A 72089-nucleotide genomic window follows, 5' to 3' on the forward strand; every position below is an offset into this window, starting at 1 on the left:
AGCTTCCTCCCCACTCGGGCACAGAGAATGGTAGATGCCTGTTGAAAGGATTTATCTGAGCTCTCCATCCCTGTCAAAGACTGACATGTCCTTCTATGAACTCTATCCTTTCCCTTTAATAGAAAATATTATTGGGCTTGTTTCGTTTTCTCTCTGCTGCTAAGCTGTACTTTCCAAAGAGGCAGATGTTCTATCCACCCTATTTATTTTTGTCTCCCTAGAAACTAATGCCTTGCATACCTCATAGCAAGTATTCAATGAGCATTTCTGAAATGTGTGAATATTAATACCTCTAACTTGTGGCACGTCAGCAGGCAACAAAGCAAAGCCGAAAGGAGAAGTTCTACTCCTCTTCTGTGTGGCCCCACAATCTTGGCTTATTCGGTGTTGGTTGGGGAGAGGAGTGGTAGAATTTCTAGGGCTGCCATATGTCTCCATGTTCAGATTCAGCCACAGAAATGAGAAGACCAGTGAATGTGAATAGAGATAGGATGAGACCGTAAATCATTCACTCAAGCAGCTGACTGGGCCTTGAGGTTTTCAAAACTCACGGTGCTCGCGCGCCCTCTTTTTTTCCCCCAACACCTTTTATATCCCATCACCCTATCTGGTAGGTTTTTAGTATTGGTTTAAGCCTAACTTATTCTTTAGATTTCTTTTGATTTTTAAGATTTTTTTGATGTGGGCCATTTTCAAAGTCTTTATTGAATTTGTTACGATATTGCTTCTGTTTTATGTTTTGGTTTTTCGGCCCCGAGGCATGGGGTATCTTAGCTCCCTGCCGAGGTATCAAACCCACACCCCCTGCATTGAAAGGCTACGTCTTAACCTCTTTTGAGGCTCTTCCTGTTCCAAACAGACACACACGCACACACGCATTCTTTCTCTCTTTCTTAAACTCTCTGCTCTATCCCAGCTGACTCACATACAGGGCCTTCTATCATTGCATTCCTGTAATAATTTCCCTATTATGTGATCAGTGAAAGCAACATGTTATTTAACCCATTGGGAGAAGTCCCTACTCACTTTTCTATGAACTACAGTTATGAAGCAACTCAACAGTTAATTATTTGCTGGATTAATTAATGGTTGAAAGGCTTACTATATAGATGACTGGAAAAATGGGTGGGTGGGTAGATGGATGGATGGATGGATGGTGAATTGGAGCAGTAACTGCTTTTTTACTTTATCTTGTCAACTTGGGTGATTCTTAATACTCCAATAATAGATTAGGTAGATGAGAGTAAAAACTCTGCAGGAAGGCATCAATAGCAAAATAATAAGCAAAATAAAATACTCTTACAGTAAGCAGTCTGGTGCACAGTCTTAAACATTTATATTATACAACAGTATATCAAGTTACTTAAGATATTGCCCTATTTTGTGGAGATTTTTGTTAGGGTTGGAGTAGAGGTAGCACAATTTTTTTAAATGAGCCCCCCCCCCAAAAAAAAAAACGAAAGAAAAATCAGTGATTTTAATGTATTGTTTTGATTATGGTTTTCTTTAAAACTTCTAACTATACAGTTTAGTTATTGTGTGCATAAATTACATCTGTGTACTTGATGAATTAGTGGATTCATAAGGAGGTGTCCTGTGCCACTTATAGTGGAAACTGTGTTTAATTATTTAAAAATTTTGTATAGCACCAGAATTTAGTATTACTCCCCATAGACACACATTGATTTAAGCAGAAATGGAATGATTGCTCTGATGTCTACTCAGAGGGTTCTCAGGACTACCGCAACACAGTAAATGAAGCTGAATTTCAAGTGGGCAGCATTGTTCCACTGTAATATTGCATAACTGAAATGTGGAGCCACAAGGGGTGTGACACAACTGAAACTATATTTGGTACATTTAAGATCAGAAATGATGACTTCTTTTTAGAAGAGCAAACAGAAGATCAAGCAGCGAAGTTTCAGTTGAGTCATCTCACTTGTGACACTTCTTTTAAATGCAATCTGTTTAACTCCAAGTATTTCCATCTTTAGAAAACATGGGCCTCTTTTCTAGGGCACTTCTCTTATCCATTTGTAGGCAGCTTGCTGAAGAGCTTCCAAAGAGAAAAATCCCATCTCATGCAAAGTAATATACTTTGACTTACTTTTATGGAGAGTATCGTCTCTGATGAAAGATGACTGTTACCTTTTCTCTGTTGATTATTACCTCCTGCTCTCAGGGAATGGCTTCCTGCAAGTTCAGATGCAGCTCTGCATTCACAGTCCACAGAGCAAAGATGTCTGAGCATTTTCCCTGTGTTCCCTGTAATAAGACTAGTTATTTTCCAGGCTTTGGGTAGCTGTTGGGAGATATTTCTCCACAGGCCTCTCACATTTCTGCCTATCTTGTAAGCAGAAGCACTGACTATTTTTGCAAGCAGCCTTGGAAAATAGTGTGTCTCTCTCCAGAGCAAAGGATAGGCATGTTTACTGCCCATTATAAAGATTCAGGTTCCCTAAGCTCAGGCTTTCTCACTTGTGACACAAACCATTGAGTATGCAGGTGTCACCCAGCTCTCTGCACCTGTGGGAGGGGGTACTCAAGGGTCCTGATACTTTGCCTACTGCTTTTACTATGAGTAATAACATCTTTTGTTTCAGATTCAGGAGTCTTGTGTCTTCTGTCATCTATGGGATTATAGTAGGCCAACTTGTTAACTTCAAAATAGGATAACATCTCATATCCTTCCAGTAAGTGAAAATAGTGAGGTAAGAAATATTATTTTAAGCATTGTGATATAGAATTAATTAATTAAACCTTTGGTATTAACAAATACTTGTAATATATTAAATAACATTTTACTGATGGCTGAGTTGTATGGTAAGTTTAGAATAGTACTAGGAAGAAATGCTTCATTATGACATAGTATGTGCATTTATTCAGTGTTACAGCAAGGGTAAAATTAAATTTGCATAATGTATAGCATAGCTCTTCACAACCAGTACGTTGCATGTTTTGTTGAAAAGTTGCTACTTTTCTAAGTTTAACATTTTAATCATGAAAGAAAAGTAACCTTAAGTTAAAAGAGTTATACGGTTAAAAATTTTCAGGGACTTCCTAAAAGTTCCCCAATTATCTTCTTATATTTCATATCCCCAAGAAATTGTATTTTTCCCAAGGCATGTTTCTAAAATACACTTGCTTAATAAAACTCGCTAAGTTTGTTCACATTCAAAAATGGTTATATTTAAAAATCTGTATAGTTTAATTACTGCTAAATATTATTTTAAATTCATGGGACATTATAGTTGTTTGTGTATAAGTTCAGTAGCATTCTCAAAATATTTAAGAAGCCTAATTTAAACAACAGTTTTAAATAACTCAAATATAGTTTCATAATATGTGCATTTCATAAAACAAGAATTTTCATTAAGCACTTTACTTGGATTTAAATACCTTTTTATTTCATATTGTAGGTTTAATAAAAGTAATTCAGCATAATAATTTTATTATACTTATGATTCTGAATTACTTGAAAATGCAAATTCAGGGAGATATAACAGTATTCTTTTTCATTATGCACATTTAGATTTTTTAATAGTGTCTGATAATTATGTTAGTAGTGATAGATATGTTTGACATTAGTGAGTTATGTATATTTTATAGTGTTTTCAACACCCTGTCTTTCATAGATTAAATTGGGTGGTTTATTAGGGGCTGGCAACTTCTATCATGCAGAAATGAAAGCTTACTCTCAAGAATCTTGCTTTATTGTGCACCGTGCTTTCTTCTCTCTTAATTCCTCTTTGGTTCTTGTTTCTTCCCTACTTCTATTTCCATATTTACCTTCCTTCCTTCTTTTTTTTTTTTTTTTTTTAACACACTTAGAGGGTTTGTCCATGTGTGCCACAGACAGGGATTGGTGGGGGGAGGGGGAAGGGAGACTCCAGAGTGTTTCCCCTCTCTGTCTTGGGTGGTGTCTTCATCAGGGACTGCGTCTTTTCCATGCCTCCAAACATGGCCTTCCTTCTGTGGTTCCAACTTCTACCAGTCAACCCTCACATGGTGTTCTGACCCCAATAGACACTTCAGACTCCTGAGATCTGTTAACACCCCCTCCTCTTGTGTGCCTCTAGCCCTAAGACAATAGCACTTCTAGTTGATGTTAATCTCTGTGTTTCATCACCATCCTTTGCTTAGCTTTTCAGCTCAGGCATCACTTTGATAACTAGTTCTGTGTATTAGATTTCCTCTTTTCAACCTACCCAGAATTGTTTCTGTTTTCCCTACTAGACCCTGACAATTCTCTTGAAGGGATAAAATATCTTTATTGCTCTTTCCTAGTCAGAGTTTCTTCCTTTCCTTTCATTCCTTCCTTCTTGGTTCTTCTCTCTTCTCTTTTAGCTTTGACCCTTCAACTGGCATTGACATTTTTGCATGTAGAACAGACTATGATTACAACTACTCAATATAACAATATGAAAAACAATGCCAACTGAATTTCTTATTAAACATCTTATGTATCACATTATAAAATGAGTAAGTAAAATAAAGTCTTTAAAAAATAGTTTATCAAAACTGTCACTGTGTGTGTGTGTGTGTGTGTGTGTTGTGTACATGTACGTGATTAAGAGAGATGAGAGAACAGGGCACTGAAGCCCCAGTCCAGTCCCTGCTGTGCATCTTGCTTTAGAGCTTTGGGCTAATCAACTCTTTTTGCCTCTGCTACCTCATTTCTATGATGAGCAAATTACCCAAATCTTGGAAGAAAGGCAAGGGAAGACTGCAAGGTTTTTCTCAGTATCACACTAGAGCTTGTGCAACAGGTTCATTCAAGGATTATTTTATTTTCTAGGGCAGGGTTTGGCAAATTATAGCCCACAGGTGAGATCCAGACCAAGGCCTGTTTGTTCAGCCCTTGAGCTAATATGGATTTTACATTTTTAAAAAGTAAAAAAAGGAAACCAATATGTGACAGAGATTTTATATGGCACAAAAATACTAAAATATTTACTATCAGGCACTTTAAAGAAAACTTTTGCCAACCCCTGCTCTGGGGGAATGAACCACTGTTTGATTGACTACCTACTGTTGATCAGGATTTAGATTCAGTGAAGGTAGATGATTGATAAATTGACAACGAATTTTGTCCTTTGGGGAAGCAATGGATTTGTGTCTGGAAGAAAAGAATATGGCTGTAGTACTCTCTAGGACATTAATTAGTTTCATATATAACTTTGTAATTATATTTTAGCATCTTCAGTTGATTGTGAGTAGTTCAGGCTGTCTCATTCTCTTTTGAAACATCTTTACTATCCTGCTGGTTCCCTTATTAAAAAGTACAATGATTTTGTCAATATGTGTTTATTTTATATTTGCATTTGAATGGTATTTTAAACTCTTAGAAATTTATGCTTTGACAATAAACGGGCCACCTCCGTCTTTCCTATTTCGCTCAGTTCTTTCAGGATTTTAATAAAACATGATGTCGGATAACTAGATGCGGGTTTTCGCCATCTTAAAAGTCAGTCTAGATATTCTCTTAACAAACTCCAATCAAAGGCTTCTCTGAGTTTTTCCACTTTCTCTATGTTTTTAACATACTGTCTGATGTCTGCAATATTGAATCTTTTGTTGCTAAAGCTCATCTCCTCATACCAAAAGAGCTGTATGTTTATCAAGAGACAGATTTTTTTCCCTTTTTTCTTTGTTTTAATTATTATTGTTAATGCATTATTTGATTAAATAATACACAAACAAATAAAATCAGGGCAGGAATAGAGAGTTGATTCAATGAAGACCCCATTGAATGCTCTGAAAACAACAAAGATGAATTGCTAAGTAGGTGCCGTGCAGTTAAGTCTGGGTGAAGCAGTAGCCAAAGGTTGGCATGCTTGGCTATGACCAGCTCTCTGCTTGGAAGTGCCCGGTTTTGAAAACACCTGTGCTGCTTGTCAAGCCCCCTCTGTTAAATGTGGACATCTTTATGCTTTACGGCTCAGAATGACTAGAAAGCTTATTACCTTTTGCGTGATGGTAATAACAGGGTAGTTACATCTTCTTCTTAGGTGGGGCTGGGGCTAATGGGAGTTAATTTGGGTTAAAAGCCGGTCACAAGGAGACTCCTCTCTCTTAACCCAGAGCCCACAGATCCAGGGTCACCTGAGAGGCATTAGGAGGGCACCACAGGAAAGCTGGTGTGCCTGTTGCTCTAAATAGCTGAACTTGTCCTTTCCCAAGGTCAGAAAATGTAGGGAATTACTGTCAATAGTCTGTGTGATGACCCCACAACTAGACTGGGCTCCCGTGCTTGGAAAATAAAAAGATGGAAGAATTTCTGCGCTCAGACTATTTCTTTTAGTTCTCATTCACTTTAAAGAAACTAGAACTGTAATTTGTAGAATTTTTACGGCGGGTATAAAGTCAAAAGACAAAGGTGACAAAGCTGAAATCGAAATCATAGAGTCATACTCAGAGAAAAAATATTTTAGGTAATACTTACTTTTTTACTTATGTATTTATTTTTATGATTCCCCACTTTGTTCCTGATCTTGTTGAACAAGATGACTTGCAGACAAATAAGGAGCTTAAAGAGCATAAGGATATTTGAGCAGGTATTCTGATGATCTCTGAGATTTAAAAAAATCTGAATTTATGAAAGTTGCATAGCTTCTGCCTTCATGGGAAATTTTGGATTACTATCAACTCTCATGGAACATTGAACAAGATATTTGTTGTTACACAACAAACCTAAAACCGTCACAGTCCTCTCCAGGTGTCAGAGCCTTGCACCCACCAAAGCTGGATTATTAATGGATTTTTTAATATGAATATGGATATTAATTCTAATACATGATTCATACCCTAATAAAGGTACAGAATAGGTTCAGCTGGTGAGTCTTGATTCAGGTTAGAGGGATAAAGAGTGGTGTCAGTGGTCAAAAAAGGTATCTTGGAAAGGAAGTCAAAAGACCAGAGGAGTTTAACCAACTTGTTCAGGGGGTGATATTTCTGGCAGAAGGAGCAACGGATATAAATATTTGAGCATGGTGTGGCCAATTGTAATATTTTAGTATTATTGGAATGTAGCATGGTGTAGAGATGAGGGGTAGACAGTAGATGAGAAGTGAGGCTCAAAAAGCAAGCAGAGAGGCTGAGTCAAGATGGCGTACTAGGAGGATGCGGAATTCACATCTCCTCACAACTAGGGCACCTACCAGTCACTGGTGGGGGACCATGGACACCTAAGGGGACGGGAGGAACCCCCAGCGACCGGGTAGGACGTGGGACATGGGGGGAGTGAAGGGGGAGGAGAAGTGGAGGTGGGATGTGACTGGCGCCCCTGAGTGGCGGCTGGGGGAGGGGAAGGGATCCCATACCCAAAGGGGGAAATTGAGGAACCACTGGGAGGACAGAGGATCAAAAGGGAGCGTGGCCAGGTTTCCCCTGCCCACTTGGGCCCCCAGGGACCTGTTGAGATCCCAGGCCTGATCCTCTGCCCACTGATGCCCCCGCCAGCCGCGCGGGTACTGAGGGAGTGGGAGGGAGTGAAGGGGGAGCAAAAGTAAAGACCTGATCTCCAGGACCGGCACTCCTGTGGGGTGGCTGGGGGAGGGGAGGAGTCCCTACACTCAGAGAGACCCACCCACGGTTAGGGGTCCAGCAGGGATGGGGGAGACAGTGGGGGAGGGGTGCAAAGGAACAGAAGGGATGGGACCAGTGCTTTCCCTGTCCACTTGGGCACTGGGAGGCCTGTTGAGCTCCTGGGCCTAATCCTCTGCCCTCAGAGCCTCCCTCCTGCTGCGAAGAGCCCAAGCCCCGCCCCTACACCCCCACCACGGCCCCACCTCTCCACTCGGAGACCCCCTCTGAGACCCCCCTCCACCCCCACTGGGCCTAAACTCCACCCACACACCCTCACTCAGGGCCCTACCTCCAAACTCGGGTACTCCACACTCCAGAGGCCCTCCTTTCCACATGCTGCCTCTCCCCTTCAGTGCAGGTCCTAAGCAGAGGCCCTGCCCCACACTTGAACGTCGCTCCCCTGACCCGCCTAGGTCCTGCCCCACCCTAAACCCTGCCCCTGCCTAAGTTCCACCCCCCTGCCTAAACTCTACCTCCATAGCCAAGACTTTTTTTTTTTCTTTGCTTTTTTCCTCTTAGACTGGGGTTCTTTTTTACCTTGTTGATTCATTGTAGTCGATTCTTTTCTAATTTTATTTTATTCTTTATACATTGTTATTGTTCTCTCCTTTTGGCTTGTTCCCCCCCACCCTTTTTTTTTTTCTTTTTTCTGTTCTGGTTTTATTTCACCTTGTTGTAGTTGTTTCAATTATAGTTTTATTTTTCCTAATATATTTTTTTTATCTCTCTAATTTTATTTTGTTTTTTATTCTTTGATATTGTACTGCTCCTTTTTTTCTTTCTTTCTCCCTTTTTTTGTTTTAACTGCGCCATGAAGCTTGCAGGATCTTGGTTCCCACGCTGGAGGCTGGGCTCAAGCTCCTGTGGTGGGAGCTCCGGGTCCAAACTGCTGGACTAACAGAGAACCTCAGATCCCAGGGAATATCAATCAGAGGGAGGCCTCCCGGAGGTCCTCATCTCAGCACCAAGACCCAGCTCTGTCCAACTGCCTGCAAAGTCCAGTGCTGGACGTCTCAAGCCAAACAACCAGTAAGACAGGAATAGAGCACCACCCAACCAAAAAAAAAAAAGGAAATGACAAAAAAGTATGTTACAGATGAAGGAGCAAGGTAAAACCCTACAAGACCAAATAAATGAAGAAGAAAGAGGCAACCTATGTGAAAAAGAATTAGAGTAATGATAGTAAAGATGATCCCAAATCTCAAAAACAGGATGGAGAAAATACAAGAAACATTTAACAAAGATCTAGAAGAACTAAAGAGCAAACAAACAGTGATGACCAACATAATTACTGAAATAAAAAGTACTCTAGAAGGAATCAATAACAGAATAAGAGAGGCAGAAGAACGGATAAGTGAGCTGGAAGATAAAATGGTGAAAATAACTGCCAGGGAGCAGAATAAAGAAAAAAGAATGAAAAGAATTGAAGACAATCTCAGAGACCTCTGGGACAGCATTAAACGCACCAATGTTCGAATTATAGGGGTCCCAGAAGAAGAAGAGAAAAAGAAAGGGTCTGAGGAAATATATGAAGGGATTATAGTGGAAAACTTCCCTAACATGGGAAAGGAAATAGCCACCCAAGTCCAGGAAGCACAGAGAGTACCACATAGGATAAACCCAAAGAGAAACACACCAAGACACATATTAATCAAATTATCAAAAATTAAAAACAAAGAAAATAATATAAAAAGCAGCAAGGGAAAAGCAACAAATAACATACAAGAGAACCCCCATAAGTTTAACAGCTGATTTTTCAGCAGAAACTCTGCAAGCCAGAAGGGAGTGGCAGGACATATGTAAAGTGATGAAAGGGAAGAACCTACAACCAAGATTACTCTACCCAGCAAGGATCTCATTCAGATTCGATGCAGAAATTAAAACCTTTACAGATAAGCAAAAGTTAAGAGAATTCAGCACCACCAAACCAGCTTTACAAAAAATACTAAAGAACTTCTCTAAGTGGGAAACACAAGAGAAGGAAAAGACCTACAAAACCAAACCCAAAACAATTAAGAAAATGGTCATAGGAACATACATATCGATAATTACCTTAAATGTAAACAGATTAAATGCTCCAATAAAAACACATAGACTGGCTGAATGGATACAAAAACAAGACCTGTATATATGCTGTCTACAAGAGACCCATTTCAGACCTAGGGACACATACAGACTGTAAGTGAAGGGATGGAAAAAGATATTCCACGCAAAAGGAAATCAAAAGAAAGCTGGAGTAGCAATTCTCATATCAGACAAAATAGACTTTAAAGACTATTACAAGAGACAAAAAAAGGACATTACATAATGATCAAGAGATCAATCCAGGAAGAAGATATAACAATTATAAATATTTATGCACCCAACATAGGAGCACCTCAATACATGAGGCAAATGCTAACAGCCATAAAAGGGGAATTCAACAGTAACGCAATTATAGTAGAGGACTTTAACACCCCACTTTCACCAATGGACAGACCATTCAAAATGAAAATAAATAAGGAAACACAAGCTGTAAATGACACATTAAAAAAGATGGACTTAATTGATATTTATAGGACACTCCATCCAAAAACAACAGAATACACTTTCTTCTCAAGTGCTCATGGAACATTCTGCAGGCTAGATCATATCTTGGGTCACGAATCAAGCTTTGGTAAATTTAAAAAAATTTAAATCATATCAGGTATCTTTTCCGACCACAACACTATGAGACTAGATATCAATTACAGGAAAAAAACTGTAAAAAATACAGACACGTGGAGACTAAACAGTATGCTACTGAATAACCAAGAGATCACTGAAGAAATCAAGGAGGAAATAAAAAAAATACCTGGAAATAAATGACAATGAAAACATGATGACCCAAAACCCATGGGATGCAACAAAACCAGTTCTAAGAGGGAGGTTTATAGCAATACAATCCTAACTCAAGAAACAAGAAAAATCTGAAATAAACAACCTAACCTTACACCTAAAGCAATTAGAGAAAGAAGAAGAAAAAAAACCCAATGTTAGGAGAAGGAAAGAAATCATGAAGATCAGATCAGAAATAAATGAAAAAGAAATGAAGGAAACAATAGCAAAGATCAATAAAACTGAAAGCTGGTTCTTTGAGAAGATAAACAAAATTGATAAACTATTAGCCAGACTCATCAAGAAAAAAAGGGAGAAGACTCAAACCAACAGAATTAGAAATAAAAAAGGAGAAGTAACTACTGACACTGCAGAAATAGAAAGGATCATGAGAGATTACTACAAGCAACTCTATGCCAATAAAATGGACAACCTGGAAGAAATGGACAAATTCTTAGAAAAGCACAACCTTCCAAAACTGAACCAGGAAGAAATAGAAAATATAAGCGGACCAGTAACAAGCACTGAAATTGAAACTGTGATTTAAAATTTTCCAACAAACAAAAGCCCAGGACCAGAGGGCTTCACAGGCGAATTATATCAAACATTTAGAGAAGAGGTAACACCTATACTTCTCAAACTCTTCCAAAATGTAGCAGAGGGAGGAACACTCCCAAGTTCATTCTGTGAGGCCACCATCACCCTGATACCAAACCAGACAAAGATGTCACAAAGAAAGAAAAAACTACAGGCCAATATCACTGATGAACGTAGATGCAAAATTCCTTAACAAAATACTAGCAAACAGAATGCAATAGCACATTAAAAGGATCATACAACATGATCAAGTGGGGTTTGTCCCAGTAATGCAAGGATTCTTCAATATATGCAAATCAATCAATGTGATATACCATATTAACAAATTGAAGGAGAAAAACCATATGATCATCTCAGTAGATGCAGAAAAAGCTTTGGACAAAATTCAACACCCATTTATGATAAAATCTCTCCAGAAAGTAGGCACAGAGGGAACCTACCTCAACATAATAAAGCCCATATGTGACAAACCACAGCCAACATCGTTCTCAGTGGTGAAAAACTGAAACCATTTCCTCTAAGATCAGGAACAAGACAAGGTTGTCCACTCTCACCACTATTATTCAACATAGTTTTGGAAGTTTTAGCCACAGCAATCAGAGAAGAAAAAGAAATAAAAGGAATCCAAATCAGAAAAGAAGAAGTAAAACTGTCACTGTTTACAGATGACATGATACTATACATAGAGGATCCTAAAGATGCTACTAGAAAGCTACTAGAGCTAATCAATGAATCTGGTAAAGTAGCAGGATACAAAATTAATGCACAGAAATCTCTTGCATTCCCATACGCTAATGATGAAAAATCTGAAAGAGAAATTAAGGAAACACTCCCATTTACCATTGCAACAAAAAGAATAAAATACCTAGGAGTAAAACCTATGTAAGGAGACAAAAAGGCCTGTATGCAGAAAACTATAAGACACTGATGAAAGAAATTAAAGATGATACAAACAGATGGTGGGATATACTCTGTTCTTGGATTGGAAGAATCAACATTGTGAAAATGACTATACTATCTGAAGCAATCTACAGATTCAGTGCAATCCCTATCGAACTACCAGTAGCATTTTTCACAGAACTAGAACAAAAAATGGCACAATTTGTATGGAAACACAAAAGACCCAAAACACAATAGCCAAAACAATCTTGAGAAAGAAAAGTGGAGCTGGAGGAATCAGGCTCCCGGACATCACATGATACTACAACGCTACACTAATCAAGACAGTATGGTAATGGCACAAAAACAGAAATATAGATCAATGGAACAGGATAGAAAGCCCAGAGATAAACCCACACACATATGGTCACCTTATCTTTGATATAGGAGGCAAGAGTATACAATGGAGAAAAGACAACCTCTTCAATAAGTGGTGCTGGGAAAATTGGACAGCTACATGTAAGAGAATGAAATTAGAACACTTCCAAACACCATACACAAAAATAAACTCAAAATGGATTAAAGATCTAAATGTAAGGCCAGACACTATAAAACTCTTAGAGGAAAACATAGGCAGAACACTCTATGACATAAATCATAGCAAGATCCTTTTTGACCCACCTCCTAGAGAAATGGAAATAAAAACAAAACCAAACAAATGGGACCTAATGAAATGTAAAAGCTTTTGCACAGCAAAGGAAAACATAAAAAAGACAAAAAGACAACCCTCAGAATGGGAGAAAATGTTTCCCAATGAAGCAACTGACAAAGAATTAATCTCCAAAATATACAAGCAGTTCATGCAGCTCAGTATCAAAAAAAACAAACAACCCAATCCAGAACTGGGCAGAAGACCTAAACAGACATTTCTCCAAGGAAGACATACAGATTGCCATCAAACACATGAAAAGATGCTCAACATCACTAATCATTAGAGGAATGCAAATCAAAACTACAATGAGGTATCACCTTGCACAGGTCAGAAGGGCTATCATCAAAAAATCTACAAACTATAAATGCTGGAGAGGGTGTGGAGAAAAGGGAACCCTCTTGCACTCTTGATGAGAATGTAAATTGATACAGCTGCTATGGAGAACAGTATGGAGGTTCCTTAAAAAACTAAAACTAGAACTACCATACGACCCAGCAATCCCACTACTGAACATATATCCTGAGAAAACCATAATTCAAAAAGAGACATGTACCAAAATGTTCACTGCAGCACTATTTACAATAGCCAGGGCATGGAAGCAACCTAAGTGTCCATCAACAGATGAATGGATAAAGAAGATGTGGCACATATATACAATGGAATATTACTCAGCCATAAAAAGAAACGAAATTGAATTATTTGTAGTGAGGTGGATGGACCTAGAGTCTGTCATACAGAGTGAAGTAAGTCAGAAAGATAAAAAAAAATACTGTATGCTAACACATACATAGGGAGTCTAAAAAAAAAAAAGGGTTCTGAAGAACCTAGGGGCAGGACAGGAATAAAGACGCAGACGTAGAGAATGGACTTGAGGACACGGGAAGGGGGAAGAGTAACCTGGGATGATGTGAGTGAGTGGCATTGACATATATACACTACCAAATGTAAAATAGATAGCTAGTGGGAAGCAGCTGCATGGCACAGGGAGATCAGCTTTGTGCTTTGTGACCACCTAGAGGGGTGGGATAGGGAGGGTGGGAGGGAGACGCAAGAGGGAGGGGATACGGGGATATACGTATGCATATAGCTGATTCACTTTGTTACACAGCAGAAACTAAGACAACACTGTAAAGCAATTATACTCCAATAAAGATGAAAAAAAAAAAGAAAGCAGGAACTATGTTATGAAGGAATTTATATGCCAGAGTAAGAAGCTTGGAAATTGTGCATAATGAGTGTCCATTAACGGTTTAAGCAAGAGGGTGTCTTGTTAGGATTTTTAATTCAGAAAGCTTTCTGGCAGAATACAAAAGTGAGTCACAGTGAGGTAAGACTGGCAAAGTGGGTGCCAGTTAGGTGGCTGTTGGAAAGGCAGAAAAAATGATGGGACCCTGATTTATAGCAGTGACAGTGGTGATCGAAATAAATTGTATCAGTAGAACTTACCGATTAATTAGATCTGAGATCAAAGGAGAACTGTTAAAATGACTCCTTGCCTTTAGACTCAGGTATCTCAATGATGGGTGACCAGTAACGGAAGGAATACTAGAGGATGCGAAGGTCTTATTGCCTGGAGATAAAGTTGCCACATCATTTTCAATGATGAGATGTTTGCATAACAGCCCGGTGGGGCTGTGCGTCCGGATTAGACAAACTTGGGCCACTCCACTGGCATGACTCTGGGAGGGACCCTCACAACGGGTTCACAAGGTCATGTGCTCTTGTAAAATTTGCAGCAATAAAAGGTATTTTAACCACAGTTGCCTAAGACTGCTGCCCCTTTTACTCTGACTTCCCTCCACTACACTTTCCGTCTTGACAGTGGCTGGGTGAGTTTGGGGATCTGCCTGAAAGGCAATGATGATACACTAGTTTGGGTTCAGAATAAAGTGTTTGGGAGGTTCACAATCCTGGTGCTAGCCATCCTGGTTCAGGAAAGGCTTTCAGGCACACGTGTACAGTCCTCTGTGCCAACTCACCTGACGTTACAACGTGCAGGGGCAGGGCCAAGTGTCCCGGGTTGCCTGGTGTAGAAACGTGGGTCACGGAGGAGGAATAAAGTCTGAATGTATGGGACCACGAGTTGTTCTGTGGAAAACTCTTAGAATCATCCAGATGTGAAAAACTTTGAGTGAAAGATGTGGCTTTTACTAATGCTTGATCAAAATAGAAGTTCTTTTCTTTTATGAATATATTTGATACTGAAACACATAATTATAAATGCAAAATAATTTAATTTTGAAGGGAATTTAAGAAATGAACTTTATCTGAATTCCTCCATTTATGGGACACAAACCTATAAGAGGATTACACACAGCACGTTCATCTGGGTGAGAGGTCTTATGTTTTTTTTTGCATTCCAAATATCAGTAATAAGAAACAGCAGCTGACTAACCACACCGGATGAAAGAGTGATTTATCTGTCTAGTCTCTCTATCATATTACCAAACAATTAATGAAAATGGAGTAAAATATAGAGTTGTGTCAGACAGTTAATGAAAATGTGTTACTTTTTTGGTTTCTATGGTACTGTGGTATTTGTCAGCCTTTTAAAAATTATGTGTTTTTTTTTGTTGTTGTTGTTGTTCTAAGTATGTATTCACTTCTTAAACTAATTTTGTATTCAGAACTCTGTGTTCCGTTTCTTAAAGAGGACCCTCCATACGGTATAAGCTTTGGACCTCACAGGATCTGAATTGCTCAGGAGTCAGAATATTCGTAGTGATGGAGACTGGGGCTGTGGATGCTCTCAGGAGAGTGTCCTGGGACTGGGAAGGAGAACGAGAATGGAAAGCTGAATTTGGGAAACTAAGGAGAAGGCAGAGAAAGAGGAGCCTGTGAAGCAGATGGAACAGGAGCAGCTAGGAAACAAGGGCACTAGTGGGAAACGGTGTCACAGAGATCCCGTGAGTCGAGTATTCAGAAGGAAGTAGTTAACAGTGTGCAGTTCCACAGAACGGCCATCATGAGAGGGCTGGGAATTGGTCACCAGATTTAATCTCAAACAGCCATGACATTTCAGGGAAAAGTGAGCGCCAGTGACGGAAGCCCCTCTTGTACTAAGTTAAATAGCGAATTGGAGAGGAGCAAGTGAAGGCCACGTGCAGACCACACATTTCCATGATGCTTGGAGGTGAAGAGTATAAACTATGGTAGAAGTAGAGCAGGGACGAAGAATAAGATACGGCTGTTTCATTCGAAGTGGAAGACCTGAGCGTTTGTAACTGCTGGTGGAAGCTGAAAGAGGAGAAGCGTGCACTTCTTTTACATCCTTCAAAACCACGGGACACAGGCAGCCCTACAACTTCACTTGCTGAATGGAATTCCTTTAACATTAAACCTAAGTCATCCTCCTTCAGTCATTCTGCTTTTCTACAAGATATTTCTGTTAGTTGTAGCATGATTCCTCTATTCTTCCAAGGCCCAAATCTTGAAATCCACCTTCGTTACGTTTGTTTCGTCAACCGCAGGTGATCTTCGCTGTTTCTCTCCCAGCCGGCTCTCTTCAGTGCGCCTGCGCCGTGGTTTTCGGCGAGGTCCCTGCCCTCCTCTCTGGTAGGTGGGCCCTGCGTTTTCACACATTGGTCCACAACTTTTCTTTTCCAAGTCTCAGCTGACCGCGTTTTAACTCGTCCGTGTCTTTATATTTATATATTTTGTATACCGTGATAGTAATTATCAACACGTACTCTGCCTGTACATTATCCTGCAGTTAACATTTATACCATAGTTCTTTTAATTGTATATTATGTTGCACAAAGCAAAAACTTACTTTTCTCTGTGAAAATGCTTTAAGCTATGAGCTGCTGTCCAAATTCTACTGTCTTTCAGTTTATGGTACACTTTTTGAAGACTTTAAAAAACCTTTTGTGTTTTCCACACTGCTTACCTCAGAATTGTTAATTCAATGGGAAATTCTTAAAACTCAACTGATCAGACAGTAGTAATTAAACACATAAATAGACTGTTATGGTCTTTCAATACTGACTGAAGAAATGTTCTTTTATGTTTCAGGGCTAATAATTGCATTTTAATTTTAATTACAGAATGAGAAAATAAATGTGTTTTGCTTATATTTAGCCTCTTTTTTCAAAGTTATTGATTTAGAAAATAGGTCTTCTAATTTGATTAATACTTGCTTGCATTTTTTTCTGAGGCTTTACTCCTATTTGAAATGGAGGTATTATGAAACAGTTTATATGAACTTAAAAATGACCAGTTGAAATAAGTAATTAATGCTTTCAAAAGATAAAAACAGAGTACCTTAAGAGGATCTATGTATATGTTAGTATATTCATGTAACTTCAGATTTCTCAATGAAGTTCTAAATTTACTTCAAGCCATTATGTAATGCTACTTTTCACTCTTCATTGGTTTCTACCACTTAATATAAAAACTACATTTGGGAAAATGGCCTTTATCTGGCTTAAAACACAGTGAGGGCTCATTGTTTGAAGTTTCCAATCAATCTTTAATCTTTTAGTGTTGGGGCTTGTTTACTCATTTTAAAAGACTGCTTCTAGCAAAAAAAAGAAAATCCTATAAAGGAATCTATAGAGTTGTTCTACAATAAACACGCTTTAAAAGCAAATTTTTAGTAGCTCAATCATAAATTCAACATTTAAATCTCCCTCAAAGTGCTCTCGGTTTTTAATAATGGATTTTGGTATGATCCCATAAAAGATTCATGTTCAGACCTTTAACAAATACTGCTTTGAATAATTAATTTCAAAATATATTTCTTCTAATACATAATAGGAATTTCCTCTGTCTTTTCTGTTTATAAGAAGTAAGGAAAACCAGTCTTATGATTTTGATTCATGATTATGTCTTTGTGGTAAACATGACATATTTGGAGAGAAGAACAAAAACAATAATTCAAAGGCATTATTCACAAAAATATTTACTTTTTAAAGACCTAAAACTGAAACTTTTAAAGTAAGATATTTTAATTAAAATATATGAAACAAATACAAGAATGTTTAATATACCTACATTATGAAAATTTTAATTTTTTCTTATTAGTTTTTAAAAAGAACCAGATATTTATTATATTTTATATCTAAGCCATCATCATTCACAAAATTAATTTACAACTTATTTTCCCCAATGCACATAATGAATAAAAGTATCAGAATAAGGAAACCACACCATATTTTAAAAAAAATTAACCACTTCAAAATTCTTATTTGTAAAAATATAAGTCGATGAAATGATGTTTTATGTGAGATATCCAGGAATAGTTAAACAATCATCACCCCAGGAAAAAATGTGAATTTAACAAGACAGATTTCTGTTTTTCAGAAATATTCATTGCTGACTTTAATCTGGATACAACACAAGGCATAAATATTCAATGGCTAAACAATAACCCAGTTAAACTTCATTGGGTTTTTTTTTTCCTCTAGTAGGCATCCAATCCAATTTTTGTATCTTAAATGAAATGAGAAAAAAATGATGTGGTTTCTTAAAGAAATTAGGTCATTTAAAAAATGTTATTTTCCCACCTTCTGTTTGTTATACTTGGAAACACACTAATATCTATTCAATTATGATTATAATTAATTTTGCATATATATTTTACATTCAAATGCATACTATAAATAGTAATTGTAATAAAACATATTAAGTTCCTCTGAAATGGCATAGCTAAAGTAAATAGTTTTCCTGTAATATTCATTTCCCATGCTCTCCCATTAAAATGCAGTGGCAAATCTGACAAAACAATAAGGGAAACACAGGGCAAGTGACTCTTTATTCATATAATAATTGACTACTGCTGTGACAACATCCCACCTTTTTCACATAGTTGTGAAGAGTTCACTTTAAATTAATTGGCATCACCATGAAATAAATTACAAGACTGTGTAGTTGGGAAGCAAATCAGGCCCACATTAGATATAATTGGGTGAAACTGATATAGGGATTTTGTGGGTGAAGGTTAGAAATGGAATTTTTGCACCGGAAATAAATGTATGAGACCAAATTGTTTTTGTTTTTAAAGATCATTTTCTTTTTTTTTTTTAAATGGATCTCTTTAGTTATCTAACAATGATCGTATTGATTACTTAACTTAGGACATGGCTTGTAGGATTTGGAAGATTAGCTGATCAGCTTCCATTTAAATGAAAGGAAGATCCATTTAATCTAAACTTCAAGTCCTGGATAATGGATTTGACCTTTTCTTGAAATATTGGAAAATAAATCCAGACTATTCTTCAAAGTTATGGGCCAGAATGCTACTATTTGTTTAAAAGCCAAGATGATACTAAGCTTATTAGAAAGGATATTAGAAAGGAAACAGAAAAACACTTTTTTTTTTTGCTTTTGTTATATCAGCATGTACTCTCATCAGGAAAATTATGGATACACATAGTTACTACATCACACAAAATTAGAAAACTCTAGAAAAAAGTAAAACAAGGCGAATAGAATGAATTCTATATAAACACAGACTAAAAAAAAGTTTGGGAAAATAAAGTTTGACACTAGCTCATGTTTGTAATGCCCTAAAGGTTTTAGATTTTTATAATATAGTATTAGTAAAAAAAAAAAATCTGTTGATTATATTTTGAGGCTGAAATATATCCTTCCTATGCAAGGTATTTGCATAAACTTATAGGAATCAGTACTCGTTACTGATGAATTTTCACTATTTGATATTTAAATAAATTCAAAAGGATTTTAGATAAATTCATGGATTGTAGCTCCACATTGGATTGTTAAAGAAGCTAAAATTCTTTTTGGAATATGTATATCATTTGATTTCTTTAGGTCTCATCTAATGGAGGGCAAACATAAATTGCTTTAAAATATATTTTGTAGGAATATTCTGTTTCTGTCAGGAAATAGAAAACACTGTGCTTGGGAGAACTCTTCTTATAATTTGAAGATCATTATCTATGTCACTATCTTGTAATTTTATTACTGCTTACTGCTTAGCTTAGTTTTTAATATAAGTACTTCATTTCTTAAAACCGATGTAAATATTTTTAGAAAATGGCATTACACCATTAATGAATATTTAAGTATGTTACCAGGAGTGTTAATGTTGTTATTCATTTTTTTTTGCCAGTTAATCTTTTATTTAAAAATCCCATCCATAAAATCACTCATCAGTGATAACTGATGAATAAAGTAACATATGGAGTGAAAGAGACATACAGAGACAACATATGAAAGATATACATCTGATGTTTTACCAAAATTCCTCACTACCAAGTGTTCAAAAACCTGAAATTGATTTTATTCCCAAAACTTGCAATTGTTTTCTTTTCTGTTCTATTAAGTCAGAACATCTGTAATTATAGCCTGGGATGGGGAATGAGTTCAGGAGGTGAGAAGGAAGGATTGCAGGTGAGGGTCTCTGGTTGGGATCTCTTAGAGGTCATTCAACATGCAATTTTTTAACAGATCATTTTGACACCCACTGTATTTTTACCCACTGCCAATCATCTGCTTCTAGGTGGTGAAAGTTTGATTTGTGACTGACTGTGCATTCTTAGAGAAAACCTGAGAGGCAGTCTCTGAACAGGAAGTCTTGCTGTATGACAACAAGAAGGAATTTGCAAACTGATGGTAAAAGGTCAATTTGCATATTCAATGAAAGGAACAGTGCGGTGTTTGAGGATGAGTAGGATAGTAGATTCTCAGGCCGCGGCAGTTCTAATGGGGAGGAGATTCCTCTGCTGCTGTGAGAACAAGGTGCTGGCTGTGGCCCCGTGGGAAAAGCACTGTTCCTACCAGCTCTGGCTCTTATCAGCACGTGCCCTTAAGAAATAACCGAGATCTCGGGGTTTTACATCTAAAAGGAGGGGATGTGATTTTAATTTCTAAGGTCCCTTCTGTCTTTTAAAGTTTTTTTTTCATCTCTAGGAATAATTTTTTAAATTTCCTATTTAAGTAGAGATTAAATTAAGGTTGGAACCTTCAAAAGAAATGTTGAAAAGGGTATATATAGCTTTTTAACGTTAAGTTCGCCTTAAGGGGGACTGAATATTCACAATCAGTGTGCATAATGTCTTCCTTTAAAGAATTTGCAAATGTCCAGGGAATGTTCCGTTTGCATGATGTGTTTAAATGTTTATTTTTCAAGACAAAGGGGAGACAAAATTTTGTCTATCAAATGGTTTGTAGAAACATAAAATAAATCCTGCTATTTTTCCTGCATTTTCTAATGTTCAAATAATCTGCAAAATACAGATATCAACAAAGTTAAATAAGTCTGTGAAAATAAAATGGAAACATGGAAGATCTGTTGAATCTTTATAGCTTTTCATATGAACGTGAAATTATTCGTAATTATCATGGGACATTTACATGTAGAAAGAGGACAATTTTAGGAACATCTCAAAATAACTGCATTTAAAAAAATCTCTGAGTTTTATAAACAAGTTCCAGTGCTGAAGGAGTGAATAGATACTTAACTCCACAGTTATTTGAGTAGATAATATTGCAGTAATTTTTTATTTTATGGGATAGTCACTGCTGTGCAGTTCATCAAATAAGGACTTAACCATGTTCCTTATTCCTCCTTGTTCCTTTATATTTGTATTGATCTAAGAAAACCAATCCTCCCAACCCTCAAGGTCCTTTTCATACATGCCTATGTGTGTCATTGAATTAAACCAAGTGATTTATTTTGACAGTTTGATCAATGGCATATATATATATATATATGCCATTTTTCTTTTTCATTAATCTGAGGGCTATACCAGTTTAGATAACCACCACATTATCAGATCCTGGTTGAAAAGAAATCGTTGATACACTAAATGAAGGGTTATGTTTTGGTTTAGAATTTCTCTTTTTACAGAAGTGAGGTTTTGACTAATGCAAATGGTATTTAAAATCATCTATATGATATTAAACAGTCTCCCATGCAGCAACATGAAGATATATAGTTTCTTGAATTTATAATGTCATAAGAATATCCACTTATGGTTTGAGTGTATTATATGTCTATAAACTTCCTTTGTACTCTCCCAGTAGGAGATTTTTAAGTACCTGATAAAATAAACACATTCTAAACAAATGACTTAAACATTCAGGCTTCAGATATAAAATATTATTTTTCTATTGGAGTAAAACATGAATTCTAAACCCTAGAAAAACTTACATTGTGTTTGTATATTTAAAACATTCTAGCCTTGAAGTATAGTGATTGAGTTGATCTATCCTATCACTTGTTTTCCCCCTAATTATAATCTGATGGTTAGTTTGTCATTTACCTTCTTTACAAGAAGGGGAGCCATTTTTTATGATTTCCAACCTGTTTGCTATTTACCAGTTTCTTATAAATCTCTGACTTTAGAAATCGAGGAAAAGAATCCTTGGTCATCAGACTGTAGATCACCTGCTGAGCCTCATCAAAACATTTGAGAGTTGTTTCTGCAATATTCTTTGAGATGAGGTCCCTGGTACTGAAGTCAATGTTAATCTGTGGAAACAAATTTCATTGCGTTAGTTTAATCAAAGAACGTGTGGTTTAAACAGATGGTAGATACACATATGATTTGAATTTTTTTTCTAAACACAAAGTTAATCTGATCTAATCTAATCTAATCTAAACAACAGAGAGGTCACATATTCATTTTCTGGAATGCAGAACACATGTTCAGTTTAATTACATTTCCTAGGTTGAAAGTGTTGGCATTGACAGAGAAGAGGTCAAGCCTTATTTTGAGATTACAAAAAACGGCAAAGTGAAAGGCAAACAAGAAATTTTATGATTTTAGATTTCTTTTCCCTCCCATCCTTGATTTCTTTCTAATACTTTGATCTTAATATGTAAAATGTACTTTTCATAGGCAGAGCAATAATTAGAATTTACTAGGTTGGTTTTCACCAATCCATTCCCATTCTCCATACCTCCCCGTGTTGTTTCCCATAATGCTGCTTTTCATCCTAATTTGTATTTCTTTTTGTTTGCCAAAATGGACCAAATAACACCCCCTTTCACAGACCACCATGCCTCCCATGGAATATACATATATACGTGTGTGTGTGTGTATATATATTCTTGTCCCTTGAGCACTACCACATGTAACTATTCTTAGCAAGGTGTAATAGAGATCTATTATATTGAACACACCATTCACCTGCAAATCTGTAAAATGCCCCAAACCTTGTGGAGATACTTGTCCAATTCTACCCATATTCCAGGATATATTTTGAGAAGCAGAAAATTTCACATCCAAGTTGTTTTACTTAAACTGAAAATATTCATGAAGCGTGAAAGAGATTTGAATCTTAAAATTCAAAGCTCACCAAAGGCAGGTGCTATATCTGTCTTACTTATCATTTTATTTCTTGGCACTTAGCCAATTATCTGCCACATACTAGTCAGTAAATATTTGTTGAATAGAATTATAATGTCTCTTGGTAAAATGTGGGAGACTATAAAAATGCCAGAATTTGGGGGTCTGGTAAAAGACTATAAATAACAATTTATGTTTATTGAATTGAAGTTAAAAGATAGGCAGGTAGACCTTCAATCAAATCTCTCCTCTGCTACTTACTTGCTATTCATATGAGTAAAGCAAGTTCTATAGTTTCCTTCAATTTTTGATTTCTATGGTATAAGAGAGGATAATAATAACATCTGTCTTAGAGTGTTTTAAGGACTAAATGAGATAAGTAATATCAAACTATTTCAGTATTATTATTGTAGGAAAAGAACAAAAGAAAAAAACTTTATTTTGAAAAGAATCATCAAAAGCCACTGTTTGCTCACTGATATTTTCTTTCTTTAGCGATTTCAGCTACTCAGGGATCCAGATTACATCTGCTTTGTATTTCTTTGATCATCCTTTCAGGTCCTCCATCAAAGTTCCAGATGAAATGCTGCAACTTCCTCGAAGGAATCAATTTCTGCTTCTTCATACAGGAAGATGGTGTGGCGTACTGGTAAGATTTTAGAATAGTTTTCCAATCTGTGCTCTAACACTTATGATGTTGCTGACCTGGGGTGAGTTACTTTCATATTTTCAAGCTCTGCTTTTTTATCTTGAAGCTTGGCCATTCTTGACTGAGTAGTTGCAAGAATTAAAGTGAGATGATCCATAAAATCATTGATTCCACAAATATTTTGGGGTATGTTATGTGCCAGGTGCTTTCTATATTTGGGGAAAATACTATATACTTTCTATGTAGTCTTAGTATTATACTAATACTACAACTAGTACTATTTTATATTTACACTTGAACGATGAGAAGAAGCAGGTTCTCTAAGAATCTGGGGAAGACCATTTCTGGCAGAATAAACAAATGCAGAATCCCTGAGGCAAGAAAGAATTGGTTGTGTTTGAAGAGCCTCGTACCTGCATGGCAGGGGTGCAGGGTGTGAGAAAAAAGTTCCTGTGACCAGGTTGGGAGAGGAGGTCGAGGCCAAGTCTTGGGGGGCTTATGTGCTTTGGTAAGGGGTTCTTATCTTTCTACTAGAAGCAATGGGAAGACACTGAAGTGTTCTGAGCGGGGAGGTGGCATGATAACATGTCATGAATCTAGTATAGTGCCTGCCTCATGGACGGAATCAATCAGTAGTGGGTATTACCAAGATCTTGTAGTGGTTTCTGAACATCTAGTATAATCTGTTTCATAAATCCTATCTTGTGTTGTGGATATGAGAATATATGTTGCCCGTTTCCTCCTTCAACTATGCTGTTCGTTCTTTAATGGTGTCATCTGCAATTTGTTGAACTTTATATCCCCCATAAAGGTAAATATCGCAAGTTAACTCCTTTAGGCCTTCAGTCATCGGGTGAGTTTCCACTGATAGCAGGGCCAGTGTGTGCCTGGTGCAGAGTGCTGCCTTATTATTTTAATCAGAACTGAACACCTTCAGTATCTCCTCATTCCCTACTTAAAAAACCCAAAGCCCTGATCTTGGCATTCATGACCTATATACAATATGGTCCAAACCTATACATTTTTCTCCTCTCCGTGTGCCCTGTATCCCCACTAAGGTAGACACTGCCCCTCCAATTTCTTGTATTTTGTTACGGATGAGTATTTTCCCATACCATCCCAGTCTAGCTGAAAATCACTCCTTCTCACCTAAGTCTTTTACAACCTTTTATGTCCTTAAGACTACATTCAAATAGCATCTACCTTGTGAGGTTTACTTGTAGGTTTTTTCCCCCTTTTCTGACCTCTGAAAGGGCTTTGGGTTACTTAGATAAGATTGACATTTTGCCCGCCCCTCACTATGCCTTGCACAATGTAAGGATTCAATAAATGCATGTTGTACAAACAAAGTGGAAAAAAGCTCTACATTTGTTAAAAATCATGGTAAAATTTTAAGCAGAACTATTCCATTTCAATATGATACTGATAATTACTATGATTTGTTCAGATATACTAAGCTTGTACTTCTGACTTATCCCTCTCACTTTTCTGATTTGCCTGTTTTCCTACCAAGAAGCTGCCAACATCAGCTCTTGATAGCTAAGTGATGAGCAGAGACACCATTCCCAGGGGATCATCAGTAGTCTTTTGAAGCTGCGTCTTGGCAATTCAGTTTAATGTCAGTGACAAAATATCACACCCACGTGTTTGTATAAATGTCATTATTTTCCTCCAAATTGTTCAAGCTGGAAACATAAGAATCATCTCTGCCACCTCTTTTACCCTCTGGTCTCTCTCCCTCGCTCTCTCTTTCTCTTTCTCTCTCTCTCTCCCTCTGTGTGTGTGTGTGTGTGTTTGTGTGTGTGTGTGTGTGTGTGTGTGTGTGTATGTGCTTTCCTTATTCACCTTTTATTTTCTAATTTCACAATGCTGTTTTTCATTCTCACTCCTATCTCTCCAGTTTAACCTTTTATAACATAATCTCTTCCCTAAACCATGGAATCTACCTCTTACCTGATACCTCCCCTTCTACACACTGTGGACAGCATTACTATATCAATTTCACCAAAATATCACTTTCATTGTATGAATGTTCAGCTGACAAGGCATTACTTTCTATAGCATAAAATTTAAACATTTTACCCTGGCATCTGAGCTTCCTCCTACCTGGACTTCAAAGTGTTGTTTTGAAATCATCTCCTACTTATCTTTGGTGATATCCACAAAGTTGGTCTACGTTCTGTTCCGAAAGTGAATTTTGTATCTAAAGCCCTCATTTATGCTGTTTCACCATCTAAAATCCCACTTGCCTCCACAGTTTTATTCTGTATGGATTATACTAAATCCCTTAGGATTCAGCTTAAGTTGAATATCCTCCAAGAAGCCTTCCCTGATCACAGACGGAAAGTCACTGTAATTTCCTTATCATCATACATTATTTTGATGTAAAAATCTTAAGAAATTTGATTTCTTGCTTAAACAGATTTGGATACAATGTCTTCTATTAATGTTAAGTATTCAATCTGATAATCAGAGAGAGAAGATTTGTCACTACAAAGGGAATTCAGTAGCCTGTGGCATGGAATTTACCCATCTTTTATCTGCTATCTTTTCCCTATGTTTTTCATTAATTCTTTTTTCTCTGCATGTCCCTCAAAGTATGAGCAGAGCAGATATGCATTATCTAAGTTCTGGGCCAAGTCTTCTCTTCCTGGGTTTTTTTCTTTGGTGACTGTGTCTTCTCCCATTTTCAAATATTTAAGCAATGTCATTATCTCTAAAATAACCCTAAGAATGTTTAAAGATGATTACTTTAACTGTAAATAATAATAGTTAACATTCATCAGATATTACTACTGTTGTGCTAAGTCTTTATATGGCTACTTTACACACACTTGTAAGATGGATAGTATTATCATCCCTATTTTTCTGGGGAAAAAAACCCACCTCATCTGAAAAAGTAGTTGTTTCTTGCTAGTCATTTCTGTAATTTATTCATTTAAAGTATTTCACTGAATGGGTGCTTAGGAATTACGCTAAGATCTGACTATATAAAGATGATTATGTTGAAAGTCAGACAAGAAGACAGATTTTGAGAAAGTAATCCAAAGGGAAAAATATACCTTCTGAAAAAAAAGCTTTTTGAAAGAAATGAGATTGTAAGCTGAGAATCAAGGTATTATTATGGGTATATAAGTTTAAGGGAGGGACTTGGACATGGGAGGGAAAACTGGAAGAAGCCCAGTGGGTTTTCAGGAGGAAAAGGGCAACAGTGTGGAAAGGCATGAAGGTCCAGACCACATAGACTTCTATAGGTCTTGTTAAATAATTTTTAATTAACCTGAGAGCAATGAGGAGAATTTTAAGTACTGTACTGATAATAAACACATGTTTGGAAAAAACATATCACTGGCTGCTATATGGTATAACAACTAGGTGTGGATAAAGGGAAGAAAAGTTAGGAAGTCATACCAGAAATTCAGGTGGTCAATCATGGTGGATTAGGCTGGGTCATGTCACAGAGAATGAAGGGAAATGCATAGATTTCAAAGGTATTTAGAAAGTAGAATAGATGGAACTTGTGATTGAATATTTATGAGCTGGGATGAGGAACAAAATCTTTAAGGATGACTGGATTTTAGAAATATTCTGAAGAATGAGATGACAGAGTGTTGATGGGTTGGATAAGGCATGTAAGCAGAAGAGAAGAACCAAGTATGACTATCAGCTATTTAGCCAGAGCAAAAAGGATGGAGTTGCCATTAACCGAGATGGAGAGACTCAGGTAGAAGAAAGGTTTGAGAAGAAAATTAGGACTCAGATTTGTTTAAGTTTGAGATGCCCTCTTAAAGCCAGAGGGCTGGAAGAGATCACTGGGGGAGTAAATGTAAGCAGATAGTAGAGGAGAACTGCCTCCTCTCATGATAGTGTGTGCTGGGTTATGAGTAGGAACAGCAAAATAAGTTGTTAAAGAGTGGTGAAGGGGCTTCTCTGGTGGCGCAGTGGTTAAGAATCTGCCTGACAATGCAGGGGACACGGGTTCAAACCCTGGTCCGGGAAGATCCCACATGCCGCGGAGCAGCTAAGCCCATGAGCCACAACTACTGAGCCTGCGCTCTAGAGCCTGCAAGCCACAACTACTGAGCCCACGTGCCACAACTACTGAAGTCTGCGCACCTAGATCCCATGCTCCACAACAAGAGAATTGTTTTCTCTTCACAATGATCTTCACAATGAGAAGCCCGCATACCACAATGAAGAGTAGCTCCCTCTCGCCACAACTAGAGAAAGCCCCTGTGCAGCAACGAAGACCCAACACAGCCAAAAATAAATAAAAATGAAAATAAAGAAATTTATTTTTATAAAAGGGGGGGAGTCAGTAAGAGACGAAGAGATTGAGTCCTAGAAGCCAACTGAAGATAGTATTTCAGTTAAGAGAGGGTGATCACCGTTGTTAAATGCTCCTGAGGAGTCAATCCGGGTGAGGTTTGAGAATAGTCTACCCAAAGTGCCTTGTCTTTTCTTCTTGACTTCCCTGAAATTTCAGTATCAGGACAAAAGTGAAAATATTAGGCCTAATATATATTTTGACATATACATTCCTTTAATATAATCACTTTTGAAGGCATGTCTGCGAACTGCACCCCCAACTTTGCATTTATCTCAAATTTGACTTTTGGCTGAGTTGTATCAATTTCTATCTCAAAAAGTAAGAACAGAGGAGATGTTAATCTTGGAGTAGTTTGAAGGCAGACATCTTATCAGGTGGTAACCCTCTAGAGATGCAGACCTTCCAACTGTGTGGTCTTGAGTCCCTCCTGAGCTGCTTGGGAATTGCAGGGAAGCTTAGACTTGTCTGAGGATCTCAAATTAGTAGGTCCAGAGCATGGGTTGAATGTCGTATTGACTGATAAAATAAACACAGTTATATCTATATTATTTACCGATGTGAATAATCACTTGCATTTTGTTTCTACGGATACACTTAAGTTTCAAGGATACTGAGAAATACCTTTAATTTGCTTATTTTTCAAAAGGTCATGAATTACCTTAGCTATCTGAGACCACTGCACTGCCAATCTCAGAAAACAAGACTTAGGCTTGTGATTCTCATGGAATGACAGCTGAGATGTCATCGCAGCTGTTTAGCAGCTTTTAAATCCTGTCAATTTTGAAAAGGCCTTGACACAGCTGACATTGACAACAATCCATTGCATTAAAATGACTACCTTCTGACTGGTGTTTGTGATGGTTGTTTAAAAACGATATTATTATAATGAGCCAGAGATATTTTAATACTCAGGTGATTTTGATAACTGCAAGTTATGCAAGCCAATTCCTCACTTCTATACTAGCAGTTTTAAATTCTTTTGGCTTCCAACAAATTATTTTAGCAGGAAGAATGCATTTTAAACTGTACCTTTTGGCTCTCTTGTGACCCTGAACTGTGCTTTATATATTTTTACATAATTTGAATGAAAAGTTCTCAGTTGAGCTCTCACATTCAAATGAGATAGACTTTTCCTCATTTAGAATGTATAGTGTAGCAGGAGACTGTCATTATGCAAAAAGTGTGTGCATGCATATGTAAAACGCCTTGCTCAAATAGGGCAGGCAGCTTCCTAGACCTCATTCACAACAGAGCTTAAAAATTACTATTCAAATTAAAGCCGCCTATAATCATGTTTTTGGTTACATAATTCTGTTTAATCACCACTAAAACCTCTAGTATTACTTCGTTTTTGGCATCATTAAATGCACACGAATATCCTGAAATATATTCTCAAGGGCGGCTATAAAAGTTGAGAATAGCCAAGTTTGTAACGTCAAGAAGGAATCCGTCTTGCACAGGACTGTATCCTTTTGTTATGATTGGTTTTAAAGACAGAAATAAGTGACACGAGATGGGAGGCAGTACTAATACCTTAAATTGGACAAGAGAAATGGAAAAAATAATCAAATGTATGTGATCATAACATATAAAAGCATGATGGATATGGATTGTTAAAAATAGATGTAGATAGCAAATGTTATCTGGAGCGGCTGAAAGAGAGTCAGATTGACTGGTTTCCTTCACCAACCCCATCATGCTAATCCAAGATTAAGTAGTGCAGGGACATGTGCAAATTCAAAAAGCAATAGCCAGGACATGGAAGCAATCTAAATGTCCATCAACAGAGGAATGGATAAAGAAGATGTGGTACACATAAACAATGGAATATTACTCAGACATAAAAAGAAACAAAATTGTGTCATTTGCAGAGACGTGGATGGACCTTGAGACTGTCATACCTAGTAAAGTAAGTCAGAAAAAGAAAAACAAATATTATATATTAATGCATATATGTGGAATCTAGAAAAATGGTACAGATGATCTTATTTGCAAAGCAGAAATAGAGACACAGACGTAGAGAACAAAAGTATGGATACCAAGTGGGGAAGGGGGAATGGGGTGAATTGAGAGACTGGGACTGACACATACACACTACCATGTATAAAATAGATAACTAATGAGAACTGACTGTATAGCATGGGGAACTCTACTCAGTGCTCTGTGGTGACCAAATAGGAAGGAAATCCAAAAAAAGAGGGGTTATATATATACCTATGGCTGATTCACTTTGCTATATAGCAGAAACTGACACAGCAGTGTAAAGCACCTATACTTCAATAAAAAACAAACAGACAGCTGAGCATTTTGTTTTTGAGTTGAAATGCAGCAATCATTCTTTCAGAGGGCCAAAATGATACTGCAGGTTATTAGAAGAAATATTCCGGCCACTTTGTTTTGCTTTACAGTTTAAGAAGTTATACAAATTAGAAGGAATATGAGAAGAGAAATACAGCTTTTGATAGAAAGGAAGATAGACTCTGTGTGACAAGATAATTTTATGCTTTTGCCTTTAGCATAAACACCAAGCTTCCCAGGCTGTGTCATGAACATTGAAAATAAGTGGTAGATCTAAGAAAGGAGTTTAACATGTAAAAGCCTGGGCAGAAGACCTATGTCCTCATGAGCTGTGTACCTTAATGACTGTAGGACCCATCATTTTCTCTCTAAGGCTCAGTTCATTTTTTCACCTGTATAGGGTAGATGATTGTAATGCCTCCCTAAGATAGTGAACATGATGATCAAATCAGACAGTCCATGTAAAAGCCCTGGACAAATGTGGCTTATGGTTTCTTTAGCTCTGCTTTTCTTTCTTTCCCCCTCTCCCTCCCCCTTTTCCTTCTCCTTCTCCTCTTTCCTTCTCTCTCTCTCTCTCTGTCTCTCTGTCTCTTCCTTTTTAAGAGATCCCTTTAGTTTAAGACAAAATAAATACGGAGCAGAAATCACTGGGTTGCAGGAGGTGCTCTTGCCTGCACTTATACTCCAAGGCACCCAGTACTAGGCTTCTTTCACTACTGGACTAGCCTTCTAGGCACCAGTGGGTCCTTTGGTTGACCTCCACTTCCACTACTATCATCCTTCCCTCCTCCCATTTTGTCTTGTTTTCGTCTACACTCAAATTTCTGACCAAAGCTTACTAATTAACTTCTTTTGAGGTACACTTCCTGATCCCTTAGACTTGGATTTTTCTGTTGCATGAGACCACATCACCTGTGTTTCCCTATCTCAACACTCATGGAAGTTTATTGTAATTACCTTTTTATACTACAGTTTTCCCACCACGATGGTTGGCTTTATTTATTCAGAGACTGTCTTTTTCTTAGTGGCACCAGCAAGGTGCTTGGTATGTAATAGACACCTGTCTATTGATTAGTGTACAGAAACTTAGGAAATTAATAAACAAACAAACATTTTATCTGGAGGTGATTCAATAGCTGGGAGGCACTGTTGGCAAGCAGCAACTTGTGGGGCAGGACCAAGACTCAAAATAACATCAGCACCTTGTGGAAGTGACACTTAAAAAACGCAAAGAAAATAGGAATACAAAATGGAAGATACAAAATTAGCATTCCAGTAATATCAGGAAACGCTTCTAGTTGCCCATGGGCTTCTCTCTACCAAGAATTCATATATCTATCTCTTCCCTCAAGACTCAGTTTAAAAGTAACCTCATTTAAAATAAAGGCCTTATCTCAATATCCTGCCTCAGAACTATTCAATCATTATGTCCTTTTAGGTATAATGCAAACAATTTCACCTCTTACTTTTCTTTTTTTTTTTTTTTTGGCACTTAATCATTTGTTGCTTTCCTATTTTTTCCTAGAAAAAAATAGCAAAGTTCTAGAAATTAGAACTTAATTTAGTCCTAGAAATCAGTTCTAGAAATTTCATTTTTTAACCCAATTAGGTTGAAAGTTTCTTTTGAGCCAAACTATAGTTTTAACCTGTTTTATTTTCTTGAATTTTCTTATCGAGCTGCCTCATTCACACAAAACATTGCATTATACTTCTGTGTTTATTACCTGTTCTCTTGCCTAGACCCAGCTTCCCTTCCAATGGAGGGAATTTATCTAATGAAGGTGAATCGTAGGCACAGAATAAGCACCTATTGATGTGAAATAAAAATACGAGTCAATAAATAACATTGTACTACAATAAAAATAAAAGCAAAAAATCCAGACAGGTATTTTAAAAAGCGTCCTGCACAACCCATTAAGACATCTTTTCCTTTATGACTGTAGTTTCTTCTGTTTCATGTTATGATGTCCTCACATTTAATAAATACATTTAGGAATTAAATATTTTATACTAATATTTTTTACTTAAGAAACTGCCAATGTATTGGTTCCTGGATTGGTCATACTATGAAGTTAAATTTATATTAAGTTTTCAACATTACAATGTAGTATGATTTGGAACATTTTCTAATCTCACAGAATGACAATCAACATAGTTTTCTCTTTAATCACATATTTTCTATCCTGACCAATTTTCTTTCTAATATAAGGGAGTGATGATACAAACATAATACATATAAATGATATAAATAAAACATAAATACTTAAAATATGTCAGTGTCTTAGCTGAATATAAAAATATTATTTAATTTTTTGAAGATTTACATTCTTTTGAAACCAAGTAATATTTTTTTGAAAATTTCCAAATATTATGAAATTAGTGGTCCGAATTGAAGGAAGAATAAATACAAGTTTAAGAATTCTTTTTCTTTGCCACTCACAAGTTCTTACTGTGTGCAAAGTAAGGCCACTTTAAAATATATATTGCTTATCTAATAATTTTCTCATTTTCAAATCACTTAGTCAAAATATCTGGCTCACAGTTATTTTTTTTTCCTGCAGTACCTTCTGAAAATATTTCGGTACAATCCATTCAATGAGTAGCTCTTTCTATCTGAAACTAGTGATTTGCTGTCATGTTTTTCTAATTTGTGTTCACATATATATGTTTATCAAGTCTTTTAAAGTGGCTTTTCCTCAAGTGTTCTTTGAAGTTAGTTAATGGATGTTTTCAGGTAGATTCAGTAGCACTTACAGTGACTTGTGTAAAGAAAAAAGGGATTAACAGTAGAAGCTAACACAACATTGTAAAGCAACTATACTCCAACTAAAAAAAAAAAAAAGGATTACACTTTTTAAAACCTGTTCTGCCCCATGTAGACCCTAGACACTTGATCTCATTCATCATTCTCATCTCTCCTGTGTGGTTGCTACATGCTTTTTCAGAGATACGTTTTTAGATGTAGAAACTAAGGCTCAAAGGGGTGAAATAGATCACCACAAGATTACAGGATTTGAATCTGTATCTCTAACCTTCAGGTTTTCCACTGCATCACATGATTAGTGTAGAAACCAGAGAGATGGTAACACTGTAAAGGAGAGGGCATGAGGTCCACTGCGATTATTATTATCTTTCATAGAGACCTGAAATTTCAATTTTTGTGTGCAGTTTTGCCTATTAGAATAGGAAACTGAGAACCATTATTAACATCAATTTATAGATAGGGATCATTTGGTAAATTTAGTATATAGTCTAATTGTAAATTGTCTATTTGCATCAATTAAAAATTATTGTCATGCTTGCAACTTTATAGGTGAGGAAATAAAGACATAAAAAGTTGAAAAGAAACTAAATGGGATTTAATAGACATCTGGATAATGTGACCTTGTCATTGTTCTCTGTTTTAGGGTTTTCTACCAAGGAAATTGGTTATAATTTTGATTCTTTATGAGAGTCAGTTTTACAGCTATAATTGAATATAGAAAAATGGAGAATACTTTCATATGAATCTCATTCTTGAATTAATTTTCCACTTAGGAAAATCATATTTTCCAACCTCCATATCAAATATACCACTTTGTCATGTGAAGCCCACCTACTAGATAAATCTAAGCTACTTCCCACCCTCTCTTTATCTCTACTGCTGCCTGGCCAGCCTTATCCCCCTGCTTCTTGTTAGCAGTATCCAAATGCTTGTGATTTCTGGAAAACGCTAGGGAGCTTTGTACATCCAGGCTACACACTGTGCCCACAGTTTGAAATATTCTTTTTTCATTTGTTCTCTTGATGAATATTGCTTATTTTTAATGACATATCTTTTTCATATGTGAACCACCCGGCAAATCGGTCCCTAAATTCTCCAGATAGACTTAATCGCTCTTTCCCATTGTGCTAATAACAAACTTTAATTATTTAAATTATTAAATTGCTTATTTTGTATTTGACTGTTTTTTATCACATGTCAATCTCCCCTTCTACTCTGTGACTTCATTGTGGGAACAGGCACTCAAAAATAACTCCATTTAATGAATCATACTAACAGTCATATTATATTTAATGTGTAACTGATGAACTATAGAGAGATACCTTGAAGACTGCAATTGGTATATAAGAGACAAATGCACTTTAGTAATTGGAATTGGAAATAATTAATGGCAAATAATTGGGAAGACAATGACTGTTGTAAATGTATATACACACTTCTTTGTCTTCAGTGAGGATTTTGTCATACCCAATAATAACCTCTTTAGACACTTCAAGGAGACAATGTAATCTATTATTTGAAAAGCAGCCATAAATTTAATTATATTTCATGTAGTAAAAATTAATTAGATGGACAAATTATTAAAAAGTATGAAAGTTTTATGTCCTAAAATAGTAGCTGTACTATTTTTTTAAATTATTACCATATAAATTTATTTTGGAAGGGAAGATTAGGAAAAAAAACAAAACTATTTTGTCCAAATTGATAATTTATTATATATTGTAACTTTGAATCCAGCTATAATTAAAAGATTACATTTCTTACTAGAAGATTTTTTATACATAATATTTGAGAATGTTGTCTTAAAATAATCATTCAGTAGATGGATTCATAAAGAAGAAAAACATCTGGCTTTCAAACCAATACCACAATACGTAGGATATGTCTAGAGTTGATTTCAAAGCCTTTTAGGGAATGAGACATTAATCAACTTGACAAATCTTATATAATACATTTTCAGTTTTCCGGAATTATTTATTGATTTTTAGATAGTGACTGGGAAATGAATGTTGAAATAGCTCCACAGGAGTTATGTTCTTTTCTCTTTCCCCCTTTGAATTTCAGGCTAAGCTTCAATTGTTTCACATGTCTGTGATGTTATACTTTACCAATATATGCTACAGTAATTAATGTCCATCTAAAACTTGAACTATTGATACGGCAACTTTATGCCCTAGATTTTCGGAAATGTTTGCCTTTGATCTATGCTGTCCTCTGTTCTCACTAATACAATAACTTCTCACACCATGAATTTTAATTTTGGATTAGAGAATTTAGTAACTGTCACTTAGGAGGATATCAGTATTTCAACTCTAGGGAAAGATGATGACTTGTGCTAGTGGTTTATGTTTGGTGCTAGTAGTTTCATATAGATTCCTGTTTGCTGCTTATGCATTAAAACTCTCTGCCTATGTTACATTTAGTGAGGAATCAAAGAAGTTTTAAAATATATATATAGTTAAACATTAAAGGGGTGTGCAGAGATGATCATGGTCTGGCTCTGGAAATGAAGTCAAATATAAATGAGATGTTACACACATAAAACACTTTATGGAGTCTATTCTTGGAGTCATTGCAGGTTTCTCTCTAAGGCCCTTTTTACATACTTGCCCCTCAGCCCCAGCTAGTGATCTAATCTTTATATCAGAATGGCTCCCCTTTGATAGTTTAATAAGGGAAGACCTCTGCCCCAAGAAGGTACTTAGCCAGAGGGGCTAAGAGGGCCCTGCCCCTCTGCTGGTTTCCCTGGTAACCGATGAGCCAAGCTGATGGCAATTCCCCCTATAAATGGTAACCTCCCTATTCCCCCCGACTCCCCTGTGACGTCGGCCACCACGTCCTGCCCGCTGTCCACCACACATGGTGGGGTGTCGCTCCAGGACCTTGCTTCAGACATTTAAGCTCCGCCATCCATTAAACCATTGATGACTCTTTCGCTGAATCCGGGCTCTTTCTTTTGTCTTGAAGCTGGGCAAGTGGAGGCCTCGTAGGCCAGCGGGGTGCAGCCCAACACCCATCAACGAAATAAAGGTAAGCAAACCCCTCTTTTGGAAGGGAAGACATTATTATATGCTGTTTGTCGGTCTCCAAAGTACTAAATGTAAAGAATTTACACTGTTGGTTAGTAGTTGTTTTTTCCTTCACATACATACCTTTTTAATTTTAAAAATTTTATTCCAAATTGACCTCCGTGGTTTACAAAAGGGAAAATGAAAGTGAATTTGAAATTCAGCAGCACGTTTAAGTAGGATTTCTGTAGAGCTGTTAATTTTTGACATATTAGACTATTTTTAAGAGCCTGCGTGTCGTGCTCAGAAAACAGAAACCTTTAAGCACATAGAAGGTGCTTTAAAATATTTGCTGAATCAGTGCCAGAGGATCACGGTAAGGAACTTCTTTTTGAATTTACCAACATTTTCTGTTTGAATACATAGTGACAATTTAATTTCCCTCAAGATGGACTTCGCGCCTTTCAGTGGGGAGCAGATTTGTTAGCAGATAAATATTCACTATTGTGGAATATTTCACCCACCTCTTCAGGGGCATCAGCTTCAATGAATTCAGAATAAATCATCTTGGCTTTGGAAGCAATTTTTTCTGCACTTTCTGTTTTCTTAAAGTCTTCACAGACAAGCCAGAGCTCAACGTTTTCTTCACTGAACTCTGATTTTAGGAATGTTCGAAAAGCATGTAGACCAGCTATAAGATATATGAGAAAAAATTTGTTATATCACACACAGTGCAGTCATACGACCAAAACAAGTACGTTGTATAGGGTGAGCATTTGAGGATTCAGTGACAAATATTTATCATCCCTCTAAATATAACATTTATATATTTTAGTTTTTAACTTTAGAAAACTTTATTTTGGATCAGTAGTCATAAACATAAAACATTTATATCTGTATTTCTACAATTAGCATTTTTTAAATTGAATAATAACAGGTAGTGCTTGAAGTCTGGGATTCTCATAGGTCCCACCTCTTCCCATTATCTTATTTTCAGCCAAATTTACACATTTATTATTCGTTGCATTCATAAATAAAGTTTGTGACCGCCTGTTTAGACTCTTCCTTTCTCTAGTTTCCACATTAAAATGTGCCCCGAAAATGTGCCCCGAAATCTTCTTCGGCACATCTAGAGTTTCTTTGGGAAGGTAATGCTTCTAATAAATCTTTTAAGGCCGAGGATGGTTAAGAGTGGGCCTCTACAGAGGTAGCAGGCTAGAAAGATTACTGTCAAATTCCCAGAGTTGCCTGAACTAAGCCAGTCCTTTCAGTTCGTGTTACTCAGTTTCAGCTGGCGCCTTCTGATGGCAGTGTCTGATCATAAGTGAGACTGTGTTTCTCCGAGGATGAAACACCCTTTGGCGCATTTGTCACTCAGAAGGATTTGCCTTCCTACACGTTGGTGGGTTTCTCTTCCACCTGCCATGGGGGCCCCCATGTCCGTGCTCAAAGCAGCTCCTCCCTGACTGTGTGCTGAAGGGCTGACCCTTCAGGTCGCAAAGTAGAGAGAAATAAATTTATGGAGAATCGGGGGAAAGGAAAAATTGACCAGCAAAAAAGAAAATATCGGAAAAAAGTGTATGGGAAAGGGGCCTAAGTTAGCTGTTCGTAGGTTGCTGCAGGTTGGAAGGAAAGTGAAGATTAGTGAGAGAAAATAGAAAAGGGCTTCATGGAGCAAGATTAAAGTGTCTAAAAACACTATTAAAAATAGATTTAACAAGCTTTTAATTATTTGAAATAGAGTTGAAATAGCAGGTCACTGCAAAGGGTTTTCAGGTACCAATGAAAATTCTCAGTAGAAATATGGGAGAGTGTGGATGTTGTTAATATGTGAGCGCTATAAAAAATTCAATTAACTGCACATTTCTTGCATTTAAAAATACATCTGAGAAGCTTCTGAGATTCTGTGACACATATTTGGGTTATAAAAATCCTCTTAGTAACACAGTTAAAATTTTCCATGAGGTCCAAACAATGGTGAATTGGACAGGTCTAAACAGAGTTTAGACTAAAATCTATTTTATATAGGAGATTAAGCAATAATACTGAAAGAATATTGTAGATTCATGTCTGGCACTATTTTATTTGTGTGTCATTAAGGCATATGAAGCTTTTTGCCAGTGAGGGTTATCTAAGTGCATCCCAGAGACAGGAAGTTAGAGATCAAGAGACTATTGTTATTTTCTTCCCACCTGCTATTTTAATGCAGGGCTACATCAAACTAACAACCATTTCCTTCTTTTCTCCTCCTATTGCTCTGTTTGGACACAAGGGAACAGAATAAACAACTAAAACTGGGGCTAGTTATCTCTGTCTTGGACACACTATTGTTGAACTACTCGTCTACCCTATACATACAATTTGAATGTTCATAGGATGTCGAGTGGCTTTGGAATAATATGGTACATACAATCACTATCATGTCATCTGAGGACTCTCTACAGGAGGGAATGGCTACTGCTTAGGCACAGCAGGGGCTGATGGGTAGAATAGGTCAGCAATAGGTGGCGGAAGCCACACTAATACATGCGAGACATATCCTCAGGTCACAAGACAAGGAGGTCATATGGTAAGTCGTTTAACCGTTTAAAGCATGAAAAAGCATGAGAGCTATTTCTCTGGTTTCATAAAAAGCAAAAAACAAACAGCTTTGCAGATGAATCTATGACTTTTCTGCTTTATGCGGGCATGAGGTACAAAATCCCAGGAGGTTTGCAGGTGGAAGCATTTGCCTTCATCTAACACCTTCCATGTCTCTGTTCTGCGGTGCTGTCCCAGCCAACTCTCCACCTGCAGATACCTTCCTGAGGCTCTTAGCAAACCTGATCTGTCCCGCTGGTTATGTATTTAAGGAAAAAAGAGACACGCCATTCGAAGCTTACAAAAATGCAATTCCGTATCTCTGACATCTTTAATATATGTCCTTAGTTGGATTCTAGGTGTACTGTGGATTATTTTATGTCTGTGCTTTGGGAATTAGTTATTTGAGAATCATAAAATGAAAGTGTAATTTTGTCTATTTCAGTCTAATTGTGCATATAAATAAACAGCCATGAAGAATTTATTCAGCTTTACCATGTTTTAAACTTTTCTAATATTCTGATATTTACTTTATAAATTTAAAGTGGAAATGCCATTTGATTAGAACAAACAATACTGCATTTCAAACATTTTCTATGTATGTCTCTATAATGTCATTTCTATCCCATATGAAACAGAAATTCTGCCAAGCAGGATTATGTATAACAAAAGCAGAATTCTACATATCTTTGTAAATGACTATTTTGTATTAAATTCTTAGATGTTTTATTTATAATTGACCAAAATTACCTTATTAAGCCATCATATTAATTGAAAATATATATCCACAATGTACATATTAATATATACACACACATGTGTATATATGTGTATATATAAATATGTTTTTGTATTCACTAAAGTAAGAACTCAATTGAAATAAATATTGATACTTAAAAAACTTTATTTTAGCCTGCAGGACATGAAAAACAAGTGAATTATTTAAATTTTCAACTTTTCAATAGTTCGTACGTGTCTTTCAATTTGTAACAAAGGTAGTCATGATATACATCAAATGATAATGAGTCTAAGAAAATGACAACTTTATCACTTCCTATTTGGGATTTTCTTTTTGTTTTAACGTTTGGAATTTCTATCATCTTGTCTTATTTTGGACCCAACCTAATTCCATTTAAACTTTGGGCCTGTATAAATTTGTGTGAGTTTTGGGAATCTCATTCTTCAAATATTTATCAAACTCATACTGTATAACATGACTACAACTTTCAGAATTTAATGATTTTATTTTAATCATGGTATTTTTAAACCTATTATTAGTTGGATCTTACCTTGGTTGGTTAAAAGTGTATCCATATTTTCAGAACACACTGTTGTTTCTGTAGATGGTGACCTGTGGAAACAGCATCTACCCTTGACAATAGCATTGTGATCTTTTTCTTCTATAACCTATAGTAATATTTGAGTTATGTGTATTTATTGAATTATATCATTTAAATTAACTTTGCTTCATGAATTAAACTGCAAAAGGTCAACGAGAATTATATAATGTTTTCCACAGTAGAGAGCAATAGCAAATCAAAGTGGGAAGTAATTTGACATCAGCAAATTATTAATCTGGCCAACAGTGTTAATAATACTTACAAATTCTTGAATTCTAATAAAGGCACGAGAGAGATTGCTCATTGTTCTACATAGCCTCGTGAATTTCTTCTCAGCTATATTAATTGTTAATTTATACGGCATTACACTAGTCTATTCCTGAAGAGTTATCATGATAGCAATAATGACGAATGAACTATTTTCTAAGTTTTCACAGTATCCAGAATTGTCCATTTCATAATTATGCATCTTAAAAAAGTTTTTTTAAAGTTTTGATTAAGGATTTCTAACATGTGATGATTTTAAAAATGTTTATTTATAGTATTTTGAGAAGTCTTTACCTACTCTGAGACAGCCTTTATTTCTCTTTAGACTGGTATGCTTCCAGTTCTGGGTTGATTTATTTAAATCTAGGAATCAGTCAGGACAGAGTAATATCTTTTCCAAAGCAGTCAAAAAATTTATTGACTTAAGTCTTCTAAAGAAGGTATACTTTTAGGGATGTGATGTAGAAATAATCAGATTTGAGATATAAACTTTCTGAGATGTAAATATATCATGCATTATTCCCCTTAATAAACAAAGATCCTGATGAAATAAGCCCCCATCCAAAAAGCCGAAAGCATCGGCTACCCAGAAGAAAAATTTTGGATAATGTAGCTGTGATGTGCAAATGACTTCGTTATGGAAAGGAATGGTCTAATTGAAGGTTTCTATTAAAATGATTGATAATAAAATAGAGTCTCCCATCCAGTCATTCTTATAAACTTTTACATTTGCATATCAAGGTGACTAGATGTATGTAGCATCTATGCTACATACATAGATGCTACTAGCATATATGCTAGTGTGACTCGATCTCTAAGCTTTTTTATTCTATTACTTTGTGTGATTTGCTGCAGTTTTCATCATTGTGTTAGGAGTGACTCTGCTCCCTTCTGCTGTTGCAGCTGTAGTTATATTTTCAGATAGTAATGTCTGTCCTTGTAGAGGCTACATGGGGAGGCTATGTTGACAGGGAACTCATCTTGCTACTTCCCATTACTCTTATTTCCTATCTCCCATTTCTTTTACTTTCTTCCCCAATGGCAGGCAACTGATTTTCCTGTCTCCCTTGATCTACTAAATCCTGGGGACACAAGGTTTCCTGTGAAGCCATTTTGAAATGTTTTTTTTTTTCATTCAAATGGACATTTTAAAAGATTTAGGTTGCATTTCCATCTTTCATAAATACAAAATGGGACCCGACATAAGATCTAATTTTCTGTAGAAGAGCTTGTGTGCACTATGAAAACTGTAAGATGCTTACATTATATTTCATGTGAGTCAAATATTAAGTCTTCTGTCAAATATTAGGGATTCTATCAAATAGTGCTAAAATTCTATGATTGCTTAAAACGCACGTGTTTAAAATGTTGTGTGTATTTGTAGATTGAAATTTGGTGGTTAGCATGGTACTCAAATTTCTACTTAGTACCTGTGGAGTGTATGTTCATGAAGAGTGCAGAGAGTTTTGATCCCTAGTCTGGCCACACAGTACACCCATTCTGAATAAGGAACAGCCATCAAAGAAAAACCCTGAGAAATAGAATCTAGGCAGAATCGTTCAAGAATGAACATGTACTCCCCGATTTGTATGTAAGTTGTCTGTTGACAGGAAAATATGTTATTATCCAGCACCAAGAACAGTGTGTCTGGTTCAAGAAATATTTGTTGGACATGTAAATAAATAATGACTGAATGGCCAAACCCCAAATAGTGGCAGGCATTAAAGCCTTCAATGGAAGCAGTGCAGTGACTTTCAAGATGCTGGTAGATGACCGTGATAAGAAGGTTACTAAAGGTGTAGTTGAATTGTGTTAATTTCAGAGTGTGTTTTGGGTGAGGAAAGAGGAGAAATGATGCAAAAGAATCACTAGGCAGCGACAGACCAGGGACCTCACTCTCAACCCTGAGCATGTGATAGGAGGAAATGGACAACATCCATTCTGAAGGCATCAAAGCAAGCCATGGCCTTCAGGGAGAGCCAGAGTTTGCTTAAGCCAAAAGCAAAAGGAATATTCAGGGAAGGACTTGTTGGATGTAAAGGAGTCTTTTTGAAATGGAAGTGTTCAAATGAGTGGTAGCTATTCTTAGTGTCATCATGAATGTAGGGAAGCAGTAAAAACAGAAAAAAGAGAGCAAAGTCTGGGAGATGGTGTAGAACCAAGGACAAAAAAAAATTCGTAATGTTTTGAATTAGGGAGATATACTAAAATATTATAGATATTCTATAGATATAGAATATCAGTGGAGATACTAGGATATTCTAGTAATATTTAAGGTACACCAAATACTGACATTGTTGTAAAGGAAAAAGTTGTCCTTCAACCCTCTGAAGAAATACCCCTGCTGGTGTGTGATAATGCCTGGAATGCCCTCAGCTCACTGTTTTCTAATAGATTTCAAATTTGACTTGAGAGGTTCAATTTTGACTACCTGATATGATGGAAGGGTTGGTTGTAAGGTAGTATTTATTTTTCAGAAGTTAGGTGAAATGCAACTATTTTAAGAAACAGTATTAATTTGCTGTTCAAATTTTTAAATTTGAGGTTGATTGTAATTCTTTGGAAGAGTAATTTCTATATGTGAATAAACTGAAAGACAATTTTTATAATAGCACTAAAATGAAAAGCAATGTACTGAATGTTTACAATCTGTACCACATTGTGCTAATCTTTACCTCATTTAATCTTCAAAATGACAGTCTGTTTTAATCCCATGTTACCAATGAGTAAGAAGACATAAATGTTAATAACTGGCGTAACATCACACATGCATTAATAGGCAGTTAGAATTCAAACACAGGTGTATCTGCTTGTAACCCAAACTCTTTTTACAATTCTTCCTGGAATGGATGAGTCAATATACATATGCTTATACTTTGTTCATGTTTTGGAACATCTGTAATAAACGTTTCAAATAAATTTTAGGGTGTTTTTCCTGTAATAGAGTTTATTACACGTCACACAAATATTTCCTCTAAATAACAGTTAAACTGTAGTAATTTCTACTCAATAGAAAGTTTTCAGAAGACAGTGGTTCTTCAATTTTGTACATTATCAAACAAAAATAGGACATTTCTTACGTTAGATGTGACTGACAAATAGGTTTAAAATTTTTAGAAACACAACTATATAAATGTTAAGAAAAATCTATTGAATTAAAATTGGGGGATAGAGGGGGTGGCTGATTTAAAAATAGACTGACTGGGTTGAATTTACTTGACAAGTGCTACCTTAAATAAATGGACAGTGTACTTCTCCCTCCCTCCTCTCTCTCTCTCTCTCTCTCTCTCTCTCTCTCTCACTTTTCTTTTTTTCCCCTTTTATTTGGATTTTAGTTGGAACTTTACGAAGATTTTGTCTGGCTCTTCTCCATTGTGTGTTCGCATATATTTCCTGTAAAATTGTGGTGCATAGTCAGGGTAATATTTTTGTGTGTGTATGACTTGCCTTGAACTTCATTTGTGTATCTGGAGCCAAAATCACATTTAGTGTTTCATGGGGCTTTGGCTGATTTCCTTCATTAAACGAGTGCCATCAAGGCCAGCAGTCCCCATATTATGTGTCCGGAGAAGAGCCAGGCCAGATGGGAACTGCATGAAAGCTACCAGTTATCTTGCTAACTGTGCCTGCTAGAACCAGTTGTATTGCATGTAAAAATGTGGGCTCTGACAACTGAGCGCTCCACACTCAATTAGCGGTTTGCTGGAGAGCGAGAGATTCACGCAAGGAGCCCGCGTGCTCCAGGAAGTGACAGCTGCTGCCTTACTCCGCAGTTAATATCTATGTTCAAATTTCTCAATCCATGTTGCAACAACGAATAGTTTTTGCAAGGATCATATATATCTTATGTCTTTAACCTGAACATTTAATAATTTGGGAAAGCTTCACATAAAGGGAGCTCAGTGGGTTTTCTCCACTTTGTAGCCTTTCTTTATCTTAGCAAGTGTAAGGAATTAACTGTACAGGCAAGCCATGCATTGTGGACGGATTTTAGAAAAGAAGAAGGAATCAGTGGAGAAAGGAGAAAAAAATAAATCAGGAGGAAAGACAACAATTAGCATATTTATCATAAATGAAGGAAACAAAACATCGAGACTAATGAAGACTCAAGTGTTTTCATTTGTACATCTGAGACAAAAATAGCTTTACACAGCAGCTCACTTCACTGGCATTTTTTGTTCCACTGTCTGGCTGTCACAGATGATGCTGAATTTCTCTTTCTGACTGATCTTCAAGCTGAAGGGAATGTGACAGCAGGAACATTACAATTAGTATGCAAGTACCTATCCCCTGGGTTACAAATTGGCATTCTTTAAATCATGCTATTCTCAGCTGTTTTCATTTTGCTGTTAACTTTTCACTGGTCAGAACACTTAAACTTCTAAGTAACAAATAGCTCTTGGAATGAGTGTGACGTGTCCTCAAGTCTGTGGCATAACTGAAATAAATTCCATTTGAAAGTTTGGTTTCTAAAGTTCGTATAGATCCGTTTACAAGACAACTATTGTTCACATGAGGTTAAATCAACTCGGGAAAAAACATATAGATATAATTCAATATTCACCTTTAGGTCTTTAATCCGTCTAAAAGGTCATTTTCCTTTGTTCTTTGATTTTCAGAAAGTCTGGGGAAGACTTTCTTTTTTAGTACTATTATTTTAAGTATATATGTTTAAGGATTTTAACAGCTTTATTCATGGACTAAAATATTCTAACACAGGCATCACACTTTTTAAAAAATTGTGGATTTATTATAGTTTAATAACATGCATTTCTCAATTTATTTTAACCATGCATTTTGTGCCAATATTTCTTTATACAGTGTTGATGTTTGAGATAATAATACTTAAATATGTTTATCAAGATAAAGGACTTATATTGGTATTTTTATTTGTAGTAAAAGTTTTGTACATGTTTCATCAAGCTTTTATGTCAATATGACAGAGTTCTTCGGTAGCAAAATTCTACCAGTGTATATTTATGACCCTTAATGTAAATTAAACACTCCTGAAAGAGTGACGATTTTCAGGGTAGAAGAAATAAAGGAGTCAGGGACTTCCCTGGTGGTCCAGTGGTTAAGACTTCACTTTCCAGTGTAGGGGGTGCGGGTTCGATCCCTGATCTGGGAGCTAAGATCCCACATGCCTCACGGCCAAAAAACCGAAACATAAAACAGAAGCAATATTGTAACAAATTCAATAAAGACTTTAAAAAAATAAAAGGTCCACATCAAAAAATCTTAAAAAAAAAAAAAAAGTCAGAAGACCACAGAAAAGCTGCTTGTCCCTGAGTTAGCATGGAAGCATCCCCATTTCGTTGATCTATAGAAATGCCAGAGGGCACGTCCTAGGCAAGTGGCCCTGGGCTAATGAGAGTGATGAAGCAGAAGAGATGGCCTAAAAAGTCAGTATCATTAAGAAGGGATGCCATCAGTTAGTTCCATTTATTTGGTTAATTCAAGCACCATTAAGTAATGTTCTTATGATATACAAAAACTGAATCATTAAACATATTTAGACTTCTTGTTTTGCTGATGGGGAATAACGAAGTACTAACTTTATAATATATGCTTGAACACAGTACATTTTGAAAAATAAACTGTCCAAATTTAAAGACCCTCATGGTAAAAAACATGCTAAGTCTGTAAGAAATATGAGTCAGGAGTAGACTGATTTTACATTTAAACTTTAAAAAATTGACATTTCTGTTTTGAGTTCAATGCAGTTGCAAGTATACTCTTTCTCATAAGTCCTTCCACACGTACAATTGTTATTTAATGTGTCCTTCCTGTTCCTCTCAAGCTTCTTTTAATTGTTCAGGAGGAACAAAATTGAATTTTATTTACCAACCTGAAAGTTCAGAATAAATGAGCAGGTGAGTAAATAAACTGTCTTCTTAGGTAAATGATTCTTGATTATGTTCAAAACCTCTTGACAAAAGGTTGCCATGTATAGGTATTGCTAGGACATCTAATTATCACCAGCTCTTGGTTTCAGGGAATTCAGGCTCCGTTATCAGAGCTCATGCCTAGTGTAAGAGGCTGAATGATGACCCCCCAAAGAGGTCCATGTCCTAATGCCTGGCACCTGTGAGTATGTGACCCTACATGGCAAAAGGAGGTCCATGATTCTAGATTAGCCAGACGGGCCTAGGGTGATTACAAGAGTCCTTACAAGAGAGGGGCAGGAGGGTTCAAACCAGTCATAAAATATGTGAGGACAGAAGCAAGAGATTGGTGTGACGTGAGGAGGGGGAAAAAGCCAGGGAATACAGGTAGCCTCTAGAAGCTGAAAAAGGCAGTGAAACAGATTTTCCTCTCAGAGCCTCCAGAAGCAACCAGCTCTGCCAACGCTTTGATTTTAGTCCAGGAAAACTGATTTGGGGTTTCTGACCTCCTGGACACTAAGATAACAAATTTGCATTGTTCTAAACCTCTCAATTTGTGGTCGTTTGTTACAGAAGCAACAGGAAACTAATGTATCCAAGGAACTCTCATCTTTAAAACACTGCTTAAAAGAAGGTAGGAATGGAATAAAATGGGCATACATTTTGAGGCCAGGACAGTGACTTCATATCTAAGTGTGGATCCTTCCAGCTGAACAGTAATCTTGATGTCTCTGAACTTCTTTGCTACTGAAATGGAGTTAGTACCTTTATCACAGGTTATTGTGTGAGACTAAAATGAAAATATACTAAGCCAAGGCGTCATACTTATGGTATTTGTATATGTTCGTTTCCTATCCTTTGCCCTTATTTGACATTCACAGAACTATAGTTAAGATGCAGTACGGGACTCTTAGGGCAATACTACCATCATGCAATCAGTGGGAGTTTCTGTGTAAGGAGATGAGATTTATTCTACAAATTTGAGTGTTTACATTGTATAATAAATTGTATTAGGTGTACAAAATGATGTGCATGATAAAACTTTATTCAGACAGTATGAAACTGCTTTTGGATAATTAACATGATGAGTGTGTGTGGAATGAATTGGTAGAATGTGAGGATAAGGGCAGGTGGGCGAGTTAGATGTATAGCATAGTGGTCTACGAATGAGATGCCAAGGGTTTGGACGAGGGCGATCGTAGAGGGATGGGAGAGTGAGCATCAGTAGTGTGGTGCCTGTGAAGAAGGGATGGGACAGAGAGGGTCAAAGGACCAGATTTCAAACCCAGTGCCCGAAAGAATGGTGTTCCCACGTGTGATCACGGTAATAACAAAAGAAAAGCAAGTTTGGGGAAGTCAGTAGGATAAGAAAGTTTAGGGGTACACAGTATGTTGACACGGTTTTGATTAACTTTCCTGTCAATTGGAGGTCACAGCATTTTGACAGCATACCCCAAGGCAACACAGAGCTTTTACATCTATATGAAGCCTCTCTATTAACTTAAGAGAACTATTGCTGTCTACCCTTCACTACTAAAGGTAGGAGAAAAATAATTAAATAAGAATTTAATTCTAGTACTTGCATAATTTAAGTGAAAGAATAACATTTTATTTTGGTGCAAGTTCTAGACGGTGTTTATATTTTTTAAAAATATGCTGAATTGATTGTGTGACATCCAAGTGAGGATGTTATGAAGTATTGGGGGAAAAAACAATAACAGTTGAAATAACGAACACTTGAAATGTATCAGAAACTTCCTAAGTGTTCCGTCTCTGGTCATAATTCTGTGAGGTAGACAAGAGTTTCATCCTCATTTTACACATGAGGAAACTGAGACTCAGGTTAAGTAACCTGATCAAGGTTGCATAACTAGAAAGTGATATGGATGGAGCGAGCTTGAGTAGTGGGACTTGATATTTGAGAAGCGGTGACAGTTAAACATGTAACATTTCGTTTAACAAGGGAAACAGCACAGAAAAACAGAGCAGAGAACCGAGGGCTTAACTATTTATTTAGTCAATAAATATTTAAGTATGTTTGTAACTCTGTATGTAGAGCAACACTTACATGAACGGGGGAAGAGGACACAGCACAGTAAGTCAGAGAAAGGCTAAGGACCCAGAGTGGTATGGAATTTCCTTTAAGAACGCTGCTCACAGCATGTTGGGGCGAAACAAGGATGATCAAGAATGTCAGATGATAAAGAGAGGTTGAGAAGAATGAGGAGAAATAAAATACTGGAATTTGCCAAGGTGGTCACTGGGAGAACAGACAGGACCATCAGGCTTGAGGTTCATGAGTGAGGCACTGATTACAGGTCCATATTATGTCCCTATTCAAATTCTAAGGGGAAAAGAAGGATCATGATTCTTATTATTATTTTTACAATTGTCTTTCTAGATTTAAATAATAGGCTTATAAAAGCAGTTTATTTGGGGGCTTAATAATTTAACATTTGTTTCTTTTTGTAAATAAAAGAGAAGAGAAAATTACATATTTCAATTCTGCTTTGCTTCAAATTGCTGCTATATGAGGTGCAATTTATAAAGCAATGAGCCTGAGCTTTGTATGGTTCATAAATTACTTCTGAGAACATTCTAAAGGAGAAGTTTGAAATGTGTTGCTCAGTGGCAGCACCACTGAAATGTGTCTGATCTCCCATAGTGGCTGCTTAGAAATGTAACGCTTGTTTGGATGTTTAGTTCTTAGTATGCTTGTTGACAAATCAATCACATTACTTGCTAGTCACGTCTCATGATTGTATATCCTAAGTGTACTTTTTTGTTATCTTAGAATACCAAGTCACTGAGATAGTCAAAGAAACATCTGCCTCAATAAAGTGAAATATTTAGAAGTTTACAAGCTTTTGAAGCAAGCAAAATGGTCTTTTATGTTTTAAAAGTTAAATACCATTTTATATTTTAATGGTTCATATACCTAAATTAATTAGAATTAAATTTGAATATATGATAGAAATGAGTAAAGCTAAATGTATTCTCCAAATCGAAAGATCAGAGTCTCTTTTTTCTTTGGCAAAAAGTATTGAATGCCACATTATAGTCTCATAGTCTTCATAATATCTGTTATTAATTGATTCCTTGTGAGTTTTCTTTAGCTGACAACACAGAGAAAAGTAACCATTGAAATGACTTTTTTACCTTCGTGTTTCAAATTTCTGTGTTGCCATCTTGTACACACAGCATCTGACTTTTCCAATGAGCTAAACTTCCCTTTGCTCACTATCTGATAGAGTTTAGTATTCAATACAAAAATAGGTAGGGCAGGATAGCAGTCATGGGAGATAGTAATAAAACTAAGCATTATAGTTTTTAAAAGAATATTTCAACTGGAATCTACATACATCTTTGGCTAAAAATATGTTGTTCACTTTTTGTAGCCTAACAAAATATTCAAGACATTTTAGTAGGGAGTACCACAGTCTGGGTAGCAGAATTTTGACATAATGAGAAGAATAATTCTCTGTACATTTTAATTTTAAAATATACAATAGAAAGAAGTTTCTAAGGTGTTCCTTGTGTTTGAGGGCACTAATTCCTAAAAAGAAAGGATGAAACACAAATTTGGGCTATGTATATCTAAACTGAAACTCTGTTACATCCAAATACATTTCAAGCATAGCATACAATATCCTGTACTATTTTATAAGGCAATGATTTCATTTGTTTTATTATATATTACTAGAATCAATTATCTAAGCCATGATATAAATTAAAGTTTACTTAATTCTCTTATTTCAGCCAGATTCAAATTCCTGCTAGGGATAACTTGACCCATCCTACTTATCAGTTATCCAGAAAAAAAAAAAGGAAAAAGGCAAATAAAATTCTCACCAAGCCAATCAACTTTCTTCCTCAATACATAAAAAGATTATTTTTATTTTTTTTCTTAATCACATATTTCCCCTTGCAAAATAATTTGCCTTCATGAATACTATATGTGTGTGTGTATATACATATATATATGCGTATATATCCATATATATTTTAACTTTTAAATGTTAAGAAAAGAGTTTCCTTTCCTAGAATGGAACATTCCCTTTCCTACAATGGAGAAGAAAAAAAAGACAATGAAAAGCTATTCACTCTTTGTAGCGAGTATTAGTAAAATATCTGACTAAGTACTTCATGATATTCAACCATTTAGTTTGTTGACAGGCTGAATGGGTTGCTCTTAATTTGCAGATCACTGCTGGAAGAACTCTCTTTTCAATATTATAAAGTAGGCAGGAAGTCATCAAATATGTGCACTGCTGGGAATCAGACAGTAGCCACGTCTTCCATTGAATTCATCACTTTGACTACTTGAGCCTTTTAATCTTCTGATCATTGGTGCTTAGGCTTTACTTATAGACTGGCTGCAGGAAATTCAGAAATGTCATACATACATTAAGTTTCAATCAGTTGATTTTTAGACAGTATGCTTTACGCAAAAGGGTATTATACGGAGTTGTTAACCTAGATGATATTACAATGAGTATACTTTCCAGAGCACTGGTTTCCCTTTGCTTATCCAGTAAGTCCAGAATCCTTAGCATGGCAGTATGTAAACCATTTCTCTAAAACACAGATTTTTTTTTTCCCCCTCAGGCAAACTGATTTCCTGTATTCCCTGAGGGTGCCTCTGCATTCTATCCATTCTATTCTTCGTGGAATTTTTTTTCTACTTGGAATTCTCTATCCATTTTTTGTCTTCTGAAATATCACTAAAGCATAACTTAAAATTTGCCTTTACGTAGAAGCCTTTGGTATTCTCCAAAGAACCATCCTATCATTCACCTTCAGTTGGTAGCACTGCGACGCTACTAGTATCCTGTTTCCTACTCGTCACACTCTGTGTCCCAGTCTTATTTTCTTGTCTGAGGCAGAGATAAAGTTTTGTACATCTCACAGAACATGGCATAGTACCTTGCCCTCTAAGAATGCCCCCTGAATATTTGTAAAAAGAATGAAGTGGGATGGATATGGTAGGAAACCATGTGTAAATCTAAGGGACATACTGAAAATATTAAAGAACCCACATATAACAATGAAGAGGCAGTTAATAAATAAAATAATTAATGATAGTGATTGCCATTAGTAAGCCTCTTCTGTATGCCAGATAGTGTATATAGCTTTACACAGGGTGTTCAAGTTCATTCTTAAACAAGTTCTAAGTTTCTCATTCTATGTGTGAGAAAACAAGCTAAAAAGTCAGTCCTTTCTTTCCAAAAGTCATTTGATTTAAGCAATGGGGTAAGGACCTAAACACGGCCTTAAGTGATTCCAAAACCTATGTTCTTTCCTTGCACGTAATTTAAAATCTCAAACTATATTCACCCTTTGCTGTGAAGGTATTTGTTGTAAGTTTAAAGGAACAAAAGTATCAAGCATTATTCTGATGACCTGTGATATTACTATTTAATGGAAGTTGTGTCTGTGGGAATAATATAATGAACAGTTTTGTTCAGGATCATATCTGAATACTCTTATTTGTAGGCCCAGATATGGTAATAAATATATAATTGGAAGAGTATATGAGATACAACTTTAAAATAAGATTTATGCAGACTTATTAGGCAGGCTTTCAAGTTTTGCAATGACATAAATGGAGTAGTGATTATGATTTATTTCAAAAGAAGCGCTAACCCAGCATCAACCCAAACTTAGTGGGACTAGGGAAAGGAAGTGAAGGGGGTGGATATAGAGCACATACTCTTTTACAATTTTAAGAGTATGATTTCACACATTTAATGCCTTGGTTACATGGGGTCTCTTAGTAAACTAAACACACACACCCACAAGTACCATATATTATCTCGTGTCTGTTCCAAATTTTGCAGCTCATTCTTTATTCCAACATCTCCTCCCTTGTCAGCATTTCCCTGATTTTTTTTGGTGGGGTCAGTCCTAAGTTTCCTACATATATTCCAGCATAAATTAGACATCATTTGTTCTCTTTATTTGATAAAGTTTCTAAATTAGAAGAAAACAAATGTTAGGTGACCTTTCATGATATGATCATACAAGTAGGTTATACTCATTGTTCTATGAAAAAATGTAGGTTTTTCCCAACATTCAGTTCGAAAACTAAAATGGGAGACTGTTGGTAGAAATCGCTTCATAAATTGTGTTTTATCTGGACCTCAAAACCATACAATCACTATTGATTATCTGCACTTTAAAGATTATAAACTGAAGCTCAGAACATACATTAATATTTTTACTTATGACTACACAAGTAGTAAATTTCTTAAATTAATAACGGCTGGATCTTGGATTGAAGCTCAGATGTCTCTAAATCTAAATATGTCTTCTACTACACTTCTGATGAGCAGTTCTGTTTTAAAATAGAGCCTAGATTAGCAAAGGGCATGCAGACTCAAAGACAATGCTATATATACAGGAAGTCCATCTTTTTATAACCACAGTGTGTTCAGGGAGCCGTATGTTAAAGTAGTTCACTCTTTCCACACGATTAATGATATAATTTTGAGTTATATTTTAAACCATACAGTATGTTTTATTTTACTTTTTAAAAAGTTTTTTATTCTGACACAATTATAGAGTCACAGGATATTATAAAGGTAAGACAGAGAGGTCCCATATACCCTTCACTCAGTCTTCCCCACTGCTTGCATCTTACATAATTATAACACATTGTCAGAGCCAGCAAATTGACATTGGTACACGTGTGTTTAGTTCTGTCATTTATCACATGTAGATTCATGTAATGACCATTGCCATCAAGACACAGAACCTCAATGATCTCCCTCATGCTTCCCCATTACAGTCCTCCCCTCTGCATCATCTCTAATCCCTGGGGATTAGCAATCTGTTTTCATCTCTCTTTTTTGTCTTTTGATAATGTTACATTATCATACATATATGAAATCATACAACATGTGACCTGTGATGTCTGGCTATTTTCACATAGAAAATGTCCTTGAGACCCACCCACATTCTTCTGTTATGTGTTCCTTTTTATTGATGAGTAGTATTCCATAGTATGGATGTACCACTGTTTACTTGACCATTCACCTATTGAGGGACATACTGATTGTTTAGAGTTGTTGGTCTATTATAAATAGAACTGTTACGAACATTTGTGTGCAGGTTTTTGTGTGGACATAAGCTTTCATTTATTTGGAATAAATGCTGAGGATTGCAACTGCTGGGTCATATGGTAAGTGCATGTGTATGTATATATGTACAGATATATACATTTACATATATATGTATATACATACATACACACATATTTTTAAAAGAAATAGGCAAAATATTTACAGATAAATATTTTATTTTCCACCTGCAATGTATGAGCTATCTAGTATTTTTGCATCCTCACTTGCTTTTAGTTTTGTCACTGTTTTTTGTTTTATCTGTTTTAATAGGTATGTAGTGCTAACTTATCATGGTCTTAATTTTAATTCTCTAATAGCTAGTAGTGTTGAGCATCCTTTCATGTGCTTAGTTACAATCTGTATATCCTCTTCAATGAAGTACCTCTGCATGTGTCTTGCCCATTTCCTAATTGGACCACTATTTATTTTTTAAAAACTGTTGAATTTTGAGAATTATGTATATCAGATATGAGTCCTTTGTCAAATATGTAGCTTCCAGATATTATTTCCTAATAATATTTCAGCCTCTTACTAGGGTCTTTCACAGAGCAAAAGTTTTTGATTTTAGTGGAGTCCAATTTATTAATGTTTTTCTTTTATGGATGTGCTTTTGGTGTTGTTTTTAAGAAATTTTCCCCAAGTCCTAGGTTTTAAACATTTTCTCCTATTATATTCTAAACAATTTAGACTTTTATGTTTTACATTTAATTCTATGATCAATTTAGAGTGCATTTTTATATAAAGTGGAAGTTTAGATGTAGGTTTTTGTTTTGTTTTGTTTTGTTTTGTTTTTTTGCCTATGGATATACGATTGATAGTTTCGTTGGGATAGAATTTAGGCTGAAAAACATTTTCCCCTGTAATTTTGATCGTATTGCTACATAGTCTGCTTCCATCAAATGTTGCCGATGACTGATACCATAGAATTCTCATTTCTTTATATTTTTATTGCTGGATTCATGAAGTACTTTGATGCTGTTACTTAGTGTGGTTCTGTTTCATTCACCAAATAAGCTGGACACATGATTAATTATTTCAGTGTGGAGCTTATGTTCTTCAGATCTGGAAGTTTTTCCTTCATTATTTTCCAATAATTTCTTCTTTTAAAGTTTTTTTTTCATTTTTTTTTCTGGACTTTCATTTACCAAGTATACTGTGAACATCTTGAGATTTATATTTATATAAATAATTTATATTTCTATTTCTATATTTGGCCTTTTTCCCCCACTGTGAATCTTTAGTCTAAGATTCTGCTTCATCTGCCCTGATGCGTGATCATTTTTTTTTTGCAACATATAAGTTTCCTAAATTAAAAAATATATATATTTTTTACTCAAGACCCTTCTCCAAATATCTTTGTTATTGTGGATATATGCAATATTTATTCTTTTACTATTATTTCAAAATGGTTTCTTGAGGGAGAAGCAATAAATATATTTTCAATCTGTCATTTTTTAACAAAAATTAGAAACAATTTTATATCCATTTTTTAAAGTCTAAAATAGTAAATATTTTTCATTATTATTTTCATTTTTTCCTACATCATTGTAATTTTTGAGCCTATGAATGTAATGATTTCATGGAATTAGTAGCCTATCAATTTAATGATTTCAGGTATTTATCAAGTACCTGTAACTTAATTTTTCATAGCTACTTTTACTATGCCACTTATTAGGTATTTAAGTATGTCTGATTTTCTGAACAGTATATATTAACATACAAAAGAATAAAATTGGACCATTATCTCACACCAGATATACAAGTATCAACTCGATGGATTAAAGACTTAGACACAAGACCTGAAACTATAAAACTACTAGAAAAACAAAAAGAAAAGCTTCTTAACATTGGTATTGGCAATGATTTCTTGGATATGACACCAAAAGCACAGGCAACAAAAGCAAAAATAGACAAATGGGATTGCATAAAACTAAAAAGCTTCTGGACATCAAAGAAAACAATGAACAGAACTAAAAGGCAACCTACAGGATAGCAGAAAATATTTACAAATCATATATCTAATAAGGGGTTAATACCCAAAATATATCAAAAACTCATACAGGGACTTCCCTGGCGGTACAGTGATTAAGACTCCACACTTCCACTGCAGGGGGCATGGGTTTGATTCCTGGTTGGGGAACTAAGATACCACATATCATGTGGCACAGCATAAATACATACATATATACTCATACAACTCAATAACAGATAAAGTAAACTGATCTCAAACATGGGCAAAGGACATGAATTGACATTTCTCAGAAGAAGACATATAAGTGGTCAACAGGTACATGAAAGCGTGCTCAACATCACTATTGAACAGGAAAATGAAAATCAGAACCACAGTGAGCTATCATGTCACACCTGTTAGGATGGCTATTATCAAAAACAAAAGATAACAGGTGTTGAGGATGTGGAGAAAAGGGAACCCTTGTACACTGTTGATGGATATATAAACTGGTACAGGCACTATGAAAAACTGTATGGAGTTTCCTCAAAAAATTAAAAATACAACTATCATTTAACCCAGATATATATCCAAAGGGCATGAAATCTTGATCTCAGAGAGATATCTGCACTCCGATGTTCATTGCAGCATTAGTGACAATAACCAAGCTATGGAAACAACCTAAATGTCTGTTATGTCTGTTGATGGATGATTGATATATATATATATATATATATATATGTGAAAAAAATATATATGGCTGAATGATATTCCAGTATATTTATTTAACAAAGAAGGAAATCCTGGATTTGTGACAGTATAGATGAACCTTGATGGCGTTGAGCTAAGTGAATAAGTCAGACACAGAAAGACAAATACTATCTGATTTCATTTATATATGGAATCTGAAATAGTCAAACTCATAGAAGCAGTGAGTAGAATGGTGGTTGCCAGCGGTGGACACCAGGGGTAAATGGGGAGATTTTGATCAAAAGGTACAAAGTTTCAGTTATGTAAGATGAATTTGTTCTGGCGAGCTCACGTACAGCATGGTGACTATAGTCTGTAAAGTGTTCTTACAACTTGCTGAGAGGGTAGACTTTAAATGTTCTCACCACACAGACACACAAAGAAAGAAAAAGGTAACTGTATGATGCTGGCTATGTTAATTAGCTTAATTGTGGTGATCATTTCACAATGTATACCTATATCAAAACATGAAGTTGTACATTTTAAATGTATACAATTCCTATTTGTCTAGTATAACTCAATAAAGCTGAAAAAAAATCAGTTTAAACACATCCACATTTATTTAAAATAATAAATTTTTTATCAGATCACCTGTAGCTTTTTGATCCAGGAGCAAGGAAGAAAGTAAATTGTGTCAAGTTTGCACTGCTACACGCAGCCAGATTAAACAAGAATGCGGAACCCCTATTTACCCAGGGCTACACGTGCTCTACTTTAAGTGACCTTGGTGGTATGGCCAAACGTACACGTCCACTGTAAGTATTAGCTATTACTATATATATAGGAATCAATACAATCTGCTATATTATAATCACCAATTAATTACCAAAATAAATCTCAAAGCCAAATTGCCAGTTGTTACATACCTCCTTTCTGGTTATCCCTCAGCTCATCAAATTCAATGTGTCAAAAATGAATTCCTCACTTACCATCTTCTATCATTGATCTTCAATTTTTGCTTATTCCTATACTATACTCTCAGTATCTGAGATGTAAACTTTATAGTTATTATTAATGTTACATCACATGAAGATAATATATTATCAGATCTCATTTAGTCATCACTCACATTTATGTATAGCTCTCAAGTCTGCCAACATGACCCAAGTAACGAACTAAACTAACACATCTGTCTTCACTGACTGTGATGCTATCTCCAGATTCTTTCCAACACATCCTATATATCTTAGAAGAGTCTTACTGAAAACAGATATGATCTCATTATTTTCTGTCCTAAGACCTTATATGTCTCTCTGTTACTTCCTAAACTATGTGTAAACCTCTTTGGATGACTTTCAACATCTTCCACAATCTGGTTTCAGTCTGATTTTCTAGATTTTCTTCCAAAGCTTATTGTCTCAAAGTAGACTGTGCTTTAGGAAAACTATTTTTTCCCACTTTAATTTATTCATTTTATACCTTTGTCCATACTTTAACCTCCCTCTGGAATTGCTCAAACTGCACCATCTTTAATTTTCTAAATTCTGCCCATGAATCAAAGTTTGGCTTACACACATTCCTGTCTCTGATCCACAGAGCTGGGAGTGATCTTGTTGCTCTGAACTTTCATAGACTCTACAAAATATGTAATCACTTACTAATTTGTGAACTTCCATTGTCTCTCCTTCTAGACGTTTTTTTACCCATGAAGTTCGGGTTTCATTCAGCTTTGAATTTCTTCTCAGAACTTAGCAAACCGCTTGATACATAACAACAGAATTGGTTGACATGTAATATTAATAGCGTTAGATGTAAAATTCAATAGAATAGAATAAATAACTTGAACAATTTTATTTCTCCCTCAACAGCTAGGGAGACTTTCATGGCAACATGGCTTTAACTTACCATGAATGTATCTGCAAGATGGAATTTATCACTGAGTTAGAATAACTCTGCTTGAATAAACAAGCTCCTATACCTAGTCCTGTTCATAATGTGGAAAAGGCAAAGAACATCTATCCTGAATATGCAGATTTTTGGAGTTTGGGGCAAGATTCAATTTTTGTACTGTTTCCTGTCTCTGCTGACCTTTCCTCATTTGTATTATGGCCTCAGGCAGCAAGATTATAGCACAAAGATTTGGCTACAGTTTTACATTAATTGCACGACACACCTCATTTGAGAAACATCTCTGCTTTATAGAGTCCATTAATTGCCTAAATACTTTAATTCCTCAGAAATGTTTTCTTCAAATCAGAGTAACAGGTGGAAACACAGTTTTATTTTTCTTATGTAAGCTGCAGTTTGCATAGATACTTTTTTTCCCCTTAACAATAGCCAGCAGATAAATTAAAACATATTTCCACATTTTACACTTTTCAGAAATAGACACTGAGAATCAGAAACAGTCAAAATGTTGCTTTGATAAGCAGGAGACCTGGTTAATCTCAGGGTAACGGCCTTGAGAAGCAAAATTAAAAATATAATAATGTATGTTCTTCATGAAGCTGACATATATCCAAAGGGAAAAACAGACTAGGTAACTGGATTTTGTGCTCACACTAATGGGATCAGTCAGTCCTGTATCTTTTAGTTGCCCATTATCTACTTTGTTCACTGAATTTAGTGAGGTGCTATCATTTATTTCCAGTTAGACCTAAAGATATGAAGCCACTAACTGTCCATGTGAAATTTGTTAATATTAGTGATTTATTGGATCAAATAACTTTTACCTGTGTCATTCTGATAGAGATTAACTTCTGAATCTTTTTGTTTAAAAGGAGACAAAAATGGCTCATGGAATTGTCATAAGAATTGATCTATTTGAAATTATATAAAATTGCATAATGCTTTACAAATAAATTTAATCATATTTATAATGTGAAATATGAGATCCTATTAATATCAAACTTTAATCTTTTCATATCAATAAATAGATTTCTTGAGCACAGTAGCTAGTGTCTGCAAATTATTTCATGATTTATGTAATCAATGCACAATTAAAGTTTGGATTGTTTCCCCTTTTTCACTATTGAAGATAATACTGTGATGAACATTCCTGTGTGGACATGTTTTATACATATGTCATTATATCAGTGTAAATTCCTAGAAATGAGATTGCTGTGTCAAATTCTATGCACAATTTATATTTTGATACTTCCTGTCAAACTTGACATTAGAAACTTTTTGCCAACTTGCATACACAAATAGCATTTCCCTCAAATTTTTGTACAGTGAGTTTTTATTATTAAATCTTTGTCATTCTGATTGAAGAAAGCAATAAAATACCATAGCATAAGCAATGGCCTGTTTTGTTGAAACTCTTATATGCTACTTGTAAATATGTTTAATTCAGAAAAAAAAGATATTATTAATGGAACTTACTAAGCACTTACATTGTAAGTAATAAACCAACTAATTTCAGGAAAGTGATAACCATCTGTGTTTAAATTTGTCTCCAATTTTTTTTACCTCCAATTTTACAAATTGAGTTCATAATATGAAATTGTATAATATGTAATAATACATAATGTGAAATTAGTGTTAATTTCAATAGATCTGCATCATTGTGTAGGCATTCATTTTTTTAAATTGAAGATATTGTATTTTATTTTGCATATGGGATATAGTCACATTGGCAATTACTTGGATTTTACTCATCAACCTTCTTTGTTGATTGTTTGGTTAGCCAGTACAAAGCACATACATATATTTAGTACTTATAAAGTTATTTCTCTTAGCCATCTCAAAGTTGACTTGACTCAAAGCTGTATTTTTAAGGTGTAGAAATTGATTCACTTAGTTCATAAAACTGACAAGATATAGAGTTAATATTGGAACGCAGGTTTGTCCAAAAGTTTTGCGGAAGTCTAATTTGCACTCTGCCTATCCCCATCCAGTCCAATAATCCTGGCTATAACACCACTATTTATCTCATTACTGTGTATTTTTTTAACATCTTTATTGGAGTACAATTGCTTTACAGTGTTGTGTTAGTTTCTGCTGTATAACAAAGTGAATCAGCTATATGCATACGTATATCCCCATATCCCCTCCCTCTTGTGTCTCCCTCCCACCCTCCCTATCCCACCCCTCTAGGTGGTCACAAAGCACCAAGCTGATCTCCCTGTGCTATGCGGCTGCTTCCCACTAGCTATCGGTTTTACATTTGGTAGTGTATATATGTCAATGCCACTCTCTCACATTATCCCAGCTTACCCTTCCCCCTCCCCGTGTCCTCAACTCCATTCTCTACATCTGCATCTTTATTCCTGTCCTTCCCCTAGGTCCTTCAGAACCGTTTTTTCTTTTTTTTTTTTAGATTCCATATATATGTGTTAGCATATGGTATTTGTTTTTCTCTTTCTGACTTGCTTCACTCTGTATGACAGTCTCTGGGTCCATCCACCTCACTACAAATAACTCAATATCGTTTCTTTTTATGGCTGAGTAATATTCCATTGTATATATGTGCCACATCTTCTTTACCCATCCATCTGTTGATGGACATTTAGGTTGCTTCCATGACCTGGCTATTGTAAATAGTGCTACAGTGAACATTTTGGTACATGTCTCTTTCTGAATTATGGTTTTCTAAGGGTATATGCCCAGTAGTGGGATTGCTGTGACGTATGGTAGTTCTACTTTTAGTTTTTTAAGGAACCTCAATACTATTCTCCATACTGGCTATATCAATTTACATTTCCACCAATAACACAAGAGGGTTCCCTTTTCTCCACACCCTCTCCAGCATTTATTGTTTGTAGATTTTTTGATGATGGCCATTCTGACCCATGTGAGGTGATACCTCATTGTAGTTTTGATTTGCATTTCTCTAATGATTAGTGATGTTGAGCATCTTTTCATGTGTTTGTTGATAATCTGTGTATCTTCTTTGGAGAAAGGTCTATTTAGGTCTTCTGCCCATTTTTGGATTGTTTTGTTTGCTTTTTGGATATTGAGCTGCATGAGCTGCTTGTATATTTTGGAGATTAATCCTTTGTCAGTTGCTTCATTTGCAAATATTTTCTCCCATTCTGAGGGTTGTCTTTTCATCTTGTTTATGGTTTCCTTTGCTGTGCAAAGCTTTTAAGTTTCAATAGGTCCCAATTTTTAAAAAATTATTTTCATTTCTCTAGGAGATGGGTCAAAAAGGATCTTGCTGTGATTTATGTCATAACTTTTGTTTCATCAAGTGATACAACATAAAAAGGAATATCATCATTTTAAAGTCATCCCCAGCATTTTTCTAATCCAGTCCCACAAAGCCTATCCAGATTTGTCAGTCCATGTAGACAACAGTCATTCTATATTCTTTGTACTAGAGTTGTAATAGTTATAGGATATATACCTTTTATTATTGATTATTTACCATAGACTAGCCATGTTTTATTTCTACAGTGTAATAAATTGTCACAATCTTCCATGTAGAATATTACTTCTTTTTCACAAAATCACCTAAGAAGATCCATATTCTTTCTTCAAGATCCGTCTTTAGTTAATCAAAGCAAAATGCTTGGTATCACAAGGCAATTGAAAACTAAAATAGAAAGATATACAAGTTAGGACACCTTTATTCACAGAAATAGTGCAACTTAAAGACAGAAGAGGCAAATTTTATCCCTATTATCACAATTTTTTTAAAGACTTTATTTTTTAAGAGTGGTTTTAGGTTCACAGCAAAATTGAGAGAAACATACAGAGACTTCCCATATACCCCCTGCCCTACACATGCACAGCCTCCCCCATTATCAACATCCCCCACCAGACTGGTACCTTTGTTACAAGTGACAATTGAAAAATCTGCACTGATACAACATAATCATCCAAAGTCCATAGTTCACCTAGGTTTCACTCCTGGTGTTGTGCATTCTGTGGGTTTGGACAAACGTATAATGACCTGTATCCATTATTATGGTATCGCACAGTATTTTCACTGCCCTAAACTTTTTCTGTACTCTGCCTATTCATCCCTCACCCACCCAATTCCTGGTAGCCACTGATCTTTTTACTGTCTCCATAGTTCTGTCTTTTGCAGAATGTTGTATACTTGGAATCATACAGTATCCAATTGGATTCTTTCACTTAGTAATATGCATTAAGGTTCCTCCATGTCTTCTTGTGGCTTGATAGCTCATTTGTTTTTAGTACTGAATAATATTTCATTGTTTGAATGTATTTATGCATCTACTGAAGGACATCATGGTCGCTTCCAAGTCTTGACAGTTATGAAGAAAGTTGATATAAACATTCATGTGCAGGTTTTTGTGTGGGTATGTTTTTAACTCCTCTGGATAAATACCAAGGAGCCCAAGTGCTCCTAGTATGTTCAGTTTTGTAAAAACAAAAAAAACAAAAAAAACAAATTCTCTTCCAAAACGCTGCACCATTTTGCATTCCCACCAGCAATGAATGAGAGTTCCCGGTGCTCCACATTCTTGCCTGTATTTGTTGTCAGTGTTCTGGATTTTGGCCAGATATTAGGATAGGTGTGCAGTGGTATCCTGTTGTTTTAATTTGCATTTCTCAGATGACATGTGATGTGGAACATCATTTCATATGCTTATTTGCCATCTGTGTATCTTCTTTGGTGCGGTGTTGGTTAAAACCTTTGGCCTATTTTAATGGTCAAGTTGTTTATTTTATCATTAATTTTTAAGAGTTCTTTGTGTATTTTGGATAACAGTCCTTTTATCAGAATTGTCTTTTGCAAATATTTTCTCCCAGTTTGTGACTTGTTACTTGTCTTCTTATTCTCTTGGGAAATGATTTTTCAGAGCTTCAGAAGTCTCACTTTCCCAATCTATTCTTAGAAACATCAGTTTCCTATAATTTCAATATAGCTACTGAATAATTACCTGTGACTAAGGTATTTGCTGGCATGGGATAGATTTTGTAGGCTTACCTTTCGCGAGATTTGATATAACTTATTTTTCAACGTTAAAGTTAAAAGGGATAAATAGTTTTTAATAAATATAGATGGAGCCAATATATTTTTTTCTGTGGGTGGAAGTTCTTAAAAGTTAAAATTTTATAAATATGTATACTTCTGTGATATTTTTGGCTTTTTATGCGTAGATTTCCAAGTGCAACATAATCATTATTTCCATTTTCCCAATGTGAAATTCACATCAACGTGAAATACTATTCCAAAGGCAACAGCATATCATGTTTTTGACTTTTAGTTCAATTTTACAACCAGTGCAACATGAAATCACTGCTAAGTGCAGCTACTAATGCCTTATCCTTCTGTGAAATATATCTCTTTCAAAAAGAAACCTAAACAAGGGGAAAATTATACCAAATGTAGACCAATAATCAAACTGAACTGAAAATTCTTCTAGGGAGAAAATTATTTAAGTAGAATAATTGTAAAATTATTCTTGCAGAATTTGTCATCATCCTAGGGCTTTACCAACTTCTTTTGAACCTAGATGTAACTATATATAGTTGGTCACAAGACTCACTGATCTTTTAATATTAAAACTGTCTATGCTAATTTCCTGACATTATGACTGTACAGAAATATACATGTGTCTGTGGAAATAATTATTGCATGTATATCATTTCTATCTGTATTTAGCTATATATTTGCTTTTCTTTATCAATTGTGGTATTTCTTAGGAACGAATAATGAAACACGATACAAACATTGACATGAGGCAAAATTGGTTTTTAACAATCAGGTTTTCCCTACAAGCTACCTTTTTTTGGTATAAATTCCATATCATAAGGCTATGAATCTCCTAATAAATAACTTGGTAATGATCGCTGGGCTGTGCATGTCTAAGGCTTCCACCTGACTTTTTTCTATCCTAAATATGCATTCTGTTTACATCATCCCAATAACTATTTGAATAATCTTCAATAAATTCATCCACACCACTTTAAGGCTGATGATTTTCAAATCTTCATTTGCAGCTCAGACCCTTCTTCTGAGCTTCTTATCTTTTTATCTCTACTTAAAATTTCTGCAAACTTATAAACATGTACATGCTATCACCTTTGCCCTCTATCTATATGGCTCTTTCTTTCGTAATTTCTATTTCAGTCAGTTTTTCTGTCATTTACTCAGTGACCTGAGCAAAAAGCAATCCAGAGTCATTTTAGACTCTTCCCTCTCTCTCACCACATCTTGTGTAGTTTCTTACTATCTCTTGATTCGTCATTTCATCTTCTCTTTGCTTTCATTAGTCTAGTACAGCTCTTGTCTGGTATTCCTACTCTGTTCACCTGGAGTCCTCCCTCGCCTTCCTAAAGGCCACGCTCCGTGACACAACACAATTCATCTTCCTGAAAAGTAAATCGGAGATGATGTTGGTGGCTGACCAGATGTCATGCAAATGAATGCAATTTCCTTCACAGCCAACTTTTATGCAAAGGCAGAGGGAGGCAGCTGCCTCTACAAGGTAAAGCGAGGAGTGACTGAAGTTTCATCTTAAACTTCTGTCTGCAGAACCATCACTGTACCTGAAATTTCCAACTTCCTCATTCTTTGTGTTAATAAATTGAAGTCTCATTTTAAAATGCAATACTTGTTTTTTGAAATCAACCACTTATTTTGCACTAGTTTAATTTTACAGAGAAGTTGCAAAGCTAATACAGAGTTTATAGACCCCTCATCTATTCCACCCTTTCCCTCTTAATGTATTACATTATCATGTAGGTTTATCAAAACTGAGAAGCCAGCATTGGCACATTACTGCTAACTGAACTCCCAGATTTATACAGATTTCATCTGGTTTCCCACTGATTTCCTTCTTCTGTTCCAGGACCCATTCCAGAATGCCACAATGCCTTTTAGACAGCTCTGATTTTGATAGAGAAAATTAATTGCAGTCTTTGAAAACTTAGTTTAAGACAATTTATTAGATGAATGAGCCGATCACTCTTTATACTCTGAGGGAATGGAGGGAGAGGAGGACAGTAGGAAGAAAAATTTGGAGACAGCACGTTGGGGTGTTTGAGTGGTCTGCTCTCATGTGAGATCCTGGGCGGGACGGGTATTGGTGGGAGACCCCGAGAAGCCAGGGAACACCCTGAGGATGCTTGATTTAGGAGATGCAAAGTGGAAGGGGAAATGAATAAGGGAGCAAATGAATCATTGCAAACAAATATTTTAATTCCTAGTTTGTTTGAGAATAATATTTATTGATTATATAGATAATGATCAAATTGTTTTGAGTCCAAACCCAGAATGGGAAAATATTTGAAGAAAAAATTAAAAGCATATATACCATTGACTAGAACTGCAAATCTACAAATGTCTTAAGAGATCCTTTGCATGGCATCTGAAGGAGATACTGGTTTGAGGATGGGAAAATATATTCTGAGTAACTAGTTTGATTACTGTCTTGTCACGATAGGCTTTTCTTCAGCTGCTACAAAATTTATGATTGACCTTAGGTATTTGAATGTCATGTTTCTATATTCAAATGAATCTTCTCAGGTTTTAAGGTGGGCAAATAGAACTTTCTGGCTGACTCATCTACCTAGGAAGCTGAGGGGAATATCTTTGTGGTTGCCAGTCTCCCTGGAAGCATCAGCTGTGGCCCCTGCAAGGGGCAGGATATTGGATTAGCTGTTCCACTTCTAATTTCCTGGGAACATATTGTGTAGTTCCAAGGACATGATAAGAAAAATCTGCTTTACAGTCCTTTCTGAAAATGAGACATTTCAGAAGATTTACCTGCTATAATCTATATGGGTGGGGGAAGGGTTTGTGGATGTAGGTTTGCATTCTGGTGGTTCTATTCTATGGAGTTAGGTTTTCCATTTTAAGATAATATAATGAGCTATTGAAAATGAAGGATTTGTTCAGGCATTGAAAATGAAAAACATTCAAAAAGCACATTATCCTCAAATCAGGACTCTTCTTATTACTGTTTCAGTGTATTTAGGTAGTATTAATGAGAAACTAGTTTGATTTATATTAACTGTGCAGCCTTATAGTACATATTTTAGTTTATCATGTTTATATTATATATGAATATGTAAATAATTCATAAGCAAGCAGTAACAAAGCATAAAAATAAAATCAATAAGGATTTACTCCTTTTGATAGGTGTCAATAACTTTCTTATTTATTTATATTTATAATGTTTAGTACCTAGTTATAATTAGAAAACATCAATGATCAGGATGATTTTTTATTACAGTTGGATTTTATCAATATGCCTCAGGATTAGAAAAGCCTCAAATCATAAAACTCTCCACTGTTTCCAGTGAAAATTCAGCCATAATATCAAATCATTGTTTATTAGGCGCTTGTCATAATAACATTAATTATAAATTAGATCATCTTATATTCTTGAGAATGGGAAAAGTAATTAAACTGGCAGTTTCATTAGTTGATGAACAGCTTAAAAGTGTTTATTTCTTTTGGAAAATCAAGGTGTATTGTTCTTTCTTCTTCTAAATAAGTGCTTAGTACAAAAATGGGTTTAATAGAAATCTAAATTTAAGAGAATAAAATAATGTTGCTATGAATATTGACTTGATTTTATTAATAAACTTTAATATACTTATTTTAAAGATGTAAAGACTTAGTTTAGAATTTGAATATTAGAATTTTTCTTCATTATATGAGAATTCAATTTTAAGATAGATATTTAATTAGATAAAAAGAGTCATGATAATATTACCTGTTGTACAGTCTATTCTTTGAAAATATGCTAATTGCAGACTTTACAAAAGACATGGAGATTAAAATCTTTGTAAATCCGTAAGCATTGTAATTAGCCTTTATGATTTTTTTTCTAGCCAGATTTAAAAGCATACACATGATTAATTTAGGATCAACCAAACTGAAAAAGAGTTTTTCAATATTTTTACTCAATTAAATTATTCTAAATTTGCTTTATTTCCTCTCATGCTCTTTCCTATTCTCATTTTTTTCTGAAATGTCTAATGTAGCAGTAGAAAATTAAATTAACAGTAGAGTAAATCATAAATATCATGTTCTGATGAAGTTTTAAAAGTCCATTGTTTGTAGCCCTGTTTTAGATTACTAGGTTTTCTTACCCGAAAAGCTTGAAGAGATGATTACAACACATCCTTACTCTTCCCTTTATATTTTTTATGCTCTGTGCTACAGAATTAGCATTTACTGTTTCTACTATATGCTGTCCTCTGACTCAACTTCTCATGCAACCATCATCATGTGAAACATTTCATGTGCATATATTCTTGCAAAACATGTATTGCTATGTGTATGCATATACTTTAAATAACCAAATGATGTTGTGTTATATATTTCATTCTGTTTCTTAATTTCTGTCATCAGCATTATACGTTTTTAAAAGATGCAACCATGCTGCTATGCATCCTTTGCTGTAATAGACTCCACTGTGTTTGTCCCCCTATCTGCCCTATACTCAAATGCTTCCACCTCCCAGCAACCACAGGTATAGCTCAATTGAACATCTTCCTTTGACCTTTATCACCATTTTTTAGATGACAAAACTGAGGCTTGGGGAGTTGAGTAATCTCACCAGGATCGCATGGCTGGGATTAGACCTCAGGCACTCTGCACCCAGATTCCAGCAGTACTCTTACTTCCTCCAGTGCACTGCTCTGATTGAGTAGCCATCTTGTATTATATATTCCAACTAGCCATCTCTAGAAGGACTACACTAGCCCCAACTTTGACCTTGGTACTTAGTTTAATCAGAATAATTCAGTGATTGATCCATGAATCTAAACTCTACTAGCATTATAATAAGGTGCACAGTGTGTAATGAAGAGCTAAAAATATTATTTTCTATAGGTCTAGTCAAAACTGAAGTGGAAAAGGAACCACCAATTTTTAAATGCCCACTATGTGTCAGGCACTGTAGCAGAAATGTTATGTTCAGTAATTAACTTTATCCACTTAGGTGCCCTATGACGTAGTTAAAATGGCTCTCTTATAACAAATCAGAAAACCAGCCTCACCGTTGATCATCAACTGAGTCAGAAGTTCAGTCAATATTTGTCAGTCCCCAAAGCTCACATTTTTCTTACTAAACCACAAGGTCTCATTTTAACGAATGCATTCTTTAAAAGAACAAAAATTAAAAGGTGGAGGCAAGTTTGCTTGATGACGCAGGTATTTATCTCATTTTGGCAGATTGCCGACATAGCCTTAAGCAAAGGTTTGTGTGAAATCCTTTCCAAGTACCAAATTCTACATACATTTTCTTTTTTAAAAAAAACCTACAGGAGGCAGCAAAAGTAGAAAATATTAACATATGTTTTAAGAACGAATTGGAGATTCATTTTCCTAGAAAACAAACACATTGAAACTAAAGCCATAAAAAATTTGGAAATGGGATTTCATATATACAAAGCCTGTTTGTTGCATGCTTACGGCGGCTTGAGCCTTGCCCTCCTCTGTTTATTGGTGTCCAGATAGATACCCAGATGATGTTAGACCATTATTTCTGTTCCATTTACCTCTAAGTGAAAATGACCTGCAGGTCTTTATGGTGATTATGACAGGGAGTTATTAAGGATCTACATTCGTTCTTTTCAAAAGGAACATTTTGAAAATTGTTTAACAAAAAACTTTCTCATTTTTTCCAGAGGTAGTTTTTTTCCTGAGCTTGAGCAATGATGAGTGTGATGATAAATCACTATCAGTTTGGGTGTTAGAGTGTCTCCCGAATAATAAATCCCATCAACAAAGACAGAACTAACGTCACCCAAACTAGGAAGTAAATTAACTTTGGCACAGGAGTTTCTTTTACATTAGACATCTCTTTCTCCCCTCATTTCTGCTAGAAGACCAATTCTGGGAGAGGACAGTGTTGCAGAAGGACCAGAACAGAGAGTTGAGCTCAGCACAAACTTCTGACAGGGTTTGCTATTGTAGGAAGGTCAGAGTCCAGCCCCAGGGAGGGGAAAAGTTAGAGGCAGGCTGATGGGCTGAGATCGTGTGATGTCCCTCAAAGCAAACCACATAGGAGAGCACTTTGTTTCTTCCCCACAAAGTGTTCATTCAGCTCAGAGGTAATTAGCAGAAGTAATTAATAGTGTTACTGGAGGATGCTGTGGCTGCTTGATTTATTTTCAAATCAAATGGAAAATTGTAGTGTCCCCTTAACAAACCCAAAGGCATACTTGACATTTCTGAGTCTTATGACTATGTTTTTTAGATAATGCAACATTTTGTTAGTGTCTTAAAATAGCAAGGCATTGATTTCTTTAAAATACAGATATATGGTGGAGAAATTAATATGTATTCATATTTCATAATATACATACTAGAAAAAAGGGAAAGAGCTGTCAGCATTTGATGTTGTAAATTTTAGAGCATGCTCCAAATCACTAATATGTAACTGTATGCACGTATATACTAGTATGGTACATGTAATAGTAAATGTACAAATATGGTAACAGCACTTCTTGAGTTTGGAATGTATACACTGAATAGCAAAATCTTACTAAGTTGCAAATTAAAAGTGTATAAACTATTTTTAAAAAATGAAATATTTCAAAAGACTTATACTTTTATTTAGGATGGTACAAGGATGCATCTTTCAAAATGATTATAAAAAGAAAAAGTTGAAGAACAGTGAAAATACTAGTTTAAATACATCTTTAAAACTTTAAACATGGTAAAAGTAGTACTTTTATCCTTTTAAGTTCTGCCTAAGTTCTTTAACTATATATAAACACAGACATAGGAAGAGTAATTTTATATTTAATATGCTTTTTTTTGGCTACATATCACATCACATTTTCTTTATTTATATAATATATTGTTTGAGAGGGTGGTAATCAGCCACGTATTGACTGTGCCCTTGACTAAGGTCTTATTATTACTTGTTCTAGTTGCTTTTCCAGAAAGATAGAGGAAAAGGATCAGATAGTTTTTTACTTCTACTTCCAAAATTCCGTGGATTCTATGATCCTGTGTCTTGTTTCTTTTTTTCCTCCCTATGAAGTCTGATCTTTGTTCATGTTACTCTTACAAACTTGAATCAAAGACTACATGGCAGAGTGTCACTTCTCTGACAATCTGTGACAATATATTATTTTGTGCAAATGTTACCAAATGAATAGCTAGTAAAAGTTTTCCATTTTATGATTCTAAACTTCTGAGTTTGATGAATAGGATCTAATTTTGGCATTTTTATCTTCAAATGTCATCATTTTAATCTCTATAGCAAGGTCATTGATATAACAAACTTTAAATCTCTATACTCCCACAAATGCAAGGCAGGGAAAACCATTTTCCTTCTTACTCTCTTGATTCCTTCTTTGTTGACAGAATCGGTGGGAAAATCAGTGCTTCTTTTAGATGAATTTTTTTCCAAGTGGAAACTTTTCTATATTGACATATTCCCTATCATATATTTTTTTCCCCACACAATCTTCATCTAACTGCATTATTTCTGAGGTCAAGTTTAATATCTAAACACCACTGAATCCATTCCATACTCAAGATATTTAGAATTGAAGGATTTCTAATGGTGTTTCTACTAAGTGTATAATACTAAGTAGAATACACTACACTACACTACACTACACTACAATACAATACAATACAATACAATACAATACAATACACTTGTATATCTACTAAGTGTATAATAAATCGAGTTCAACAAGAATCTCAACTATCTGAGTCTCTTTTTTCAATGGCCTGGTACCTGTGGTGTCAGTGTCCTAAAATCTTCACATTGTGTAGTCACTTGTCTTGTGACATGTAAATTATTTTTTCAGTCAAAAATATGTAAATCTCAACTTTGAAATTGTGCTCTGAGGAAAGGGCTTCATTTGAGGGAAAAAAAAGCAAGCTTTTTTTTTTTTCTGAAAGCAGCATTTGCATGGCTTTCATATGGTATAAATGTCTACATAGGAAATTTATCTTTTATTTTACATCTGCATGGCTTATAGCCTTTAGTTTCAATGATTCAAAGCTTATCTGAAGGACAAGCATTTTAAAATGCTTAGAAGCTGCATACTATTTTTATGATTTTAACTAATTAGGAAATATCTTTTAATGCATAAATACCATCTTTATCGAGTTAAGTAGAGTTGAAGGGAAATTATAACACTATGGTGATATTTTAAAGGAATGAGCCAAAATTGGAAAGACATAGAAGAAGAAATAGCCACTGCATCTGCCCAGATCTTTGAATCTTTCTTGTATCAATAAAATATCAGGTCTGCTCACCAGCCAGTGTAGGTGGGGGCTGGGAGCTGAGGCTCGGGCTTCCTCAGAGGTCAGAACCCAGGGAGAGGACTGGGGTTGGCTGCATGAACACAGCCTGATGGGGGCTAGTGTGCCACAGCTAGCCAGGAGGGAGTCCGGGAAAATGTTTGGAGCTGCCTAAGGGGCAGGAGACCATTATTCTGGGGTGCGCAAGGAGAGGGGATTCAGAGCACCTCCTAAACGAGCTCCACAGACGTGCGCGAGACATGGCTATCAGCATGGACACCAGAGACGGGCATGAAATGCTAAGTCTCCTGCTGCAGCCACCAAGAGGCCTGTGTGCACAACCTTCTGAAGAAATAGAAATAGAAAATATAAACAGACAAATCAGAAGCAGTGAAATTGAAACTGTGATTAAAAATCTTCCAACAAACAAAAGCCCAGGACCAGATGGCTTCTCAGGTGAATACTATCAAACATTTAGAAGAGAGCTAACACCAATCCTTCTCAAACTTTCAACTGGGGTTTATCCCAGGAATGCAAGGATTCCTCAATATATGCAAATGAATGTGATATACCATATTAACAAATTGAAGGAGAAAAACCATATGATCATCTCAATAGATGCAGAAAAATAGATGCAGAAAAAACATTTGACAAAATTCAACACCCATTTATGATAAAAACTCTCCAGAAAGTAGGCATAGAGGGAACCCACCTCAACATAATAAAGGCCATATATGACATCTACAGCCAACATCGTTCTCAATGGTGAAAAACTGAAACCATTTCCTCTAAGATCAGGAACAAAACAAGGTTGTCCACTCTCACCACTATTATTCAACATAGTTTTGGAAGTTTTTGCCACAGCAATCAGAGAAGAAAAGGAAATAAAAGGAATGCAAATCAGAAAAGAAGAAGTAGAGTTTTCACTGTTTGTAGATGACATGATACTATACATAGAGAATCCTAAAGATGTTACAGAAAACTACTAGAGCTAATCAATGAATTTGGTAAAGTTGCAGGATACACAATTAATGCACAGAAAGCTCTTGCATTCCTATACACTAATGATGAAAAATCTGAAAGAGAAATTAAGAAAACACTCCCATTTACCATTGCAACAAAAAGAATAAAATACCTAGGAATAAAACTACCTAAGGAGGTAAACCTA

The 72089-nt window shown here is 35.6% G+C and overlaps 1 protein-coding gene across 1 annotated transcript; it reads right to left on the minus strand.

Annotated features, from left to right (window-relative positions):
• Nucleotides 1-21866: 21866 nt before the first annotated feature.
• On the minus strand, nucleotides 21867-44298 carry RGS21 (regulator of G protein signaling 21). The gene is made up of 4 exons (XM_060142029.1): nucleotides 44288-44298; nucleotides 39809-39885; nucleotides 36464-36630; nucleotides 21867-22070 (listed from the first exon to the last, which is right to left on the minus strand). Exons 1-4 carry the CDS (start codon nucleotides 44296-44298, stop codon nucleotides 21867-21869), a joined length of 459 nt encoding a protein of 152 aa, XP_059998012.1.
• Nucleotides 44299-72089: the final 27791 nt, after the last annotated feature.

The sequence above is a fragment of the Lagenorhynchus albirostris genome, chromosome 2, assembly GCF_949774975.1.
Source record: "Lagenorhynchus albirostris chromosome 2, mLagAlb1.1, whole genome shotgun sequence".
Taxonomy (NCBI): Eukaryota; Metazoa; Chordata; class Mammalia; order Artiodactyla; family Delphinidae; genus Lagenorhynchus; species Lagenorhynchus albirostris.

Excerpts from the sequence above, each read along its gene's own strand:
- RGS21 (XM_060142029.1), bottom strand. Across the intron at positions 36,631-39,808 it reads TACACTTTTAACCAACCAAG|CTGGTCTACATGCTTTTCGA; the intron begins GTAAGATCCAAC and ends TATATCTTATAG. Across the intron at positions 22,071-36,463 it reads AAGCTGATGCCCCTGAAGAG|ATTAACATTGACTTCAGTAC; the intron begins GTGGGTGAAATA and ends TTGTTTCCACAG.